At 44.5% G+C, this 70,011-nt stretch overlaps 2 protein-coding genes across 2 annotated transcripts; one reads left to right on the forward strand and one right to left on the reverse strand.

The window, feature by feature from the left end:
- Positions 1-622: 622 nt before the first annotated feature.
- On the reverse strand, positions 623-29,552 carry BRD2 (bromodomain containing 2). Its single transcript, XM_030970546.1, has 11 exons — positions 29,415-29,552; positions 27,553-27,690; positions 21,066-21,207; positions 19,044-19,339; positions 17,750-18,124; positions 16,337-16,465; positions 14,044-14,292; positions 10,972-11,162; positions 7,515-7,828; positions 5,593-5,715; positions 623-849 (listed from the first exon to the last, which is right to left on the reverse strand). Exons 1-11 carry the CDS (start codon positions 29,487-29,489, stop codon positions 722-724), a joined length of 2,160 nt encoding a protein of 719 aa, XP_030826406.1. The 5' UTR covers positions 29,490-29,552; the 3' UTR covers positions 623-721.
- Positions 29,553-61,169: 31,617 nt separating this feature from the next.
- Positions 61,170-69,042, forward strand: RPS5 (ribosomal protein S5). Its single transcript, XM_030970544.1, has 5 exons — positions 61,170-61,268; positions 62,644-62,749; positions 63,936-64,145; positions 64,815-64,964; positions 68,830-69,042. Exons 2-5 carry the CDS (start codon positions 62,645-62,647, stop codon positions 68,977-68,979), a joined length of 615 nt encoding a protein of 204 aa, XP_030826404.1. The 5' UTR covers positions 61,170-61,268; position 62,644; the 3' UTR covers positions 68,980-69,042.
- Positions 69,043-70,011: the final 969 nt, after the last annotated feature.

Raw genomic sequence — 70,011 nt, forward strand, 5'->3', positions numbered from 1 at the left:
GGAATTCCTAAAATTCGTTTTCCCCAAATTCCTCATTTTTCCCTTTTTTTTTTCCTAATTTTCCCCCAAATTTTCAATTTTTGGCCCTTTTTTCCCAGATTTTTTTTCATTTTTCCCAGGAATTTTCATGTTTTTTCCAGGATTTTTTTTTCCGGGAACTTTTTCCAGGAACTCCACAAATCCCTCCATTCCCTCCACTATTTCCACCCAAAAAAATCCCAATTTTTTCCCCCAAATTTTTGTATTTTTCCCCAAATTTTTGTATTTTCCCCAATTTTTTTTTTAATATTTTCTCCAGCAATTTTCAGGTTTTGTCCAGGAATTTTTTTCTCCGGGAATTTTTTCCCAGGAATTCCACACCTCCAATTCTCCATTCCCTCCCCTTTTTTTTTTCCCCTCGCAAAAAATCCCATTTTTCCCCAAATTTTTACATTTTCCCCCCAAATTTTTACATTTTCCAATTTTATTCAATTTTTTTTTTTTGTCTTTGCAGGGATTTTTCACTTTTTTTCCAGGAATTTTTTCTGGGAATTTTTTCCAGGAATTCCACCTCAACCCCTCCCTTTTTAACCCCCAAAAAAATCCCATTTTTCCCCCCAAATTTTTACATTTTTTCCCCAAGTTTTTTTTTTTTCCGGGAATTCTTCAGTTTTTGTTTTTTTTTTTTGCCGGGATTTTGTTTTTCTCTCCTGGGAATTTTTTCCGGGGTTTTGTTGGGAATTCAGGCGGAGTCGGAGTCGCTGGTGTCCGAGGAGGAGGAGGAGGAGGAGGAGCTGCTGGAGTCCGAGCTGGAGCTGGAGGCGCTCAGACGCGACGCGGCCGCCGCCGGCGACTCCGGCTTCTCGTTGGCTGGAAACGGCAAAAATCCCGAAAAAAATTGGGAAAAATTCCCTCAAAATTCACATTCCTATTGCACCTAAAATTCCCAACCCAAAATTCCCCACAATTCCCATTTTTCCCAACCTTTTTTGAGCATTTTTGGATGAAATTAGTGCCAAAAATACAAATTTTATTCACGCCGAGGATTCGATTTCCTACCCCATCCAAAATTCCCAAAATTCCCAATCCCAAAATATTCCTGAATTTCCAACCCAAAATTCCCCAAAATATTCCTGAATTTCCAACCCCAAAATTCCCCAAAATATTCCTGAATTTCCAACCCAAAATTCCCCAAATATTCCTGAATTTCCGACCCAAAATTCCCCAAATATTCCTGAATTTCTGACCCCAAAATTCCCCAAAAATTCCTGAATTTCCAACCCCAAAATTCCCCAAAAATTCCTGAATTTCCAACCAAAAATTCCCCAAAAATTCCTGAATTTCCAACCAAAAATTCCCCAAATATTCCTGAATCTCCAACCTGAAAATTCCCCAAATATTCCTGAATTTCCGACCCAAAATTCCCCAAATATTCCTGAATTTCCAACCAAAAATTCCCCAAATATTCCTGAATTTCCACCCCAAAAATTCCCCAAAAATTCCTGAATTTCCAGTCCCAAAATTCCCCAAAAATTCCTGAATTTCCAACCAAAAATTCCCGAAAAATTCCTGAATTTCCAACCAAAAATTCCCCAAATATTCCTGAATTTCCAACCAAAAATTCCCCAAAAATTCCTGAATTTCCAGTCCCAAAATTCCCCAAAATATTCCTGAATTTCCGACCCCAAAATTCCCCAAAAATTCCTGAATTTCCAACCAAAAATTCCCCAAAAATTCCTGAATTTCCAACCCAAATATTCCCCAAATATTCCCGAATTTCCAACCCCAAAATTCCCCAAATATTCCCGAATTTCCGACCCTTTTTTGGGTTTTTTTGGCCGAGTTGAGCGGCTGAACCCGTCCCAAAATTCCCATTCCCAAAATCCCAAAATTCCCAATTCAAATCCCAAAATTTCAATCCCAAAATTCCCATAATTCCCAATCCCAGAATTCCCGCCGCCGACTCCGGCTTCTCGTTGGCTGGAAACGGCAAAAATCCCGAAAAAAATTGGGAAAAATTCCCCCAAAATTCACCTTCCTATTGCACCGAAAATTCCCAACCCAAAATTCCCCAAAATTCCCTTTTTTCCCAACCTTTTTTGAGCATTTTTGGATGAAATTAGAGCCAAAAATACAAATTTTATTCACGCCGAGGATTCGATTTCCTACCCCATCCAAAATTCCCAATCTCAAAATATTCCTGAATTTCCAACCCCAAAATTCCTCAAATATTCCTGAATTTCCAACCAAAAATTCCCCAAAATATTCCTGAATTTCCGACCCCAAAATTCCCCAAAAATTCCTGAATTTCTGACCCCAAAATTCCCCAAAAATTCCTGAATTTCCAACCAAAAATTCCCCAAATATTCCTGAATTTCCAACCCAAATATTCCCCAAATATTCCCGAATTTCCAACCCCAAAATTCCCCAAATATTCCCGAATTTCCGACCCTTTTTTGGGTTTTTTTGGCCGAGTTGAGTGGCTGAACCCGTCCCAAAATTCCCATTCCCAAAATCCCAAAATTCCCAATTCAAATCCCAAAATTTCAATCCCAAAATTCCCAAAATTCCCAATCCCAGAATTCCCACCGCCGACTCCAGCTTCTCGTTGGCTGGAAACGGCAAAAATCCCGAAAAAAATTGGGAAAAATTCCCTCAAAATTCACATTCCTATTGCACCTAAAATTCCCAACCCAAAATTCCCCAAAATTCCCATTTTTCCCAACCTTTTTTGAGCATTTTTGGATGAAATTAGTGCCAAAAATACAAATTTTATTCACGCCGAGGATTCGATTTCCTACCCCATCCAAAATTCCCAAAATTCCCAAAATTCCCAATCCCAAAATATTCCTGAATTTCCAACCCCAAAATTCCCCAAAAATTCCTGAATTTCCAACCCAAAATTCCCCAAAAATTCCTGAATTTCCAACCCAAATATTCCCCAAAATATTCCTGAATTTCCAACCAAAAATTCCCCAAATATTCCTGAATTTCCAACCCAAAATTCCCCAAATATTCCTGAATTTCCAACCCCAAAATTCCCCAAATATTCCTGAATTTCCAACCCAAAATTCCCCAAATATTCCTGAATCTCCAACCTGAAAATTCCCCAAATATTCCTGAATTTCCAACCAAAAATTCCCCAAATATTCCTGAATCTCCAACCTGAAAATTCTCCAAATATTCCTGAATTTCCAACCAAAAATTCCCCAAAATATTCCCGAATTTCCAACCCTTTTTTGGGTTTTTTTGGCCGAGTTGAGCGGCTGAACCCGTCCCAAAATTCCCATTCCCAAAATCCCAAAATTCCCAATTCAAATCCCAAAATTTCAATCCCAAAATTCCCAAAATTCCCAATCCCAGAATTCCCGCCACCGACTCCGGCTTCTCGTTGGCTGGAAACGGCAAAAATCCCGGAAAAAATTGGGAAAAATTCCCTCAAAATTCACCTTCCTATTGCACCGAAAATTCCCAACCCAAAATTCCCCAAAATTCCCTTTTTTCCCAACCTTTTTTGAGCATTTTTGGATGAAATTAGAGCCAAAAATACAAATTTTATTCACGCCGAGGATTCGATTTCCTACCCCATCCAAAATTCCCAATCTCAAAATATTCCTGAATTTCCAACCCCAAAATTCCTCAAATATTCCTGAATTTCCAACCAAAAATTCCCCAAAATATTCCTGAATTTCCGACCCCAAAATTCCCCAAAAATTCCTGAATTTCCAACCAAAAATTCCCCAAAAATTCCTGAATTTCCAACCCAAATATTCCCCAAATATTCCCGAATTTCCAACCCCAAAATTCCCCAAATATTCCCGAATTTCCGACCCTTTTTTGGGTTTTTTTGGCCGAGTTGAGCGGCTGAACCCGTCCCAAAATTCCCATTCCCAAAATCCCAAAATTCCCAATTCAAATCCCAAAATTTCAATCCCAAAATTCCCATAATTCCCAATCCCAGAATTCCCGCCGCCGACTCCGGCTTCTCGTTGGCTGGAAACGGCAAAAATCCCGGAAAAAATTGGGAAAAATTCCCCAAAATTCACCTTCCTATTGAACGAAAATTCCCAACCCAAAATTCCCCCAAAATTCGCCTTTTTCCCAACCTTTTTTGAGCATTTTTGGATGAAATTAGAGCCAAAAATACAAATTTTATTCACGCCGAGGATTCGATTTCCTACCCCATCCAAAATTCCCAATCTCAAAATATTCCTGAATTTCCAACCCCAAAATTCCTCAAATATTCCTGAATTTCCAACCAAAAATTCCCCAAAATATTCCTGAATTTCCAACCCAAAATTCCCCAAATATTCCTGAATCTCCAACCTGAAAATTCCCCAAATATTCCTGAATTTCCAACCAAAAATTCCCCAAATATTCCTGAATCTCCAACCTGAAAATTCTCCAAATATTCCTGAATTTCCAACCAAAAATTCCCCAAAATATTCCCGAATTTCCAACCCTTTTTTGGGTTTTTTTGGGAGTTGAGCGGCTGAACCCGTCCCAAAATTCCCATTCCCAAAATCCCAGAATTCCCGCCACCGACTCCGGCTTCTCGTTGGCTGAAAACGGCAAAAATCCCGAAAAAAATTGGGAAAAATTCCCTCAAAATTCACCTTCCTATTGCACCGAAAATTCCCAACCCAAAATTCCCCAAAATTCCCTTTTTCCCAACCTTTTTTGAGCATTTTTGGATGAAATTAGAGCCAAAAATACAAATTTTATTCACGCCGAGGATTCGATTTCCTACCCCATCCAAAATTCCCAAAATTCCCAAAATTCCCAATCCCAAAATATTCCTGAATTTCCAACCCCAAAATTCCCCAAAATATTCCTGAATTTCCAACCCAAAATTCCCCAAATATTCCTGAATTTCCGACCCAAAATTCCCCAAATATTCCTGAATTTCTGACCCCAAAATTCCCCAAAAATTCCTGAATTTCCAACCCCAAAATTCCCCAAAAATTCCTGAATTTCCAACCAAAAATTCCCCAAAAATTCCTGAATTTCCAACCCAAAATTCCCTAAATATTCCTGAATTTCCAACCCCAAAATTCCTCAAATATTCCTGAATTTCCAACCCCAAAATTCCCCAAAAATTCCTGAATTTCCCCCCCAAATTCTCCAAATATTCCTGAATTTCCAACCAAAAATTCCCCAAAAATTCCTGAATTTCCAACCCAAAATTCCCCAAATATTCCTGAATCTCCAACCAAAAATTCCCCAAAAATTCCTGAATTTCCAACCCAAAATTCCCCAAATATTCCTGAATTTCCAACCCTTTTTTGGTTTTTTTTGGCCGAGTTGAGCTGCCCAACCCATCCAGAACCCCAAAACTTCCCCAAATCCTGAATTCCCAAATCCCAGATTTCCAAAAATTCCCAAAATTCCCAAAATTCTCGGAATTCCGGACCCTTTCCCAGTTTTTTTTGGTGAAATTAATTCCCCAAAATCCCAAATTTTGGAGCCATTTTTGGGTGAAATTATTCCCCAAAAATTTAAATTTTGGAGCTTTTTCTTGTTTTTTTTTTTCAAAATTCCTTTTCCCACCCCGCCCAAAATTCCCCAAATCCCCAGAATTCCCAAAATTTCCCAAAATTCTGGTTTCCCAACCCTTTTTTGGGGGTTTTTTGGCCGAGTTGAGCTGCCCGCTGACGTCCTGCAGCCGCTTCTCCAGCTCCCGTTTCTTCTCCAGCGCCAGCTCCTCTTTCGTCTTCCCCACCGGCTTCTTCAGGGCTGGAAAGTTCCAGAAAAGTCAGGAAAAAAATGAGAAAAACTGGGGGGGAAATTGCTGAAAAAATGGGAGAAAAATCCCAATAAACCCCAGAAAAAATGCCAGAAAAATCACTGAAAAAATCAGAGAAAAAATCCCCAAAAAATCCTAAAAAATCCCAAAAATTTCATTACAAAATCCCAAAAAGTTCTGTGAAAAATCCCTGAAAAATCGCCAAAAAATCCTTCAACAATCCCTAAAAAAAAATTCCCAGAAAAATAAAAAAAAAATCTCTCAAAGTCCCCAAAAAATCACTAAAAGATTCAAGAAAAATCCCAAAATATCCCTAAAAAATAACCAAAAATCATTTTAAAATTCCCCAAAAAATCCCCAAAATATCCCAAAAAAATCCCCAAAAAAATCCCTAAAAACCTCCCAGAAATCCCCAAAAAATCCCCCAAAAAATTAAAAAAAAATCCCCAAAAATCCCCAAAAAATCCCTAAAAACCCCCCAAAAATACCCCAAAAAATTTCAAAAAAAATCCCAAAAAATCCTTAAAAAAACCCCCAAAAATCCTGAAAAATCCCCAAAAAATTAAAAAAAATCCCTAAAACCCCCCCAAAAATACCCCAAAAATCCCGAAAAATCCCCAAAAATCCCCAAAACATCCCGAAAAATACCCCAAAAAAATCCCTAAAAAATCCCAAAAAAATTGCAGAAAAATCCCAAAAAAATCCCTAAAAACCCCCCAAAAAATCCCGAAAAATCCCCAAAAAATGGCAAAAAAATCCCAAAAAATTCGCAAAAAACCCCCAAAAAATTCCAAAAAAAATCCCAAAAATCCCCCCAAAATGGCAAAAAAATCCCAAAACATCCCCCAAAAAATCCCCAAAAATCCCCCAAAAAATCCTGAAAAATCCCCCAAAATCGCAAAAAAATCCCCAAAAACCCCCCAAAAAATCCTGAAAAATCCCCCAAAATTGCAAAAAAATCCCCCAAAAATTCCAAAAAAATCCCTAAAAACTCCCCAAAAATCCCCCAAAAAATCACAAAAAATCCCCAAAAATCCCCAAAAAATCCCAAAAAAACCCCAAAAAATGAAAACCCCTCACTTTCGCTGTAGGGTTTGCGGGTTTCTTCCTCAGGCACAAAGAGCACAGAGATCTTGAGCTCCCCGGAGCCCCGACATCCCAACATCGCAGAGATCCCCGAGAAACCCAAATAAACCCCCAAATAAACCCCTGAAAATCACAGAAAAATCCCTCAAAAATCCCCCTAAAAATCCAAAAAAATTAAAAAAAAATTTCCAAAAAAAATCCCCCAAAACCCCCAAAAATTCCCCAAAAAACTTCCCAAAAAATCCCGAAAAATCCCCCCAAAATTGCAAAAAAATACCAAAAAATGCCCGAAAAATCCCAAAAATCCCCAAAAAACCCCCAAAAATTCCCAAAAAATCCTGAAAAATCCCCAAAAATTGCAAAAAATCCCCAAAAAATCCCAAAAACCCCCCAAAAAACCCCAAAAAATCCCCAAAAACCCCCAAAAAATCCCAAAAAAAACCCCAAAAAATCCCAAAAAAAACCCCAAAAAAACCCCCAAAAAATCCCCCAAAACCCCCCAAAAAATGAAAACCCCTCACTTTCGCTGTAGGGTTTGCGGGGTTTCTTCCTCAGGCACGAGAGCACAGAGATCTTGAGCTCCCGGAGCCCGACATCCCAACATCGCAGAGATCCCCCAAGAAACCCAAATAAACCCCAGAAAAACCCCAGAAAATTCCCAAAAAACCCCAAAACCCCCCCCCAAACTCGGCATTCCCCTCACTTTCGCTGTAGGGTTTGCGGGGTTTCTTCCTCAGGCACGAGAGCACGTATCTCTCGAGCTCGCGCAGCGTCGAGGGTTTGAGCGTCTCGAAGTCGATCTCGATCTCCTCGGGGTTGGAGTCGCGCAGCGAGGGCTCGCGGCTCTGGATGATGTGAACCACGCGGCCCAGCTTCTCGCCGGGCAGCTTGTTGATGTCCAGGCTCAGCTGCCGCTTCTCGTCGTACGACATCGGCTTCGACTCCTCCTCTTCCTCGGAGTCCAGCAGCGACGAAGGCGCCAGGGGCAGGGGGGGTTTGGAGCTTTTCTTGGAGGGTCTGGAATTAAAAAGAAAAATCCGTTTTTTCCTGATTTTTTGGGGATTTTTGGTATGACATGAACTTGGACTCCTCCTCTTCCTCGGAGTCCAGCAGCGACGAAGGCGCCAGGGGCAGGGGGGGTTTGGAGCTTTTCTTGGAGGGTCTGCAATTAAAAAACCAAAAAAATCCATTTTTTCTTGATTTTTTTTTGGGGATTTTTGGTACAACGTGGGCTTGGACTCCTCCTCTTCCTCGGAGTCCAGCAGCGACGGACGAAGGCACCAAGGGCAGGGGGGGTTTGGAGCTTTTCTTGGAGGGTCTGGAAAAAGAGAAAATTCTGGGTTTATTCCTGATTTTTTTGGGGATTTTTAGTATGACATGAACTTGGACTCCTCCTCTTCCTCGGAGTCCACCAGGGATGAAGGCACCAGGGGCAGGGGGGGTTTGGAGCTTTTCTTGGAGGGTCTGCAATTAAAAAACAAAAAAAATCCGTTTTTTCTTGATTTTTTTTTGGGGATTTTTGGTACAACGTGGGCTTGGACTCCTCCTCTTCCTCGGAGTCCAGCAGCGACGAAGGCACCAAGGGCAGGGGGGGTTTGGAGCTTTTCTTGGAGGGTCTGCAATTAAAAAAATAAAAATAAAAATCTGGTTTATTCCTGATTTTTTGGGGATTTTTGGTACAACGTGGGCTTGGACTCCTCCTCTTCCTCGGAGCCCAGCAGGGATGAAGGCACCAGGGGCAGGGGGGGTTTGGAGCTTTTCTTGGAGGGTCTGGAATAAAAATAAAAATAAAAATCCATTTTCTCCTGATTTTTTGGGGATGTTTAGTATGACATGGACTCCTCCTCTTCCTCAGAGTCCAACAGGGATGAAGGCACCAGGGGCAGGGGGGGTTTGGAGCTTTTCTTGGAGGGTCTACAGACAAAAAAATTTCAATTTTTTCCTTGATTTTTACAGGTTTTTCCCTGATTTTCAGTCATTTTCTCGCATCTTTTGGTGATTTTTTAGCCTTTTTTTTCCTAATTTTTGGGGGTTTTTCCCCTATTTTTTCCCGATTTTTTTGGCAGTTTTGTCCTGATTTTTCTGGGATTTCCCTTGATTTCCTAAGGAATTTTTGGTCCCTTTTTTCGAATATTTGGGGAATTTTTGGTGCAACGTGGACTTGGACTCCTCCTCTTCCTCGGAGCCCAGCAGGGATGAAGGCACCAGGGGCAGGGGGGGTTTGGAGCTTTTCTTGGAGGGTCTGGAAAAAGAGAAAATCCTGATTTTTTTCCTGATTTTTTGGGATTTATTCCCTATTTTTTAGCAAAATTTTTCTGAATTTTTTTTGCAAATCTTTCCTGATTTTGGGGTTTTTGTTCCAAATTTTTCCAGGTTTTGTCCTGATTTTTTTAGGAGCCCACCTGGAGCCGGTGGGTGGCGTTCCCTTTTCCGCGCCCGCGGCGGCAAGCCGTGCCGTCCCGGGACTCCTCGTCCCAAACCCCAAAATCCTCATCCCGTAACTCTCGAAAAATCCCCAAAATCCACAAAAATTGCAGAAAAATCCCTAAAAATTCCCAGAAAAACGTGAAAAAAATCCGAGAAAAATCCCCAAATAATCCGAGAAAAATTGCAGAAAAATCCCCCAAAAATCCCTGAAAAACACCCCAAAAAATCTCAAAAAAAATTCAAGATAAACCTAAAAAATCCCTGAAAAATCTGAGGTAAAACACGCAAAAAACCCAAAAAAATCCCCCAAAAATTGAAAAAAAACCCAAAAAAACCCCCAAAAATCCCAAAAAACCCCTGTAAAAATCTACAAAAAATCCCAGAATAATCTGAGAAAAATCCCACAAAAATCCTGAAAAATACTCCAAAAAAATCTCAGAAAAATTGGCGAAAAGTCCCGAAAAATTGGAGAAAAATGGTTTAAAAATCCACAAAAAAATTCCCAACAATTGCAAAAAATCCCAAATCAATCCCAAAAAATCCCCAAAGCGCAGAATTGTTTAGGAGCCCACCTGGAGCCGGTGGCGTTCCCGTTTTTCCGCGCCCTCCGGAGCTGCGCCTGCCGTGCCCGGGACTCCTCGTCCCAAACCCCAAAATCCTCATCCCGTACCTCAAAAACCTAAAAAAAAATCCCTCAAATAATCCCCAAAAAAACCTGAAAAATACCCCAAAAAATTCAAGAAGAAACCCAAAAATCCCTAAAAAAATGGAGGGGAAAAACCCACCAAAAATCCAAAAAATCCCGAAAAATTGCAAAAATTCCTGAAAAATCCCCAAAAAATCTGAGAAAAGCCCCAAAATAATCTGAGAAAAAAAACCCCAAAATAATCTGAGTAAAACTGTAGAAAAATCCCACAAAATCCCCCCAAAATCCCTGAAAAATCCTCAAAAAAATCTTAAAAAACATTCGAGAAAAATCCCCAAAAATTGGAGAAAAATTACTTAAAAGTCCACAAAAATCACCAAAAAAACCACCAAAAAATCCCCGAAAAATTGCAAAAAATTCTCAAAAAATCCCAAACCAATCCCAAAAAATCCCCAAAGCGCAGAATTGTTCAGGAGCCCACCTGGAGCCGGTGGCGTTCCCGTTTTTCCGCGCCCTCCGGAGCTGCGCCTGCCGTGCCCGGGACTCTTCATCCCAAACCCCAAAATCCGCATCCCGTAACTCGAAAAAATCCCCCCAAAAATCCACAAAAATTTGCAAAAAAATCCCTAAAAGATTCCCAGAAAAACGTGAAAAACTGAGAAAAATCCCCAAATAATCCGAGAAAAATTGCAGAAAAATCCCCCAAAAATCCCTGAAAAACACCCCAAAAAATCTCAAAAAAAATTCAAGATAAACCTAAAAAATCCCTGAAAAATCTGAGGTAAAACACTCAAAAAACCCCAAAAAATCCCCCAAAAATCGCAAAAAATTCCCAAAACTTCCAAAAAAACCTGTAAAAAATCTAAAAAAAATCCCAGAATAATCTGAGAAAAATTGCAGAAAAATCCCACAAAGATCCTGAAAAATACTCCAAAAATCTCAGAAAAATTCTGAAATATTGGAGAAAAATTATTTCAAAAATCCACAAAAAAATCACAAAATCCTCGAAAAATTGCAAAAAATTCTCAAAAAATCCCAAACCAATCCCAAAAAAATCCCCAAAGCGCAGAATTGTTTAGGAGCCCACCTGGAGCCGGTGGCGTTCCCGTTTTTCCGCGCCCTCCGGAGCTGCGCCTGCCGTGCCCGGGACTCCTCGTCGGGCCCCGCTCGCCCTTTGTGCTTCTCGGATTTCTTCTTCTTCCTCTTCTCCCTCTTCCTCTTGGGCTTGGCCACGGGGCCCTGGGACAGCGCCGCCAGCTGCTCGTGCACGGCCCGCAGCTGCACGCACAACACACACGCCCAGCTCGCATCGCGAACCAATTTGTCCGCATTTTTTCCCATTTTTTAAATATTTTTCGCCATTTTTTTTTCTAATTTTTCCCCATTTTCCCTATTTTTTTTCCCCCAATTTTTTTCTGATTTTCCCCCAATTTTTTCTGATCTTTTCCCAATTTTTTTCTGATTTTCCCCCAATTTTTTCTGATTTTTTTCCCAATTTTTTTCTGGATTTTTCTCCCATTTTTTTCTGATTTTTCCCATTTTTTTATCTAAGCCTTTCCCCATTTTTTCATATTTTTTCCTGATTTTTTCCCAATTTTTTTCCTGATTTTTTCCCAATATTTTTCCTGATTTTTTCCCAACTTTTTCCTGGATTTCCCCCCAAGTTTTTCCCATTTTTTTTCTGATTTTTTCCATTTTTTATCTAAACCTTTCCCCATTTTTTCTTATTTTTTCCAGATTTTTTCCCTTTTTTCCTAATTTTTCCCCATTTTTTCTAATTTTTTCTGATTTTTTCCCCCAATTTTTTCTGATTTTTCCCCAATTTTTTCTGGATTTTTTCCCAAATTTTCCCCATTTTTTCCCTATATTTTTCTGATTTTTCCCCCAATTTTTTCTGATTTTTTTCCCAATTTCTTTCTGGATTTTTTCCCAATTTTTTCTGATTTTTTTCCCTATTTTTTTCATATTTCTCCTCATTTTTTCTAATTTTTCCCCAATTTTTTCTGATTTTTTTCTGATTTTTTCCCAATTTTTTCCCAATTTGTTCCCAATTTTTATCTAAGCCTTTCCCCATTTTTTCCTCTTTTTTTCAGATTTTTTCCCTTTTTTTCCAGATTTTTCCCCTATTTTTTCCCCAGTTCTCTTCCTATTTTTTTCAGATTTTTTCCCAATTTTTTCTGGATTTTCCCCCATTTTTTTCTGATTTTTCCCATTTTTTTATCTAAGCCTTTCCCCATTTTTTCATATTTTTTCCTGATTTTTTCCCAATTTTTTTCCTGATTTTTTCCCAATATTTTCTGGATTTTTTCCCAACTTTTTTCTGGATTTCCCCCCAAATTTTTCCCATTTTTTTTCTGATTTTTTCCCTTTTTTCCTAATTTTTCCCCATTTTTTCTAATTTTTTTCTGATTTTTTCCCAATTTTTTCTGGATTTTTTCCCAAATTTTCCCCATTTTTTTCCTATATTTTTCTGATTTTTTCCCCCAATTTTTTCTGATTTTTTTCCCAATTTCTTTCTGGATTTTTTCCCAATTTTTTCTGATTTTTTTCCCTATTTTTTTCATATTTCTCCTCATTTTTTCTAATTTTTCCCCATTTTTTCCTATTTTTTTCTGATTTTTTTCTGATTTTTTCCCAATTTTTTCCCAATTTTTTCCCAATTTTTATCTAAGCCTTTCCCCATTTTTTCCTCTTTTTTTCAGATTTTTTCCCTTTTTTTCCAGATTTTTCCCCTATTTTTTCCCCAGTTCTCTTCCTATTTTTTTCAGATTTTTTCCCAATTTTTTCTGGATTTTTCCCCATTTTTTTCTGATTTTTCCCATTTTTTTATCTAAGCCTTTCCCCATTTTTTCATATTTTTTCCTGATTTTTTCCCAATTTTTTTCCTGATTTTTTCCCAATATTTTCTGGATTTTTTTTCCCAACTTTTTTCTGGATTTCCCCCCAAATTTTTCCCATTTTTTTTCTGATTTTTTCCATTTTTTATCTAAACCTTTCCCCATTTTTTCTTATTTTTTCCAGATTTTTTCCCTTTTTTCCTAATTTTTCCCCATTTTTTCTAATTTTTTCTGATTTTTTCCCCCAATTTTTTCTGATTTTTCCCCAATTTTTTCTGGATTTTTTCCCAAATTTTCCCCATTTTTCTTCCTATATTTTTCAGATTTTTCCCCCAATTTTTTCTGATTTTTTTCCCAATTTCTTTCTGGATTTTTTCCCAATTTTTTCTGATTTTTTTCCCTATTTTTTTCATATTTCTCCTCATTTTTTTCTGATTTTTCCCCTCATTTTTTTTCCTATTTTTTTCTGATTTTTTTCTGATTTTTTCCCCAATTTTTTTCTGATTTTTCCCCAATCTTTTCTGATTTTTTCCAAATTTTTCCCATTTTTTCTGATTTTTTTTCCAGTTTTTCCCCATTTTCTCGCCTAGTTTTTTCCTGGAGGTTTTTCCCATTTTTTTTCATATTTTTCCCCATTTTTTCTATTTCTTCCCCATTTTTTTCCCTATTTTTTCATATTTTTCCCATTTTATTTTAATTTTTCCCCATTTTTTCCTACTTTTTCCCCATTTTCCCAGATTTTTTCCCAATTTTTTCTGGTTTTTTCCCATTTTTTCTCGATTTTTTTCTGAGTTTTTTCCCCTGATAATTCCTGGAAATTTTTTTTCTGTATTTTTTCCTGATTTTCCCCTATTTTTTCCCCAATTTTTCCTATTATTTCCTGATTTTTCCCAGAGTTTTCCCTATTTCCCCCCTATTTCCTCACAATTCTGCCCCCATTTTCCCCGATTCTCCCCAAATCTCCCCCATTTTTTCCCAATATTTTCCCCATTTTTTCTCCTCTTTCCTCTGAATTTTTTCCTGACTTTTTCCAAATTTTTCCCCAAAATTTCCCTCTTTTTCTCTGCTATTCCCCCCAAATTTTCCCAATTTTTTCCCCAACATTCCCCCCATTTTTTCCTCATTTCCCCCAAAATTTTCTCCATTTTTTTCCAATTTCCCCCCCTTTTTTCCCCGATTTTCCCCCAAACTTACTCAATTTCTTTTTCTAATTTTTCTCCAAATTTCCCGATTTTTTTCCAATTTCCCTCCCGTTTTTTTTTCTCTGATTCCCCCCAATTTTCCTGCTTTTTTCCCCAAATTCTCCCATTTTTCCCCCGCACCTGCTCCTGCAGCTCGGCCAGCCTGTTCGCCCTCTCCTCCTCGGAATCCGAGCTCTCCTCGCTCTCCGAGGACGTCTCCGTGGAGCTCTCCTCGTCCTCGTCCTCCTCCTCCTCCTCCTCATCCTCGTCTTCCTCGCTGGACGATTCCTCGGACGAGGATTTGGCCGCCGGCAGCGGCGCCGAGGCCGAGGCCGCGCCCGACTCCTGCGGCTCGTCCGGCATCTTGGCGTAGCTGAACTCGAACACGTCCTGCAAACGGGGAATTCTGGGGTTCAGAATTCCCAGGAAAAAATCCCAAATTCCCAGACAAAAATCCCAAATTTCAGGGAAAAAATCCCAAATTCTCATAGCAAAAATCCCAGAAATTCCCGGAATAAAATCCCAAATTTCGACATTAAAATCCCAAATTCTCATAGCAAAAATCCCAGAATAAAATCCCAAATTTTCGTCTCAAAAATCCCCAACATTCCCGGAGTAAAATCCCAAATCCGGCATCTTGGCGTAGCTGAACTCGAACACGTCCTGCAAACGGGGAATTATGGGGTTCAGAATTCCCAGAAAAAAATCCCAAATTCCCAGAAAAAAATCCTAAATTTCAGGGAAAAAATCCCAAATTCTCATAGCAAAAATCCCAGAAATTCCTGGAATAAAATCCCAAATTTCGAGATTAAAATCCCAAATTCCCATCCCAAAAATTCCTGGTATAAAATCCCAAATTCGGCACCTTGGCGTAGCTGAACTCAAACACGTCCTGCAAAGGGTTTGGGATTTAGAATTCCCAGAAAAAAATCCCAAATTTCAGGGAAAAAATCCCAAATTCCCATAGCAAAAATCCCAGAATAAAATCCCAAATTTTCGTCCCAAAAATCCCCAAGAATCCCGGAGTAAAATCCCAAATCCGGCACCTTGGCGTAGCTGAACTCAAACACGTCCTGCAAAAGGTTTGGGGATCAGAATTCCCGGGAAAAATCCGAAATTCCCTGAATAAAATCCCAAATTCCCATAGCAAAAATCCCAGAATAAAATCCCAAATTCTCATCTCCAAAGTCCCCAAGATTCCTGGAATAAAATCCCAGAATAATCCCAAATTTCCATCTCAAAAGTCCCCAGATTTCAAGAACAAAATCCCAAATTCTCACCCCCAAAATCCCCAGAATTCCTGGGATAAATTCCGGGAATAATCCCAAATTCCCCATCCTAAAAATACCCAACATTCCCAGAATAAAATCCCAAATTTTGAGAATAAAATCCCAAATTCTCATCCCAAAAATCCCCAAGATTCCCGGAGTAAAATCCCAAATCCGGAATCGTGGCGTAGCTGAACTCAAACACGTCCTGCAAAGGGTTTGGGATTTAGAATTCCCAGAAAAAAATCCCAAATTTCAGGGAAAAAATCCCAAATTCCCATAGCAAAAATCCCAGAAATTCCCAGAATAAAATCCCAAATTTTCATCCCAAAAATCCCCAAGATTTCCGGAGTAAAATCCCAAATCCGGCCCCTTGGCGTAGCTGAACTCAAACACGTCCTGGGAGGGTTGGGGATTTAGAATTTCAGGGGAAAATATCCCAAATTCCCAACTCAAAAATCCCCCAAAATTCCCAGGAAAAAATCCCAAATTCCCAACTCAAAAATCCCCCAAAATTCACAGGAAAAAATCCCAAATTCCCAACTCAAAAGTGCCAGAAATTGTCAGGATAAAATCCCAAATTTCTATAATAAAATCCCAAATTCCCATCTCAAAAGTAACAGAAATTCCCAGAATAAAATCCAAGAACAATCCCAAATTCCCACCCCAAAAAAATCCCAAATTCCCATCCCAAATGTCCCAACATTCCCAGGAAGAAATGCCAAAATTTAGATTAAAAAATCCCAAATGTCCATCCCAAAAGTCCCCCAAAATTCCCATCCCAAAAATCACCAAATTCCCATCACAGAAGTCCCAAAAAATTCCCAGCATAAAACCCAGGAATAATCCCAAATTCCCCAAAAATTCCCATCCCAAAATTCCCCAAAAATTCCCAGAATAAAAATCCAAAATTTCCAAAACGAAACCCCAAATTCCCATCCCCAAAAACCCCCAAAGATTCTCAGGAAAAAAAATTCCCCAAATTCCACAATTCAATTCCAAATTCCCATCCCACGAGTCCCAGAAATTCCCAGAATAAAATCCCAAAATTCCACCCAAAACCCCCCAAATTCTGCCCAAAAACCCCCAAATTTCTGCCAAAAATCCCCAAATTTTTTTTTGTTTCTTGGGGTTTTTTTGGGAATTTTGGGGAATTTTTCCCCCACCTGGAGCTTCCTGGCCATGGCCACCACGTCGTGGTCGGGCGGGTTGTACTTGTAGCAGTTGGAGAACATCAACCGGACGTCGGCGGCGAATTCCTGCGCGTCGCGGTAATCGCGGTTCTCCATCTTCCGCTGAGGGGGACAGAGCGCAGCTGGGAGACTCTTCAGGGGTCAGCGGGGTCATGGAAGGGTCAGCGGGGTCATGGAAGGGTCAATGGGGTCATGGATGGTCAATGGGGTCATGGAAGGGTCAATGGGGTCATGGAAGGGTCAATGGGGTCATGGAAGGGTCAATGGGGTCATGGATGGTCAACGGGGTCATGGAAGGGTCAATGGGGCCATGGAATGGTCAGTGGGGTCATGGAAAGGTCAATGGGGTCATGGAAGGGTCAATGGGGTCATGGAAGGGTCAAAAAGGTCATTGAAGAGTCAATGGAATCATGGAAGGGTCAATGGGGTCATGGAAGGGTCAACGGGGTCAATGAAGAGTCAACGGGGTCATGGAAGGGTCAAGGAATGGTCAACGAGGTCATGGAATGATGGAAGGGTCAATGAGGTCATGGAAGGGTCATGGAAGGGTCAACAAGGTCATGGAATGGTCATGGAAGGGTCAACAGGGTCATGGAAGAGTCAATGGGGTCATGGGAGGGTCAATGAATGGTCAAGCAATGGTCAACAAGGTCATGGAATTATGGAAGGGTCAACAAGGTCATGGAAGGGTCATGGAAGGGTCAACAAGGTCATGGAAGAGTCAATGGGTCATGGAAGGGTCAATGGGTCATAGAACGGTCATGAACAGTCAACGAGGTCATGGAATGACCATGGAATGATCAATGGGGTCATGGAAGGGTCAATGAGGTCATGGAAGGGTCAATGAGGTCATGGAAAGGTCAATGGGGCCATGGAAGGGTCAATGGGGTCATGGAAGGGTCAATGGGGCCATGGAAGGGTCAATGGGGTCATGGAAGGGTCAATGGGGTCATGGAAGGGTCAACGGGGTCACGGATGTGTCAACGGGGTTATGGAAGGGTCAATGGGGTCATGGAAGGGTCAGCGGGGTCATGGAAGGGTCAATGGGGCCATGGAAGGGTCAATGGGGTCATGGAAGGGTCAATGGAGTCATGGAAGAGTCAATGGAGTCATGGAAGGGTCAATGAGGTCATGGAAAGGTCAATGGGGCCATGGAAGGGTCAATGGGGTCATGGAAGGGTCAATGGGGTCATGGAAGGGTCAATGGGGTCATGGAAAGGTGAATGGGGTCATGGAAGGGTCAATGGGGTCATGGAAGGGTCAATGGGGTCATGGAAGGGTCAACGGAGTCATGGAAAAGTCAACGAACCTCTTGAAACCGCAACTTTTCGACCCAAAAAATTGAAATCCCAAAAATCCCCCAAAAACCCCCCCAAACCCCCTCACCTTGATGGTGCTGAGGTCCATGGGGTGCTTGATGATCTCGTGGTAATCGTGCAGCCCCAGCGCCGAGGCGTCGACGGGTTTGTAGAAGGGCCAGGCGTAGGCCGCGTGCTTCTTGGACAGCAGCTCCTTGAGGATGCCGTTGCAGTACTTGAGCTGCTCCGAGAGCTTCCCCTTCTTGGACGTCTGGTGCTGCTGCGAGTCCGGCAGGTCCTTGCGCGGCGGTTTGATGGGGCGGCCGCTCTCGCGCCGCGCCGGGATCTTGGCGGCTTTGGGGTTCTCGGCGGCCGAAGGGGACGACTCGCCGCCGGTGCTGGTGGCGATGATGGCCGTGGTGGTCGGGGTGGTGGTGTCGGCTTTCCGCTTCACGCCCTTTTTCTGAGAAAGGAGAAAAAAAAATGGATTTTTGGGGTTTTTTGGGATGCTGGAGGTGGTTGTGGTGAGGCAAAAAATTCCGGTTTTGGAGCCAAAATCTCAATCCCAGCACCTCAAACCCACCCCAAAATCCCACCCCAAAATCCCACCCCAAAATTCCCACATTCCCGCCCCAAAATCCAAAAATCCCAGCGCCCCAAATTCCCCCAATCCCACCACCCAAAAACCCCCAAAATCCCACACCCCCAAAACCCCAAAATTCCCACTCCAAAATCCCTAAATCCCAGCACTCCACACCCCCCAAAATTCGCCAATCCCACCCCAAAATCCCCAAATCCCAAACCCCAAAACCCCAAAATTCCCCAATTCCACCCCAAAATCCCAAAATCCCCACCCAAAAATCCCCAAATTCCATTTCAAACCCTGAAATTCACAACATTCCCCAACTCCACCCCAAAATCCCCAAATCCCAAATCCCAAACCCCCCAAAATCCCCAAACCCCCAAACCCCCCAAAATCCCCCCAATTCCACCCCAAAATCCCCAAATCCCAGCCCCAAACCCCCCCAAAATTCCCCCCAAATCCCCCCAATCCCACCACCCCCAAAACCCCAAAATCCCAAACCTCCAAACCCCCAAAATTCCCAAACCCCCCAAACCCCAAACCCCCCAAAATTCCCAAACCCCAAACCCCCCAAAATCCCCAAATCCCAAACCCCAAAATTCCCCCCAAAATCCCCAAATTCCCCCAATCCCACCCCCCAAAACCCCCAAAATCCCAAACCTCCAAAACCCCAAAATTCCCAAACCCCCAAACCCCCAAATCCCAAACCCCCCAAAATTCCCAAACCCCCCAAAATCCCCCAAATCCCCCCAATCCCACCACCCCAAAACCCCCCAAAATCCCCAAGCCCCCAAATCACCTTGGCCACGGGCTGCGTGGGCGCGGGAGCGGCCAGGACGCCGGGGTTGCCGGGGTTGCCGGGGTTACTGGGATTACTGGGATTACTGGGGTTACTGGGATTACCGGGGTTGCCGACCCCGGCGTGCTGCAGGGATTTCAGCAGCGGCGCCGCGATCACCGACGGGTGCGCCAGCGCCACGATGGCCGCGGGGAGCTCGGCGCCGCCCGCGCCGGGGAACGCCGAGGAGCTCTGGGAGCACAGGGACGACACGGCCGGCACCTGCTGCGCCGCGCTCGTCAGCCCGGCCAGGAGAGCTGCGCACACGGAAAGCACATTGCTCGCTCAAAATGCACTTTTGGCACCCCAAAATTCACTTTTCTCACCCCAAAATTCACTTTTTCTTACCCCAAAATCCACATTTTTATAACACAAAATTCACTTTTTTTTCACCCCAAAATTCACTTTTTTTCACGGCAAAATTGACATTTTTTCACCCCAAAATTCACTTTTTTTCACCCCAAAAATCACTCTTTTTTTACACCAAAATTGGCATTTTTTCACCCCAAAATTGACATTTTTTCACCCCAAAATTCACCTTTTTTCACCCCAAAATTGACATTTTTTCACGGCAAAATTGACATTTTTTCACCCCAAAATTCACTTTTTTTCACCCCAAAATTGACATTTTTCACCCCAAAAATCACTCTTTTTTTACACCAAAATTGACATTTTTTCACCCCAAAATTGACATTTTTTCACCCCAAAATTCACTTTTTTTCACCCCAAAATTCAGGATTTTTTTCCCCCAAATTCACATTTTTCACCCCAAAATTCACTTTTTTCACCCCAAAATTCACCTTTTTTTCACCCCAAAATTCACTTTTTTCACCCCAAAATTCACATTTTTTCACCCCAAAATTCACTTTTTCTTACCCCAAAATTCAGATTTTTTTACCCCAAAATTCACATTGTTTCCCCCCAAAATTCACGTTTTTTAACCCCAGAATTCACTTTTTTTCACCCCAAAATTCACCTTTTTTCACCCTAAATCTACATTTTTATAACATAAACTTCACATTCTTTTACCTCAAAATCCAGGTTTTTTTCCCCCCAAATTCACTTTTTTTCCCCCCAAAATTCACTTTTTTTTCACCCCACAATCCACATTTTTATAACACAAAATTCACATTCTTTTACCTCAAAATTCAAATTTTTTCACCCCAAACTCCACAGTTTTTCACCCCAAAATTCACTTTTTTTTCACCCCAAAATCCACATTTTTTCCCCCCAGAATTCAGATTTTTTTCCCCCTAAAATTGACATTTTTTCCCCCCAAAATTCAGATTTTTTCCCCAAATTTCAGTTTTTTACCAAAATCCACGTTTTTCACCCCAAAATCCACATTTTTTCCCCCTAAAATCCAGTTTTTTTACTCCAAATTTTGGGATTTTTTCCCCCCAAATTTCAGATTTTTTCCCTAAAAATTTGGGGTTTTTTCCCCAAATTTCAGGTTTTTAATACAAATTGAAAGTTTTTTCCCAAAATTTCAGTTTTTCACCCCAAATTTCCCCACCTGCAGCCCTGGCCGCCCCTTTCTTGTGGCTGTTCTTGCCCAGGGGCAGCAGCAGCTCCTGCTCCTCTGGTTTTACCCAAAATCCACATTTTTAACCCCAAAATCCACATTTTCACCAAAACCCAGGTTTTTCACCCCAAAATTCACTTTTTTTTCACCCCAAAATCCACATTTTTCCCCCCCAGAATTCAGATTTTTTTCCCCCTAAAATTGACATTTTTTCCCCCCAAAATTCAGATTTTTTCCCCAAATTTCAGTTCTTTACCAAAATCCACGTTTTTCACCCCAAAATCCACATTTTTTCCCCCTAAAATCCAGATTTTTACTCCAAATTTTGGGATTTTTTCCCCCAAAAATCCAGATTTTTTCCCTAAAAATTTGGGGTTTTTTCCCCAAATTTCAGGTTTTTTAAGACAAATTTTAGGATTTTTCCCAAAATGTCAGGTTTTCACCCCAAATTTCCCCACCTGCAGCCCTGGCCGCCCCTTTCTTGTGGCTGTTCTTGCCCAGGGGCAGCAGCAGCTCCTGCTCCTCCGGCGGCATCTGCGCCACTTTCTGCAGGAAAAGCTTCTCCAGCGTCTGCGCCATCAGCACGATGTCGTCCGTGGGCTGCCCAAAACGGGGAGAAAAAGGCAAAAAATGGGAAAAAAGAAAAATTACAGCTTGGGAAAAGTGGGGGGAAAGTCTGGGAATTTTTGGGAATTTTTTCTGATTTTTTTTCGATTTTTTTTGGAATTTTTTCTGATTTTTTTCGAATTTTTTTTTTTCTGATTTTTTCGCAATTTTTTCCCAATTTTTTTTTTAATTTTTGGGGAATTTTTTGGAATTTTTTTCTGAATTTTTTTAATTATTAAGGTTTTTTTTTCTATATTATTTTGGGATTTGGGGGAATTCTGTTTTGAGGATTTTTTGGGGATTTTATTTTAATTTTTGGGGATTTTTTTTCTCCAGCGTCTGCGCCATCAGCACGATGTCGTCCGTGGGCTGCCAAAAACGGGGAGAAAAAGGGAAAAAATGGGAAAAAAGAAAAATTACAGCTTGGGAAAAGTGGGGGGAAAGTCTGGGAATTTTTGGGATTTTTTTTCTGAATTTTTTTGAATTTTTTCCTGATTTTTTTCGATTTTTTTTTGGAATTTTTTCTGATTTTTTTGGAATTTTTTTGAATTTTTTTCTGATTTTTTCACTTTTTTTTCCACTTTTTTTTGAATTTTTGGGGAATTTTTTTCTGATTTTTTTCGGTTTTTTTGGAATTTTTTCTGATTTTTTCCCAATTTTTTTCCACTTTTTTTTTGAATTTTTGGGGAATTTTTTCTGATTTTTTTCTGATTTTTTTTTATTCTTAAGTTGGGGTTTTTTTGTATTATTTTGGGATTTGGGGGAATTTTGTTTTGAGGATTTTTTGGGGAGTTTATTTTAATTTTTGGGGATTTTTTTTCCTCCAGCGTCTGCGCCATCAGCACGATGTCGTCCGTGGGCTGCCCAAAACGGGGAGAAAAAGGCAAAAAATGGGAAAAAAGAAAAATTACAGCTTGGGAAAAGTGGGGGGAAAGTCTGGGAATTTTTGGGATTTTTTTTCTGAATTTTTTTGAATTTTTTCCTGATTTTTTCGATTTTTTTTGGAATTTTTCTGATTTTTTCGATTTTTTTGGAATTTTTTCTGATTTTTTCACTTTTTTTTTCCACTTTTTTTTGAATTTTTGGGGAATTTTTTTCTGATTTTTTTCGGGTTTTTTGGAATTTTTTTTTCTGATTTTTTCACTTTTTTTTTCCACTTTTTTTTTGAATTTTTGGGGAATTTTTTCTGATTTTTTTCCAATTTTTGGGAATTTTTTTCTGATTTTTTTCGATTTTTTTTTGAATTTTTTTCTGATTTTTTTGGAATTTTTTTGAATTTTTTTCTGATTTTTTTCGGTTTTTTTGGAATTTTTTTCGGATTTTTTCACTTTTTTTTCCACTTGTTTTTTTTGAATTTTTGGGGAATTTTTTGGAATTTTTTTCTGAATTTTTTTTTTTATTCTTAAGGGGGTTTTTTTGTATTATTTTGGGATTTGGGGGAATTTTGTTTTGAGGATTTTTTGGGGATTTTATTTTAATTTTTGGGGATTTTTGGGGATTTTTTCCTCCAGCGTCTGCGCCATCAGCACGATGTCGTCCGTGGGCTGCCCAAAACGGGGAGAAAAAGGCAAAAAATGGGAAAAAAGAAAAATTACAGCTTGGGAAAAGTGGGGGGAAAGTCTGGGAATTTTTTCTGATTTTTTTCCAATTTTTGGGAATTTTTTTCTGATTTTTTTCGATTTTTTTTTGAATTTTTTCTGATTTTTTCGATTTTTTTTAAATTTTTTCTGATTTTTTCACCATTTTTTCCACTTTTTTTTGAATTTTGGGGAATTTTTTCTGATTTTTTCGGGTTTTTGGAATTTTTTCTGATTTTTCCCAATTTTTTTTCCCTTTTTTTGAATTTTTGGGGAATTTTTTGGAATTTTTTTCTGATATTTTTTTTATTCTTAAGTTGGGGTTTTTTTGTATTATTTTGGGATTTGGGGGAATTTTGTTTTGAGGATTTTTTGGGGATTTTATTTTAATTTTTGGGGATTTTTTTTCTCCAGCGCCTGCGCCATCAGCACGATGTCGTCCATGGGCTGCCCAAAACGGGGAGAAAAAGGGAAAAAATGGGAAAAAAGAAAAATTACAGCTTGGGAAAAGTGGGGGGAAAGTCTGGGAATTTTTTCTGATTTTTTTCCAATTTTTGGGAATTTTTTTCTGATTTTTTTCGATTTTTTTTTGAATTTTTTTCTGATTTTTTTCGATTTTTTTAAAAATTTTTTTCTGACTTTTTCACCATTTTTTCCACTTTTTTTTGAATTTTTGGGGAATTTTTTTCTGATTTTTTTCGGGTTTTTTTGGAATTTTTTTCTGTTTTTTTCACTTTTTTTTTCCACTTTTTTTTTGAATTTTTGGGGAATTTTTTCTGATTTTTTTCTGATATTTTTTCATTCTTAAGGGGGTTTTTTTGTATTATTTTGGGATTTGGGGGAATTCTGTTTTGAGGATTTTTTGGGGAGTTTATTTTAATTTTTGGGATTTTTTCCTCCAGCGTCTGCGCCATCAGCACGATGTCGTCCGTGGGCTGCCCAAAACGGGGAGAAAAAGGCAAAAAATGGGAAAAAAGAAAAATTACAGCTTGGGAAAAGTGGGGGGAAAGTCTGGCAATTTTTTCTGATTTTTTTCCAATTTTTGGGAATTTTTTTCTGATTTTTTTCGATTTTTTTTTGAATTTTTTTCTGATTTTTTTCGATTTTTTTTTAAATTTTTTTCTGATTTTTTCACCATTTTTTCCACTTTTTTTTTGAATTTTTGGGGAATTTTTTTCTGATTTTTTTCGGTTTTTTTGGAATTTTTTTCACCATTTTTTCACTTTTTTTTTCCATTTTTTTTTGAATTTTTGGGGAATTTTTTTCTGATTTTTTTCGGGTTTTTTGGAATTTTTTTCGGATTTTTTCCCAATTTTTTTCCACTTTTTTTTTGAATTTTTGGGGAATTTTTTGGAATTTTTTTCTGATATTTTTTTTATTCTTAAGTTGGGGTTTTTTTGTATTATTTTGGGATTTGGGGGAATTCTGTTTTGAGGATTTTTTGGGGAGTTTATTTTAATTTTTGGGGATTTTTTTTCTCCAGCATCTGCGCCATCAGCACGATGTCGTCCGTGGGCTGCCCAAAACGGGGAGAAAAAGGGAAAAAATGGGAAAAAAAGGAAATTATGAGTGGGAAAAGGTTCCAGGAATTTTCAGGAATTTTTGGAGATTTTCTGGGCTGATTTTTTGGTGCAGATTTGCGCGTTTTTAATGAGATTTTTTGGCTGATTTTTTGCAGTTTTGGAGCGTATTTTTGTGCAAATTTGGGGTGCAATTTTGGGTGGTTTTGGGTGTATTTTTGGGCCATTTTAATGGGAATTTTGTGTCTCTTTTTACCTAATTTTGTGCAATTTTTGGGGCCATTTTGGGTATTTTTGGGCCATTTTAATGGGAATTTTGTGTCTCTTTTTACCTAATTTTGTGCAATTTTTGGGGCCATTTTGGGTATTTTTCTGCTATTTTTAATGGGACTTTTTGTGTCTCTTTTTACCCAATTTTGTGCAATTTTTGGGTGGATTTTTGGGAGGTTTTTTCCCCATGGTTTTAGATTGGTTTTCGGTCTTTTTTTTTTTTTTCATTTTCTTTGGTGGGATTTTTGGTGATATTTTTGTGTGTATTTTGGGCTGATTCTGGGTGATTTTCGGGCGTAATTTTGTGCAATTTTTGGCTGTTTCGACGCGAATTTTAAGTATTTTTCTTGGATTTGGATGGGATTTTTTGTGTCTATTTTTGCGTAATTTTGTGCGATTTTTGGGTGGATTTTTGGGGCATTTTTGTGTGATTTTTGGGTGGATTTTTGGGGCATTTTTGGGAATATTTTGTGCAATTTTTGGGTGGATTTTTGGGTGAATTTTTGGGAATATTTTGTGCAATTTTTGGGTGCATTTTTGGGGTATTTTTGTGTGATTTTTGGGTGGATTTTTGGGGTATTTTTGTGTGATTTTTGGGGGGATTTTTGGGGTATTTTTGTGCAATTTTTGGGTGGATTTTTGGGGCATTTTTCTGCGATTTTTGGGTGGATTTTTGGGGTTTTTTTTGTGCGATTTTTGGGTGGATTTTTGGGGTATTTTTGTGTGATTTTCGGGTGGATTTTTGGGGTATTTTTGTGCAATTTTTGGGTGGATTTTTGGGGTATTTTTGTGCGATTTTTGGGTGGATTTTTAGGGCATTTTGGTGCGATTTTTGGGTGGATTTTTGGGGTTTTTTTGTGCAATTTTTGGGCGATTTTTGGGTGGATTTTTGGGAATATTTTGTGCAATTTTTGGGTGGATTTTTAGGTGAATTTTTGGGAATATTTTGTGCAATTTTTGGGGTGGATTTTTGGGAATATTTTGTGCAATTTTTGGGGTGGATTTTTGGGAATATTTTGTGCGATTTTTGGGTGCATTTTGGGGTATTTTTGTGCGATTTTGGGTGGATTTTTGGGGCTTTTTTGTGTGATTTTTGGGTGCATTTTTGGGGCATTTTTGTGCGATTTTTGGGTGGATTTTTGGGGCATTTTTGTGCGATTTTCGGGTGGATTTTTGGGGCATTTTTGTGCAATTTTTGGGTGGATTTTTGGGAATATTTTGTGCGATTTTTGGGTGGATTTTTGGGGTATTTTTGGGCGATTTTTGGGTGGATTTTTGGGAATATTTTGTGCAATTTTTGGGTGGATTTTTAGGTGAATTTTTGGGAATATTTTGTGCAATTTTTGGGGTGGATTTTTGAGAATATTTTGTGCAATTTTTGGGTGCATTTTTGGGGTATTTTTGTGCAAATTTTGGGTGGATTTTTGGGTGGATTTTTGTGCAATTTTGGGGTGGATTTTTGGGGTATTTTTGTGCAATTTTGGGGTGGATTTTTGGGAATATTTTGTGCAATTTTTGGGTGCATTTTTGGGGTATTTTTGTGCAATTTTTGGGTGGATTTTTGGGAATATTTTGTGCGATTTTTGGGTGGATTTTTGGGGTATTTTTGTGCAAATTTTGGGTGGATTTTTGGGAATATTTTGTGCGATTTTTGGGTGCATTTTGGGGTATTTTTGTGCAAATTTTGGGTGGATTTTTGGGTGGATTTTTGTGCAATTTTGGGGTGGATTTTTGGGGTATTTTTGTGCAATTTTGTGCAATTTTTGTGCAATATTTGTGCGATTTTTCGGGTGGATTTTTGGGGATATTTTGTGCAATTTTTGGGTGCATTTTGGGGTGGATTTTTGGCAATATTTTCTGTGATTTTTGGGGTATTTTCGTGCAATTTTTGGGTGCATTTTTGGGTGGTTTGGGTGTATTTTTGGGTATTTTTGTGTGATTTTTGGGAGCGTTTTTACGCATTTCTGTGTAATTCTTGTACCGTTTTCAGGGGTTTTCTGGTTGATTTTTTGGTGGTATTTTTGTGCTGCTTTTTTGACTGTTTCTATGCATTTTGGGGCGTATTTTTAATATTTGGTACCTTGTTGTACATGTAGCACTTGGTGAACGCGGTGTTGAAGTCCTGCATGCACTCGGCCGCCCCCCAGGAACAATTGGGCATTTTTGGCTGCAGTTTTGGGCTCATTTTGTGCCATTTTGGGGTCTGCTTTGGGCTGGTTTTGTGCAATTTTGGGTGGATTTTTGGGGATATTTTGTGCGATTTTTGGGTGGATTTTTGGGTGCATTTTTGGGAATATTTTGTGCAATTTTTGGGTGGATTTTTGGGAATATTTTGTGCAATTTTTGGGTGGATTTTTAGGTGAATTTTTGGGAATATTTTGTGCAATTTTTGGGGTGGATTTTTGGGAATATTTTGTGCAATTTTTGGGTGCATTTTTGGGGTATTTTTGTGCAAATTTTGGGTGGATTTTTGGAAATATTTTGTGCAATTTTTGTGCAATTTTTGGGTGGATTTTTAGGTGGATTTTTGTGCAATTTTGGGGTGGATTTTTGGGGTATTTTTGTGCAATTTTGTGCAATTTTTGGGTGGATTTTTGTGCAATATTTGTGCGATTTTTGGGGTGGATTTTTGGGGATATTTTGTGCAATTTTTGGGTGGATTTTTGGGGTATTTTTGTGCGATTTTTGGGTGGATTTTTGGGAATATTTTGTGCAATTTTTGGGTGGATTTTTGGGGCATTTTTGTGCAATTTTTGGGTGGATTTTGGAGCATTTTTGGCAATATTTTGTGTGATTTTTTGGGTGGATTTTGGGGTTCGTTTTAGGTGTACTATGGAATGCTTTTGGGTATATTTGGGGCTGCGTTTTGGGTTTATTTCAGGTGTATTTCTGGGTGATTTTCTGGTGGTATTTTTGTGCTGCTTTTTTGACTGTTTCTAGGCATTTTGGGGCGTATTTTTAATATTTGGTACCTTGTTGTAGATGTAGCAGTTGGTGAACATGGTGTTGAAGTCCTGCATGCACTCGTCCGCCCCCCAGTAATAATTGTTCTCCAACCTCCTCTTGATGGTTCCCATGTCCATGGGCTGCTTGATGATCTTGTGGTAATCCTGAATTCGGGGCAAAAAACCCAAATTTGGGCTCAGGAGGAACAAAAAACATCCAAAGGGGGAGGGGCCCACACGCACTCGGGAGGAAAAGGAGAAATTTGGGAATTTTGGGGCATTTTCCGAGAATTTTCTTCAATTTTTTAGATTTTTTTTTCCTCAAATTTTCTGGAATTTTTTTTTAAATTTTCCTTCAGATTTCGGGAATTTTCATTGAATTTTGGGGAATTTTTTTTTAATTTTGGGGCATTTTCCTTGTATTTTCCTGGAATTTTTTGGAATTTTGGGGGATTTTCCTTGAATGTTGGGGAATTTAGCTGGAATATTTTTTTTTGTTGTTTTTAATTTTGGAGACTTTCCTGGAATTTTGGGTAATTTCCCTTGAATGCTGGGAATTTTCTGAGCATTTTTGTTGAATTTTGGGGAATTTTTCCGGATTTTTTTTTAATTTTTGCTGGATTTTTTTTTTAATTTTGGGGAATTTTGCAGGAATTTTGCCTGAATTTTCCTGGATTTTTTTGTTTTACATTTTGCTGGGATTTTCCTGGAATTTTGCCTAAAATTAAGTTTAGGATCACCCTGAAACGAATTTTAGGATCAGCTTGAGAATAATTTCATGATCAGCCTGATGTTGATTTTAGGATCACCCCAAAATTCATCTCAAGCCCAAACAAAGACAAAGTTTTCGAGTTCGCACCCGGAGCTGAGAAGGACAAAACTCAGGGCTGGAAAAGCAGAATCAGGGTCCAAATCCACACACACAAAAGCCCAAAAAAACCCAAAAAAAACCCCAAAAAATACCCCATAAAAACCCCAAATAAACCCCGTAAAAAAGCCTCAGAAAATCCCCAAAAAAACCATAAAAACCCCATAAAAACTCCATAAAAACCCTGTAAAAACCCCCGTAAAAACCCCATAAAAACCCCCAAAAAACCCCATAAGAACCCCATAAAAACTCCATAAAAACCCCATAAAAACCCTGTAAGAGCCCCTGTAAAAAAACCCCCCAAAAAAACCATAAAAACCTCCCACAAAACCCATAAGAATCCCATAAAAACCCTGTAAAAACCCCCAAAAAACCCCAAAACCCATAAAAAAACCCAGAAAACCCCCAAAACCCCATATAAAAAACGCCAAAAAAACCCCAAAAAAACCCCATAAAAGCCCCCCCAAAAAAAAACCAAAAACCCCCATAAATAAACCCCATAAAACCCCCAAAACCCCCTATAAAACCCCAACAAAAACCCCAAAAACCCCCATAAAACCCCATAAAAACCCCATAAAAACCCAAAACCCCCCAAAAAACCTTGTAAAAACCCTGTGAAAACCCCCATAAAAACCCCCTAAAAACCCAAAAAAAACCCCTATAACCCCCTATAAAAGCCCCATAAAAACCCCATAAAAACCCCATAAAAACCCCTATAAAAACCCCAAAAACCCCCAAAAAAACCCCAAAAACCCCCCCCAAAAAACCAAAAAAAACCCATAAAAACCTTGTAAAAACTCCATATAAAAACCGCATAAAACCCCATAAAACCCCAAAAAACCCCAATAAAAACCCCATAAAAACCCCATAAAACCCCCTATAAACCCCCTATAAAAACCCCAAAAACCCCCCCAAAACCCCCAAAAAACCAAAAAAAACCCATAAAAACCTTGTAAAAACTCCATATAAAAACCCCATAAAACCCCCAATAAAAACCCCATAAAACCCCCGAATTTGTTACCGGCAAGCCGAGCTTAACGGCGTCCACGGGCTGCCGGAAGGGCCAAGCGAACTGGTGCTTCCAGAGCGCCTTCATGACCACCTTGTGCAGGTACTGCAGCTGGTTGGTGACCCGGCCCGCTTGGGGTTCACACACCTGGGGGGAGGAGGGATTGACCGGCGGCGCCCGCCAGCCGCACCGACGCCATGGTGGGGGCTCTCGAAGCCCCTCGTGAGCAGCGGCACGCTTGGCGGATGCGCTTTGCCCGGCGCCGTCGAGTCGGTGCCCAAAGCCATGAGGGCGGCATTGCCCTCGCCCAGAATCCTGGGGAAAATGGCAAAGAAGGGGTTAAAACCACAAGCAAATTCCAGGCAAAAATCGCACTTAAAACCGGTTTTAAGGGGTAATCATGGACTTAAATTGGCAATTTTGCTGTTAAAACCGGTCCTAAATCCACAATTCCACTCCTAAAATCGCTCCTAAATCCAGGTTAGAAAAAAAACCCAGGGCTGCTAAAACCGCTCCTAAAGAGGGCTAAAAACGGCTCCTAAATCCGCAATTCCGCTCCTAAATCCGCAATTCCGCTCCTAAATCCGCAATTCCGCTCCTAAATCCGCAATTCCGCTCTTAAAACCAGTCCTAAATCCCCAATTCTGCTTCTAAAACCAATCCTAAAACCAATCCTATAATCCGCTCCTAAACCCGCAATTCCATTCCTAAAACTGGTCCTATGTGTTAGAACCGCTCCTAAATCCTCAATTCTGCTCCCAAAACCGATCCTAAAACCCATCCTAAAACCGTTCCTAAATCCCCAATTGCACTGCTAAAAGCGATCCTAAATCCGCTCTGAGAACCAGTTCTGAATCCACAATTTCACTCCTAAAACCGCTCCTAAATCTGCAATTCCGCTCCTAAAGCCGCTCCTAAAGCCGCTCGGCCCCGAGCCCACGCTGGGGCTCTCGAGGGTTTGCCGATGCGCTTGCCCGGCGCCGTCAAGTCGGTGCCCAAAGCCGTGAGGGCGGCATTGCCCTCGCCCAGAATCCTGGGAAAATGGCAAAGAAGGGGTTAAAAACACAAGGTTTTGGGGTTTAGAGAGAAAAAGCTTTGGAAAAAAGCAAATTCCAGGGAAAAATCGCACTTAAAACCGGTTTTAAGGGGTAATAATGGACCTAAAACTGAAATTCCGCTGTTAAAACTGGTCCTAAGCGTTAAAACTGTTCCTAAATCTGCAATTCTGGTGTTGAAACCGCTCCTAAATGTGGGAGAAAAGAAAGAAACTGTGCTGCTAAAACCGCTCCTAAATAGTGCTAAAACCTGCTCAAAAATCCACAATTCCGCTTCTAAACCTGCTCCTAAATCTGCAATTCCGCTCCTAAAACTGCTCCTAAATCTGCAATTCCGCTCCTAAAACTGCTCCTAAATCCGCAATTCCGCTCCTAAAACTGCTCCTAAAACCGCTCCTAAAACCGATCCTATATTCGCTCCTAAATCCACAATTCCACTCCAAAAATCAATCCTAAAACCAATCTTAAATCCACTCCTAAATCTGCAATTCTGCTCCTAAACCTACTCCTAAAACCAATCCTAAATCCGCTCCTAAATCCGCAATTCCGCTCCTAAAACCGCTCCTAAATCCCCAATTCCGCTCTAAAAATCAATCCTAAAACCAATCCTAAAACCGCTCCTAAATCTGCAATTCCGCTCCTAAAGCCGCTCCTAAAGCCGCTCCTAAAGCCGCTCGGCCCCGAGCCCACGCTGCGGCTCTCGAGGGTTTGCCGATGCGTTTGCCCGGCGCCGTCGAGTCGGTGCCCAAAGCCGTGAGGGCGGCATTGCCCTCGCCCAGAATCCTGGGAAAAACGGTAAAAGATTTGATAGAAATGAAATGATGGGAGTTGGTAGAAAGAATTCCTGAAAAAGACAAAAATCCAGGCAAAAATCGCTGTTAAAACCGGTTTTAAGGGGTAAAAATGGACTTAAATTGGCAATTGCGTGGTTAAAACCGCTCCCAAAGGATAAAACTGGTACTAAGTGTTAAAACTGCTCCTAAATCCGCAATTCCGCTGCTAAAACCGCTCCTAAATCTGCTCAGAGAGCCCCTCCTAAATCCGCAATTCCACTGCTAAAACTGCTCCTAAATCTGCTCCGAGAGCCACTCCTAAATCCGCAATTCCACTGCTAAAACTGCTCCTAAATCCCCAATTCCGCTCCTAAATCCCCAATTCCGCTCCTAAATCCCCAATCCCGCTCCTAAATCCCCAATCCCGCTCCTAAATCCACTCCTAAATCCGCAATTCCACTGCTAAAACTGCTCCTAAATCCGCAATTCCGCTCCTAAATCCGCAATCCCGCTCCTAAATCCGCAATTCCGCTCCTAAATCCGCAATCCCGCTCCTAAATCCACTCCTAAATCTGCAATTCCACTGCTAAAATTGCTCCTAAATCCGCAATTCGCCTTCATCTTCTTTCTCCTAAATCCCCAATTCCGCTCCTAAATCCCCAATTCCGCTCCTAAATCCCCAATCCCGCTCCTAAATCCCCAATCCCGCTCCTAAATCCACAATCCCGCTCCTAAATCCACAATCCCGCTCCTAAAACCACGCCTAAACCCAGAAAGCAGCAGTTGAAAGTGACCCTAACCACACAACCCCGCAGCCAATCCCGCTCCTAACTGCTCAAACCGCTCCTAAATCCGCAATTCTGCTGCTCAAATTTGGGGATTTTGGGGGATCCAGGAATGGGGACACAAATCCCAAGGATTTGGGGACCCCCATGTGACCAATCCCAAGGATTTGGGGACCCCCAAAACCCCAATCTCAAGGATTTTGGGGTCCAGGAGTTGGGGAATAAAATCCCAATTATTTGGGGACCCCCAGGACACCAACCCCAAAGATTTGGGGATCCTCACATCACCAATCCCAAATATTTTAGGGACCCCCCAGGATTTGGGGACGTCAATCCCAGTGATTTGGGGACCCCCATGTCACTGTTCCCAAGGATTTTGGGGACCCCCAAGACACTGATCCCAAGGATTTGGGGGATCCAGGATTTGGGGACACCAATCCCAAAAATCTGGGGATCCCCAGGACTCCAATCCCAAAGGTTTGGGGACCCCCAGGACACTGATCCCAAGGATTTGGGGGTTCGGGATTTGGGGACATCAACCCCAAGGATTTGGGGACCCCCAGGACACCAATCCCAAAGATTTGGGGACCCCCAGAATTCCAATCTCAAAGATTTTGGGGGATCCAGGATTTGGGGACATCAGTGCCAGGGATTTGGGGACCCCCAGGATTTGGGGACCCCCAGGATTTGGGGACCCTCATGTCACCGATCCCAAGGATTTGGGGACCCCCAGGATTTGGGGACCCTCATGTCACCAACCCCCAGGATTTGGGGACCCCCAGGATTTGGGGACCCCCAGGATTTGGGGACCCCCATGTCACCAACCCCCAGGATTTGGGGACCCCCAGGATTTGGGGACCCCCATGTCACCAACCCCCAGGATTTGGGGACCCCCAGGATTTGGGGACCCTCATGTCACCGATCCCAAGGATTTGGGGACCCCCAGGATTTGGGGACCCTCATGTCACCGATCCCAAAGATTTGGGGACCCCCAGGATTTGGGGACCCTCATGTCACCGATCCCAAAGATTTGGGGACCCCCAGGATTTGGGATCCCCTTTTTTCCCGAGCTGACCCCTGGGTGACCCCGGGATTGTCCCCAAGGGCACGACCCCGGTGACACTTTGGGGGTCCCAATGTCACTGTCACAGCCTGGGGGTGACGCTGCCATGACCTGGGGGTGACACCGTCACAGTGTGGGGGTGACACCGTCACAGTGTGGGGGTGACGCTGTCACAGTGTGGGGGTGACGCTGTCACAGTGTGGGGGGGTCCTACGGTCCCACAGTGTCACTGTCACAGCCTGAAGGTGACACTGTCACAGTTTGGGGTCCCACGGTGACACTGCCATAATTTGGGGGTGTCACTGTCACGTTTTGGGGATCCCAATGTCACTGTCACAGTTTGGGGGTCCCAATGTCACCGTCACAGCCTGAGGGTGACATTGCCACAGTTCGGGGGGTCCCACGGTGACAATGTCACAATTTGGGGGTCTCAATGGCCCCGTCACAGCCTGGAGATGACACTGTCACAATTTAACGGTGCCACTGTCCGTTTGAGGGTGACACTGCCACAATTTTGGGGTCACAACGTCACTGTCACAGCCTGAAGGTGCCACAGGCCCAGCGTGGGGGTCCCACGGTGACACTGCCAGGATCTGGGGGTCCCCATGTCACTGTCACAGCACGGGGGTGACACAAACCCAGCAGGGGAGTCCCAATGTCACTGTCACAACCTGGGGGTGACACAACTACGATGTGGGGTGCCATGGTGACACAGCCACGATTTGGGGGTCCCAATGTCACTGTCACAGCCTGGAGGTGACACAGACCCAGCACCAGGGTCCCATGGTGAGACTGCCACAATTTGGGGGTCCCTGTGTCCCCAACGTCACTGTCGCATCATGCGGGGTCCCACAGGTGTCACTGTCACAGCGTGGAGGTGACACAAACCCAGCACAGGTGTTCCACAATGACACTGCCAGGATTTGTGGGTCCCAATGTCACTGTCACAGCCTGGGGGTGACACAAACCCAATACAGGTGTCCCACAATGACAATGCCACGATTTGTGGGTCCCAATGTCACTGTCACAGCCTGGGGGTGACACAAACCCAGCACAGGTGTCCCACAATGACACAGCCACGATTTGGGGGTCCCAATGTCACTGTCACAGCCTGGGGGTGACACAAACCCAGCATGGGCACCCCGCAGTGACAGAGCCACAATTTGGGGGTCCCTGTGTCCCCAGCGTCACTGTCGCAGCATGCGGGGTCCCACAGGTGTCACTGTCACAACCTGGGGGTGACACAAACCCAATACAGGTGTTCCACAATGACACTGCCACGATTTGGGGGTCCCAATGTCACTGTCACAACCTGGAGATGACACAGACCCAGCACCAGGGTCCCACGGTGAGACTGCCACAATTTGGGGGTCCCTGTGTCCCCAACGTCACTGTCGCAGCATGCGGGGTCCCACAGGTGTCACTGTCACAGCGTGGAGGTGACACAAACCCAGCACAGGTGTTCCACAATGACACTGCCAGGATTTGTGGGTCCCAATGTCACTGTCACAGCCTGGGGGTGACACAAACCCAATACAGGTGTTCCACAATGACACTGCCACGATTTGTGGGTCCCAATGTCACTGTCACAACCTGGAGATGACACAGACCCAGCACAGGTGTCCCACAATGACATTGCCACGATTTGGGGGTCCCAATGTCACTGTCACAGCCTGGGGGTGACACAAACCCAGCACAGGTGTCCCACAATGACACAGCCACGATTTGGGGGTCCCAATGTCACTGTCACAGCCTGGGGGTGACACAAACCCAGCACAGGTGTTCCACAATGACACTGCCACGATTTGTGGGTCCCAATGTCACTGTCACAGCCTGGGGGTGACACAAACCCAATACAGGTGTCCCACAATGACAATGCCACGATTTGTGGGTCCCAATGTCACTGTCACAGCCTGGGGGTGACACAAACCCAGCACAGGTGTTCCACAATGACACAGCCACGATTTGGGGGTCCCAATGTCACTGTCACAGCCTGGGGGTGACACAAACCCAGCATGGGCACCCCGCAGTGACAGAGCCACAATTTGGGGGTCCCTGTGTCCCCAGCGTCACTGTCGCAGCATGCGGGGTCCCACAGGTGTCACTGTCACAACCTGGGGGTGACACAAACCCAATACAGGTGTTCCACAATGACACAGCCACGATTTGGGGGTCCCAATGTCACTGTCACAACCTGGAGATGACACAGACCCAGCAGCAGGGTCCCACGGTGACACTGCCACAATTTGGGGGTCCCTGTGTCCCCAATGGCACTGTCACAACACAGACACCCCACAGCGCCACGGCCGCAATTTGGGGGTCCCCAATGTCACTGTCACAGCACGGGGGTGACACAAACCCAGGGCAGGCACCCCAGGGTGACACTGCCACGATGTGGGGGTCCCAGTGTCACAGAATGTGGGGTCACACAGTGACACAGCCACACTTGGTGGGGGGGGGGTCCCACAGGTGTCACTGTCATGGCACAGGGGTGACACAAACCCAGCATGGGTACCCCACAGTGACACTGCCACGATTTGGGGTCCCTGTGTCACTGTCACAGCCTGGGGGTGACAAGTCCAGCATGACGGTCCCATGGTGACACTGCCACAATTTTGGGGTCCCCGTGTCCCCAGTGCCACTGTCACAGCACGGAGGTGACACAGACCCACGACAGGGATCCACCAGTGACGCTGCCACAATCTGGGGGTCCCCAACGTCACTGTCACAGCACGGGGGTGACACAGACCCACGACAGGGATCCACCAGTGACGCTGCCACAATCTGGGGGTCCCCAACGTCACTGTCACAGAACGCCGGGTCCCACAGTGTCACTGTCACAGCATGGGGGTGACACAGGCTCAATGTGCGGGGGTCCCACAGTGACACTGCCACACATGTGGGGTCCCCAATGTCACTGTCACAGCACGGACGCCCCACAGCACCACAACCACAATTTAGGGGTCCCTGTGTCACTGTCACAGCACGGGGGTGACATTCCCAGCGTGACGGTCCCACAGTGACACTGCCACAATTTTGGGGTCCCTGTGTCCCCAGTGTCACTGTCACAGCACAGACACCGCACGCTACCACAACCCGCTGCTCCTACGGCGCACCCCCGTCCCCTCACACCAACACCCCCCGAACGCCCCACGCGTGTCCCCACCAGCACCATACTTGCTCTGGGGATTCACATTCTGCAACATCCCGGCGGCTGCTGCTGCTGCTGCTGAGGCCCCTGCCTCGCCCGGCCTTCGTCTCCTCCCTCCTCCCTCCTCCCGCCGTCTCCTCCGACGAGCCCCCCACTTTGCCCGGCCAAAAGCTTCACCGCTCCCGGCCCGCTTTGGGCCTTTCCCAGCGTCAGCGCATCCCCGGTACCAGGGGGGGTCTTGCAGGGGAGCCCCCCCCCTTCCGAGCTCCTCGAGCGGCGGCGGCAGAGGATGAGGAGGGAGGGAAACGCACCGAGCTCGGCCTCACATCCACGGGGCGCGGCGAAAATGGCGGCGCGCTCTGAGGGGATGTACCGGGGGCCACACAGAAACGGAGCGGGAGCGGGAGCGGGGGATCGTCCTTCGGCCTCCCACCGGACCCGCCGAACGCGGCGCGATCCGCTCGATACAACCCCGGCCGAGTCGCTGCCAACCTCCGGCGGCCTCGCTGGCTGGGATGGAAGAAGGAGGGGAGCCGCGCGCGGAGCGGCGGATGACGGCGGATATCGTAGCGGGCAATCTCAGCGGCCCCGCTCCATCTTGGCTCGCTGAGGGGAAGGAGCGAGTGGGGGGGGAAGGGAGGAGGGAGGTGGTGGAAAAGAAGCCGGGCGGAGGGGCGTCTTCCCCCCTCGCCGCCGGTGGCCCGCAGGCAGGGGTCGCTGCGGAGGCCGGGGAGGGGTCCGGGGAGGGTCCGGAGCCCTCCCGGGACGGCGGAGGCGGGGGATGGAGCCGGGTTGGGGCCGCCCCCCTCACGCGCCGGGCCCCGACCCGCCTCCTCCCTTCGTCCCCGCGAAATGGCGCCGCTCGGCCTCCCCCCCGCCCCTTATATAGACCTCCAGCCGCCCCTCGCCATTGGACGCCCCGCGCGCTGACGTCACCCAACACCAACTCACCCCCCGCCCGCCGCTGCTTCATCTGGGCGGAGGCACCTGCCGGGAAAGGGGCGCGATTGGCCGAGGGGCGCGTCAATCAAGGGAAGGGGCTCCCCACGCCCCCCCCGGCCTTCCGCCCAGCGCGCTCACCCAACGCGCGCGTTCCGTCTCGGCGGTGATTGGCTGGCGCTGGCGCCCCTGCCGCGCTGAATGGCTGGCGGGTCACGCGGGGCCGGGCTCAGCCGCCGATTAGCTGCGGCGCCTCGGGGGGAGTAGGGGTGGAGGCGAAGGAGGAAGAAGGGGCCGGCAGGCGCCATCTTGAATGGCGGCGGTGGCCGCGGCCGGACAATGAACGCGGCCGCTGGCGACCGCACCCGCCGCTTCCCCCGCCGCTCCTCGGCCGCAGCGAGCTTCGGGGACGCTCCCCCGCCGGGCCTCACCCCCCTCGCGATGCTCTCCCAGCCCTCAATGCTCCGTTCAACCCCGCACCCCCCCCAACCCCCGCCAGGCAGCCACGCACCGCGTCGCCCCCGCGCCCCGCGGCGCCCACAGGGGCTCGGGCGGCTCCAGCCTTTCCCTGAGCACACGCGGGGGGCGACAACCCCCACGGACACGCCGCTGCCGCGGCCGCCAGCGCCGCTAAAGCCCTAAAACGCCGCTCCCCCCCCACCCCCATCAGCCCCTCACCCCCAACCCCGGGGAGCCCCGAACCCCCTCCCTCCCCACGGGCTCCCCCTCAGGGACCCCCGACCCCTTTTCGCCCCTCCTCGCTGAGGGGAATTCTTGCGTTCTTCCCGACCTCTTCCTCTCACACATTCCCCCGCCCCTCCCCTCCCCGGGGCTCGCAGGACACGGGTGGCTCCGTGTGGCGTCCGCTTCCTTCCCCTCCGGGGCTCTCCACCGCCACCGTGACACAGCACTTGGGGCCGCGCCTGCCGCCGCCCCCGCGCGAAGTGAACCCAAACATGGCGCTTTTCGCCCCAAACCACCGCAACACCCCGCCGCGCACGAAAGCCGCGCCCGCCCCGCTGTCAATCACCCGCTCCGCGCCTCCCTATTGGTCGACTCCCCGAAAAGGGGGGGGGATGAATGCCTGATTGACAGCGCGACGCCATCACGCGTACCCCCCCCGCCTCCGCGCCGCTTGGGGGCAGGGCTGAGGCCGCCCCCCCGGCACCACCTGAGGCGCCCCCCGCTTCGCGCCGCGACCCCCGGGCTGGCCCCCCGCTTCATCCGCCCCCCCTCTCCTCTCCCTTCAAATCCTCCCGCCCCAAAAACCCCCGGGTTTGGGGCAGCAAAAAAGGTAAAAAACCATCCCGGAGCAGAAAAAAGGGAGCCACGAGCTACGTCACCCGCGCGCTGATTGACGAGCGTCAGTCACGTGGTTCCCCCCGCGGCCCCCACGGGTTCCCCATTCATAACGGCCCCCACCCCCTCCCCGGCGTGGCGGGGAAAAGCTCCGCGGGGTCCCTAGCGCCCCGCGCATGCGCAGTGCGGGGAGCGCTGCAATGGGGTGAAGCGGAACCACTGAAGTCCGGGGTGGGGTTGGAGAGGGGGTCCCCAAAAACCCTGGGGGGGTACCCACGGGGGTTCAGGACATTCTGGGGGAGTGGGATGGGGTTGGGGGGGCACCCACGAGGGTCCGTGATGAGATGGGGGGGCACCCACGGGGGAATTTTGGGGGTCCCAAAGACTCTCCCGGAGGTGTTCACCTCACGGGGGTCCGCGACATTCTTGGGGGGTCACGAGGGGTGGGGGCGCCCCACGGGGGTCCCCAAAATATCCCTGGGACCCCCGATGACGTAATACTCGCCACGCGCGTCCCCATCAACCCCCACGCCGCTCATTAACTCCCGTGACGTCACTTTATGACCCCTCCTAATTTAGGTGGTACGAGGGGAGTGTCCCAAACCCCACGTGACCCTGGGGGGAGTCTCGGGGTCACCCCCTTTCCCCTTTCCCATCCCCACTCGCGTCCCCCACTGTCACATACCGGCCCCGCGCCGCTCCCGGGGGGCCCTCTGCCTGGCAACCGATGACGTCACGGGCGGGGAGCGCTCCCATTGGCTGGCGCGGGGTTGGGGCCCCCACGGGTGGGCTCGGCATGGGGACTCTGGTGATTTTCACCGGGGACGCGGAGGGGCCATGGGTGTCCCTCGGGGCGCGCTGCTCGGGGCGGTTTTGGTGGCCGTGGCCGTCGCTGAGCCCGGTAGGGAGGTGGGGAGGGGAGAGGGAGGGGAGGGGGACGCTCGGCGTGGACTCTCACTGTGGCGGTTTGTCCTCTCACTTTGCTGTTTTGTCCTCTCACTTTTGCTGTTTGTCCTCTCACTTTGCTGTTTGTCCTCTCTCTGGCTCGCCTCCCTCTGTCCCTCCGCTGTCACCTCTCTACCCTCCTTCCCTTCAGGGTGTCTCCCCTTCCCCTCCCCTATCCCTCCTCCCTGTCCCCTCCCTGTCCTCCCTGTCACCGGTTCCCTCTCCCTCTCCCCTATCCCACTCTCTGTCCCCTCCCTCCCCCCTCCCTGTTGCTCCTTCTCTGGCTTGGCTTTCCTTCTCCCTTTTCCCCCATTCTCTCCCCTCTATTTCCCTCTCTCCTTTCCTCTCTCCCCCCCCTCTCCCCTTCCCCCCTCCCCTTATTTCCTCTCTTTCCTCCCCATTTCCCTCCCCCTGTCCCTCCTCCCCCTGTTTCCCTCCCCTCATTTCCACTCTCCCCCCCCACCTCCTTCTCCCCTTCCATTCCTCCATCCCCATCTCCCTCTCTCCTCTCCCCCCCCTCCCCTTATCTCCTCTCCCCTTTCTCCCCCTCCCTTTTCCCCCTATTCCCTCCTCCCCCACCCTCCCCCCTCTCCACTCCTCCATCCCCTATCTTCTTCCCCCTTTCCCCTCTCCTTTCCCTCTCCCTTCCCTCCATCCCCATTTCCCTCTACCACTTCCCTCTCCCCTTTCTCCCCATTTCCTCTCCCTTCTCCCCCTTTTCCCCTCTATTTTTCTCCCCACTCTCTCCCCTCCCCATCTCCCTTCATCCCCATTTCCTTTCTCCCTATCTCTCCCTCCCCCCTCCCTCTCCCCTCTCCATTCTCCATCCCTCATCTCCCCTTTTCCCCTCCCCACTCCCCTCTCCCTCCCATCTCTCCCCTCCCGACATTTCTTCTCCATTTCCTCTCCCATCTCCCTCTCCATCCCCATTTCCCTTCTCCCCATCTCCTCTCCCCTTCCATTCTCCATCCCATTCTCCCTTCTCCCCCATTTCCCTCTCCCTCTCCCTCTCTCCCTTTCCCTCTCCCTCATTTCCCCTTCCCCCCACTTCTCTCCCCCCTTATTTCCCTCTCCCCATTTCCCTCTCCCCATTTCCCTCTCCCCATTTCCCTCTCCCCAATTTCCCTCTCCCCTTCCATTCTCCATCCCTATCTCCCTCTCCCCTTCCATTCTCCACCCCCATTTCCCCGTCCCCATTTCCCTCTCCCCTTCCATTCTCCATCCCCATTTCCCTCTCCACCCCCATTTCCCCGTCCCCATTCCTCCCGCTCTCCCCGTGCCCCGTCCCCAGCCGGCTCCCCGCGGCCCCGCACGTCGTGGCCGAGGTGCTCGTGCCAGGCGGACGCTCCGTCCCCTGGCGCTCTCGGTGACCCTGGACGGGCGCGGCCTCCTGGTTCCACTCCCGGAGCTCGCGCTGGATCCCGAGGCCGCGGAGCTGCGGGCCTGGCCCGAGGGGTGGAGACGCCCGCGGTCCTCGCGGAGACGCAGCTGTGCCGCGAAATCCTGGGAATCCTGGCAACAGCTCGCCCGGGCTGCTGCCCGGGCCAGGGGTAGGTGGGGGAAAAATGGGGGGAAAATTGGGGGAAATTTGGGGAAAAATTGGGGGAAAAGTTGTGGGAAATTGGGGGAAAAATTGGGGGAAATTGGAGGAAAAGTTGGGGGAAATTTGGGAAAAAATTGGGGGAATTTGGGAAAAAATTGGGGGAAAAGGGGTGGGGAAATTGGGGAAAAGTTTGGGGAAATTTGGGGAAAAAATTGGGGAATTTGGGAAAAAATTGGGGAAATTTGGGAAAAAAATTGAGGGAAAAGTTGGGGAAATTTTGGGAAAAATTGGGGGAAATTTGGGGAAAAAAATTTGGGGAAAAGGGTGGGGAAATTGGGGAAAAGTTGGGGAAATTTGGGAAAAATTGGGGAAATTTGGGAAAAAATTGGGGGAAATTTGGGAAAAAATTGAGGGAAAAGTTGGGGGAAATTTGGGAAAAAATTGGGGGAAATTTGGGAAAAAATTGGGGGAAAAGGGTGGGGAAATTGGGGGAAAAGTTGGGGGAAATTTGGGAAAAAATTGGGGGAATTTGGGAAAAAATTGGGGGAAAAGGGTGGGGAAATTGGGGGAAAAGCTGGGGAAATTTGGGGAAAAAATTGGGGAAATTTGGGAAAAATTGGGGGAAGGATGGAAAAAAATTGAGGGAAAAGTTGGGGAAATTTGGGAAAAAATTGGGGGAATTTGGGAAAAAATTGGGGGAAAAGGGTGGGGAAATTGGGGAAAAGTTGGGGGGAAATTTGGGAAAAAATTGGGGAAATTTGGGAAAAAATTGGGGGAAAAGGGTGGGGAAATTGGGGGAAAAGTTGGGGGAAATTTGGGGAAAAATTGGGGGAATTTGGGAAAAAATTGGGGGAAATTTGGGAAAAAATTGGGGAAAAGTTGGGGGAAATTTGGGAAAAAATTGGGGAAATTTGGGAAAAATTGGGGAAAAGGGTGGGGAAATTGGGGGAAAAGCTGGGAAATTTGGGGAAAAATTGGGGGAAATTTGGGGAAAAATTGGGGGAAAGTTGGGGGAAATTTGGGGGAAAATTTGGGGAAATTTGGGAAAAATTGGGGGAAAAGGGTGGGGAAATTGGGGGAAAAGTTGGGGAAATTTGGGAAAAAATTGGGGAAATTTGGGAAAAATTGGAGAAAACGTGGGGGAAATTGGGGGAAAAGTTGGGGGGAAATTTGGGAAAAAAATTTGGGGGGAAATTTGGGGAAAAATTGGGGAAATTTGGGAAAAAAATTGAGGGAAAAGGTTGTGGGGGAAATTTGGGAAAAAATTGGGGAAATTTGGGAAAAAATTGGGGGAAAGGGTGGGGAAATTGGGGGGAAAAAGTTGGGGAAATTTGGGAAAAAAATTGGGGAAATTTGGGGAAAAATTGGGGAAATTTGGGGAAAAAATTGGGGAAAAGTTGGGAAATTTGGGAAAAATTGGGAAATTTGGGAAAATTTGGGGAAAAGGATTGGGAAATTGGGGAAAATGGTTGGGAAAAAAAAATTGGGGAAAAGATGGGGGAAATTTGGGAAAAAATTGAGGGAAAAGTTGGAAATTGGAAGGGGAAAAAATTGGGGGAAAAAATTAGGGTGGGGAAATTGGGGGAAAAGTTGGGGGGAAATTTGGGAAAAAATTGGGGAAATTGGGAAAGTGGGGAAAAAATTGGGGGAAATTTGGGAAAAAATTGGGGGAAAAATTTGGGGGAAATTTGGGAAAAAAAATTGGGGGAAATTTGGGAAAAAAATTGGGGAAAAGGGGGGGAAAAATTGGGGGGAAAAGAAAAGTTGGGGAAATTGGGGGAAAAGAAATTTGGGGAAAATTTGGGGAATTTGGGAAAAATGTGGGGGGAAAAGGGGGGAAAAAAATTGGGGAAAAGTTGGGGAAAATTGGGGAAAGGAAAAATTGGGGAAATTTGGGAAAAAAATTGGGGAAAAAAGTTGGGGAAATTTGGGGAAAAATTGGGGGAAATTTGGGAAAAAAATTGGGGAAAAGTTTGGGGAAATTAGGGAAAAAGTTGGGGAAATTTGGGAAAAAATTGGGGAAATTTGGGAAAAAATTGGGGGGAAATTTGGGGAAATTGGAAAATTTGGGGAAATTTGGGAAAAAATTGGGGAAAAGGTTGGGGAAAAATTGGGGAAAAAGTTGGGGGAAATTTGGGAAAAATTGGGGAAATTTGGGAAAAAATTGGAGGAAAAGGGTGGGGAAATTGGGGGAAAATTTGGGGGAAATTTGGGGAAAATTGGGGAGAAAAATTGGGGGAAATTTGGGAAAAAATTGGGGAAAAGTTGGGGGAAATTTGGGAAAAAATTGGGGGAAATTTGGGAAAAAATTGGGGGGAAAAGGGTGGGGAAATTGGGGGAAAAGTTGGGGAAATTTGGGAAAAAAATTGGGGGGAAATTTGGGGAAAAATTACTTGGGGAAATTTGGGAAAAAATTGGGGAAAAGTTGTTGGGGAAATTTGGGAAAAAATTGGGGGAAATTGGAGAATTGGGGGGAAAGGGTCAAAAAATGTGTAGAGAAAAAATTGAGGATGAAAAGGGTGGGAAATGTGGAAAAAATTGGGGGATAAAGAATGTGAAAATGTGGAAAACATTGGGGGGGGTGGAGGGGATGGAAATTGGGAGGAAAATTGGGATGGAGAGTCAAAAAATTTGGGACCTGAGAGTGAAAATTTGGGGGATGGAGAGATGGAAATTGGGAAAAATGGGCTGAGTGTGAAAATTGGGGAGAGTGTGAAAATTTAGGGAAATTTGCGATGAAAGGGTGGAAAATGTGGAAAAAATTTGGGATAAAGAGTGTGAGAATGTGGGGAAAATTTGGGATGGAGAGAGTGAAAATTTGGGATAAAGAGTGTGAGAATGTGGGGAAATTTGGGGCTGGATGGGTGGAACGCCGGGAAAAATTGGGGTTGGAGGGATGGAAATTGTCAAAAATTTGGGGCATGGGGAGTGAAAATTCGGGGAGGAAAGGATGGAAACCACGAAAAATTCTCATTTTTTTACATTTTTCCTATTTTTCCAGTCCCATTTTCCCCGTTTTCCCTTTTTCCCCCATTTTCTCCATTTTCCCCGTTATTTTTCCCATTTCCCCCATTATTTTCCCCATAATTTTCTAATTTTTCCCATTTTCCCCATTTTTCCAATCCAATTTTTCCTTTTTTTCCCCCATTTTCCCCATTATGTTTCCCCATTTTCCCCATAATTTCTCCCATTTCCCCAATTTTTCCCCATAATTTTCTAATTTTTCCCATTTTTCACCCCAAGAATCCCGGTGCCACCACCCTGGTGTTCCTGGTGGAGAACACCTCCCATCCCAATTCCTCCATAATTTTTCTCACTTTTCCCATTCCAAATCCCATTTTCCCCATTATTTCTCCCATAATTTTAATTTTGTCCCATTTTTCCCATTTTTCCCCCCAGGAATCCCGGTGGTCTCGGTGTCCCTGGTGCCACCACCCTGGTGTGCCTGGTGGAGAACATCTCCCATCCCATTTCCTCCATCCCATTTTCCCCATTATTTCTCCTATAATTTCCATTTTTTTCCCATTTTTTGACCCATATTTCCCATTTTTAACCAATTTTCCCCATTTTCCCCCCAGGAACCCCGGTGGTCTCGGTGTTCCCGGCGCGTCCCCCATCCCCAGGAGGTGCCACCACCCTGGTGTGCCTGGTGGAGAACATCTTCCCTCCCTCGCTGACCGTCTCCTGGACGGTGGCCGGGGCCGGGGTCGCTCGCGGGGTCACTTTGGGTCCCTTTGTCCCCAACCCCGACCTGACTTTTGTCCGAATTTCCCGAATTTCCGTCACCCCGGCCGGAGCGTCGTGCGCCTGCGTGGTCACCGGGCAAGGACGAACGCCACCACCCGAGGTAGGCCTACAAAGTGAGGAAGGGGATTTGAGGGCCAATTGGGAGAATTCCGGGAATTTGTGGGGATTTTGGGATTTTAGTGGCCCCCAGGAATCCTTTAGATTTTTGGGGAATTTTTTGGGATTTTTTGGGGAAATTTTAGGGATTTTGGGGATTTTTAGATTCGGGAGATTTTTAGGGATTTTAGGGGATTTTTTGGGGAATTTGGGGATTTTTTGGGGAATTTGGGGCAGGCCATTTTGCATGATTTTTCTTTATTTTGGGGTTTTTTGGGGATTTTTTTCGGATTTTTCCAGAGGTTTTTTGGGGGAATTTTGGGAATTTTTTGGGGGTTTTTGGGGATTTTTTGGTGGTTTTTTGTATTTTTGGGTGGGCGGGGTTTGGGGGATTTTTGGGGATTTTTTGATTTTTGGGGAGTTTTTTGGGGGATTTGGGGGAAATTTTGGGGATTTTGGGAAAATTTTGGGATGGGGGAATTTTTGGGGATTTTTGGGGGATTTTTGGGGGGATTTTTTGGGGATTTGGGTTTATTTTGGGGGAATTTTCTGGAGATTTTTGGGGGATTTTTGGTGAATTTTGGGAATTTTTTGGAATTTTTCCCATTTTTTCCGGAATTTTTCAGGAGGATTTCTGGGGGGTTTTGGGGATTTTTGGGATTTTGGGATTTTGGGGAATTTTGGGGAATTTTTTGGGATTTTTTGGGTGGTTTTGGGGCAATTTTGGGGGAAGTTTTGGGGATTTTTTGGATTTTTCGGGGGATATTTTTTTGATTTTTGGGATTTTTTGGGGGGATTTTTGGGGGAAAAATGGGGATTTTGGGAAATTTGGGGGTTTCGAGGGGAAATTTGGGATTTTTTGGGATTTTTTTTTTTTTTGGGGGGATTTTGGGCATTTTTTTTGATTTTTGGGGGATTTTTTTTATTTTTTGGGGGAACTTTTTTGGGGAAAATGGGGATTTTGGGAAAATTGGGGGTTTTGGAGGATGATGGGGGATTTGGGGAATTTTTGGGAATTTTTTTGGGGATTTTTGGGTGGTTTTGGGGCAGTTTGGGGGATTTTTTAAAAATTTTTCCCATTTTTTTCCGGAATATTTTGGGGGATTTTGGGGCATTTTTTGATTTTTGGGGATTTTTTTTGGAATTTTTTGGGGGGAAAAAAGGGGATTTTGGGAAAATTGGGGGGATTTTTTGGGAATTTTTGGGAGATTTTCAGGGGGATTTTGGGGCAATTTTGGGATTTTTTGGGTGGTTTTGGGGCAATTTTGGGGGAAGTTTTGGGGATTTTTTTGATTTTTCGGGGATTTTTATTATTCGGGATTTTTTGGGGGGATTTTTGGGGGAAAAATGGGGATTTTGGGAAATTTGGGGGTTTCAAGGGGAAATTTGGGATTTTTGGGAATTTTTTGGGGATTTTTTGGGGGATTTTGGGGGCAGTTTTGGGGATTTTTTTTGATTTTCTGGGGGGAATTTTGGGGGGATTTTTTGGGGAAAAATGGGGATTTTGGGGAAATTTGGGGAATTTTTGGGGGATTTTTGGGGGATTTTTTGGGGCATTTTGGGGGGATTTATTTTGGGGAATTTTTTGGAGATTTTTTGGGGGATTTTTGGTGAATTTTGGGAATTTTTTGGAATTTTTCCCATTTGTCCAGAATTTTGAGGAGGATTTCTGGGGGGTTTTGGGGATCTTGGGGAGTTTTGGGGAATTTTTGGGGATTTTTTGGGTGGTTTTGGGGCAATTTTGCGGAAGTTTTGGGGATTTTTTGATTTTTTGGGATTTTTTTGATTTTTGGGATTTTTGGGGGGATTTTTGGGGAAAAATGGGGATTTGGGGAAATTTGGGGGTTTCAAGGGGAAATTTGGGAATTTTTGGGAATTTTTGGGATTTTTTGGGGGATTTTGGGGGATTTTTTTGGGTGGTTTTGGGGGCAGTTTTGGGGATTTTTTTTGATTTTCTGGGGGGAATTTTGGGGAAAAAAAGGGGATTTGGGGAAATTTTTGTGGAATTTTTGGGGGATTTTTGGGAGATTTTTGGGGCATTTTGGGGGATTTATTTTTGGGGAATTTTTTGGAGATTTTTGGGGGATTTTTGGTGAATTTTGGGAATTTTTTGGAATTTTTCGCATTTGTTCCGGAATTTTCAGGAGGATTTCTGGGGGGTTTTGGGGATTTTTGGGAATTTGGGATTTTGGGGGATTTTTTTGGGAAAATTTGGGGAATTTTTGGGTGGATTTGGGGAAAATTTGGGGAAGTTTTGGAAAAAAATTGGGGAAAAGGGTGGGGAAATTGGGGGAAAAGTTGGGGGAAATTTGGGAAAAAATTGGGGGAATTTGGGAAAAAATTGGGGGAAATTTGGGAAAAAATTGAGGGAAAAAGTTGGGGGGAAATTGGGAAAAAAAGGGGGGAAATTTGGGAAAAAATTGGGGAAAAAGGGTGGGGGAAATTGGGTGTGAAAGGTTGGGGGAAATTTGGAAAAAATTGGGGAATTTGGAAAAAAATTGGGGAAAAGGGTGGGGAAATTGGGGGAAAAAGTTGGGGAAATTTGGGAAAAAATTGGGGAATTTGGGGAAAAAATTGGGGAAATTTGGAAAAAATTGAGGAAAAAGTTGGGGAAATTTGGGAAAAAAAATTGGGGAAATTTGGGAAAAAATGGGGAAAGGGTGGGGGGAAATTGGGGGAAAAGTTGGGGGGAAATTTGGGAAAAATTGGGAGAATTTGGGAAAAATTGGGGAAAAAAGGGTGGGGAAATTGGGGAAAAGTTGGGGGAAATTTGGAAAAATTGGAGAATTTGGGAAAAAATGGGGGAAATTTTGGGAAAAAATTAAGAGGGAAAAGAGAGGAAATTTGGGAAAAAATTGGGGAAAATGGGAAAAAAAATTGGGGGAAAGGGTGGGGAAATTGGGGGAAAAGTTGGGGAAATTTGGGGAAAAATTGGGGAAATTTGGGGAAAAATTGGGGGGAAAGTTGAGGGGAAATTGGGGGAAAATTTGGGGGAAATCTGAGAAAAAAACTGAGAAAAGTGTGGGTGGGGAAAATTGGGGGAAAAGTTGGGGGGAAATTCTTCTAGAAAAAAATTGGGGAAATTTGGGAAAAATTGGAGGAAACTTGGGGGAAATTGGGGGAAAAGTTGGGGGAAATTTGGGAAAAAAATTGGGGAAATTTGGGAAAAAATTGGGGGAAATTTGGGAAAAAATTGAGGGAAAAGTTGGGGGAAATTTGGGAAAAAATTGGGGGAAATTTGGGAAAAAATTGGGGGGAAAAGGGTGGGGAAATTGGGGGAAAAGTTGGGGAAATTTGGGAAAAAATTGGGGGAAATTTGGGGAAAAATTGGGGGAAATTTGGGAAAAAATTGGGGGAAAAGTTGGGGGAAATTTGGGAAAAAATTGGGGGAAATTGGAGAATTAAAGGGTCAAAAATGTGGAGAAAAATTGAGGATGAAAGGGTGGGAAATGTGGAAAAAATTGGGGATAAAGAATGTGAAAATGTGGAAAACATTGGGGTGGAGGGATGGAAATTGGGGGAAATATTGGGGATGGAGAATTTGAAAAATTTTGGGACCTGAGAGTGAAATATTTGGGGATGGAGAGATGGAAAATATGGGAAAAATGGGCTGAGTGTGTAAAATTGGGAGAGTGTGAGGAATTTAGGGGAACTTTTAGGATGAAAGGGGTGGAAAATGTGGGAAAAATTTGGGATAAAGAGTGTGGAGAATGTGGGGAAAATTTGGGATGGAGAGAGTGAAAATTTGGGAATTTAAAAAAGTGTGAGAATGTGGGGAAATTTGGGGCTGGATGGGTGGAGAACGTCTGGGAAAATTGGGTTGGAGGGATGGAAATTGTCAAAAATTTGGGGCATGGGAGTGAAAATTGGGAGGAAAGGATGGAAACCACAACTTAAAAAATTCTCATTTTTTTACATTTTTTCCTATTTTTCCAGTCCCATTTTTCCTAAGCCCCTTTCCCCCCATTTTCCACCTTTTCCCTCTCGCTATTTTTTCCATTTCCCCATTATTTTCCCCATAATTTTCTAATTTTTCCCATTTCCCCATTTTTCCAATCCAATTTTCTCCTTTTTTTCCCCATTTTCCCCATATTATGCTTCCCCATTTTCCCCATAAGTCTTCCCATTTCCCCAATTTTTCCCATAATTTTTCTCTCCACATTTTTTCACCCCAGAATCCGTGCCACCACCTGGTGTTCCTGGTGGAGAACACCCCCCATCCCCAATTCCTCCATAATCTTTCTCACTTTCCCATTCCAAATCCCATTTTCCCCATTATTTCTCCCATAATTTTAATTTTTCCCATTTTTCCCATTTTTCCCCCAGGAATCCTTTTGTTGGGGTGTCCCTGGTGCCACCACCCTGGTGTGCCTGGTGGAGAACATCTCCCATCCCATTCTCCATCCCATTTTCCCCATTATTTCTCCTATAATTTCCATTTTTTCCCATTTTTGACCCATATTTCCCATTTTTAACCAATTTTCCCATTTTCCCCCAGGAACCTGGTGGGTCTGGGGATTGCGTAGCCCCCCCCCCGCCCATCCCCCCCCAGGAGGTGCCACCACCCTGGTGTGCCTGGTGGAGAACATCTTCCCCCCCCTCGCTGACCGCCTTGGAGCCCTCGGTGGCCGGGCCGGGTCGCTTGCGGGGTCACTTTAGTCCCTTTGTCCCCAACCCCGACCCGCACTTTTCGTCCGAATTTCCCGACTTTCCCCGACCCCCCCCGGCCCGAGGATGCCGGGCGCCCGTCGCCCACGGGGTCACCGGGCAAGGACAACGCCACCACGAGTGGTGGCCTACTGGGGTGAGGCGGGATTTGGGGAATTTTAATGTTGGGAGATTTTTGGGAATTTGTGGGGGATTTTGGGGGATTTTTGGGGGAATTTTTGGGGATTTTTTGGGGGAATTTTTGGGGATTTTTGGGGGTTTTTTTTTGGATTTTTGGGGATTTGTGGGGGATTTTTGGGGGATTTTTTGGGGATTTTTTGGGGATTTTTTGGGGAATTTTGGGGGGATTTTTTGGGGGAATTTTGGGGCAATTTTTTCATGATTTTTCTTTATTTTGGGGTTTTTTTGGGGGGATTTTTTTCGGATTTTTCCAGAGGTTTTTTTGGGGGGAATTTTGGGGATTTTTTGAGGTTTTTGTGGATTTTTTCATGATTTTTTATAATTTTTTGGCGATTTTGGAGGGATTTTTTTTTCGGTGGGGGGATTTTTTTGGATTTTTGGGGGATTTTTGGGATTTTTTGGGGGAATTTTGGGGCAATTTTTTCATGATTTTTCTTTATTTTGGGGGGATTTTGGGGGGATTTTTTGGGGATTTTTTCGGGTTTGTTTGGAGTTTTTTTGGGGAATTTTGGGGATTTATTTTTTGAGGTTTTTTGTGGATTTTTTAATGATTTTTTATTATTTTTTGGCGATTTTGGGGGCAATATTTTTTTTGGGGGGGATTTTTTTGGGGGATTTTTTGGGATTTTGGGGGGAGCTTTGGGGGATTTTTTCATGATTTTTCAGGGATTTTTGGGGGATTTTTAGGGGGTTTTTTGGGGATTTTGGGGGATTTTGGGGGGTTTTTGGGGGATTTTTTCGTGATTTTTGGGGATTTTTTGGGGTACTTTGGGTGAATTTCTGAGTGATTTTTTGGGTATTTTTAGGTGATTTTTGGGTGATTTTGCGGGTATTTCTGGATGATTTTTGGGGTAAATTTGGAGTTGATTTCTGTGTCATTTTTGGTGGATTTTTGGGGTGTTTTGGGGGCATTTTTGGTGGATTTCTGGGTGATTTGGGGGCTGATTTTGGTGTCATTTTGGGGATTCGGGGTGGATTTTGGGGATATTTTGGGGTGAATTTTGGGGGATTTTGGTGCGGATTTTTGGGGTGACCGCGTGTCCGTGTCCGCAGTGGCTCCGGACACGGCGCTGGACGAGCAGCTGGACACGGCGCTGGCCGGAGCCGCGCTGGCCTTGGGGCTGGTCCTGGCCTTGCTGGGCCTGGGCCTGGCCCTGCTGGCCCGCAGGGACCACGACGGTACCGGATAGGCCCGGCCTAAACCTGGGCCTAGGCCCGGGCCTAAGCCTGGGCCTAAACCTGGGCCTAAACCTGGGACTGGGCCTGGGCCTAAACCTGGGTCTGGGCCTGGGCCTAAACCTGGGACTGGGCCTGGGCCTGGGCCTGGGTCTGGGCCTGGGCCTAAACCTGGGCCTAAACCTGGGTCTGGGCCTGGGCCTAAACCTGGGACTGGGCCTGGGCCTGGGCCTGGGTCTGGTTCTGATCCTGATCCCGATCCTGATCCTTATCCTGATCCCAATCCCAGGCCCAGGCCCAGGCCCAATTCTGGGTCTGATCCCAGTCCTGGTCCTGGTCCTGGTCCTGGTCCAAATCCCAGTCCGACCCTAATCCTAATTCCCAGCCCTAAACCCAGTCCCAATTCGGATCCCAGTCCCAATCCTGATCCTAATCCCAGTCCTACTTCTGATCCCAGTCCTAATTCTGATCCCAGTGCCAGTTCCGGTCCTGGCCCTGATCCTAATCCCAGTCCCAGTCCCAATCCTGATCCCAGTCCCAATCCTGACCCCAGTCCCAGTCCTGGTCCTGATCCCGGTCCTGGTTCTGACCCCAATCCCGGTCCCAGTCCCAGTCCCGTCCCTAATCCCGGTTTTGTGTTTCCGTTCACAGGCTGAGCTCATCCCCGTGGGAATCAGACATTTGGGAATTTGCGAGTTAAACCCGACTTTCCGCAATAAATCCAAACTTTGGCAGAGTCCGTGTCCTTGTTTGTCACAGTGCTGGGTTTGGTCCTGAGTTTAGTCCTGGGTTTACTCCTGATCCTGGTTCTGATCCTGATCCAGATTCTGGTCCAGGTTTTAGTTCTGATCCTGGTCCCAGTCCCAGTTCTGGTGCAGGTTTCAGTTCTGATCCCAGTTCTGATCCTGATCCTGACCTTGATCCTGATCCAAGTTCTCATCCAGGTTCTGATCCTGGTTTTAGTCCTCATCCTGGTTCTGATCCTGATCCCAATCCTTGAGCCTGATCCCGATCCAAGTCCCCATCCTGGTTTTGGTTCTGATCCTGGTCCGAGTTCTGGTGCTGATTTTACTCCTGATCCTGGTTCTGATCCTGATCCTGGTTCCGACCCTGGTCCAGGTCCTGGTCCTGATCCTGGTCCGGGTTTTAGTCCTGATCCTGATCCCGGTTTTGTCCCAGTCCCAGTCCCGGTCCCGGTTCTGATCCCAGTCCGGATCCTGGTCTCAGTCCCAGCTCCCGGGGTGGCTCCCAGTGCTCCCAGTTCCTCCCAGTCCTTCCCAATCCCTCCCAGTCCCTCCCAGTGCTCCCAGTTCCTCCCAGTTCCTCCCAGTCCCTCCCAATCCCTCCCAGTCCCTCCCAGTCCATCCCAGTTCCTCCCAGTTCCTCCCAGTCCCTCCCAATCCCTCCCAGTCCTTCCCAATCCCTCCCAGTCCATCCCAGTCCATCCCAATCCCTCCCAGTCCATCCCAGTTCCTCCCAGTCCCTCCCAGTCCATCCCAGTCCATCCCAGTCCCTCCCAGTGCTCCCAGTCCATCCCAGTCCCTCCCAGTCCCTCCCAGTCCACCCCAGTTCCTCCCAGTCCCTCCCAGTCCCTCCCAGTCCATCCCAGTTCCCTCCCAGTCCCTCCCAGTTCCCTCCCAGTCCATCCCAGTCCCTCCCAATCCCTCCCAGTCCCTCCCAGTCCCTCCCAGTCCCTCCCAGTTTGTCCCAGTCCCTCCCAGTCCATCCCAGTTCGCTCCAAGTCCCTCTCGCGTCCTCTCCCAGCCCAGCCCTGCCTGACAACAAATGACGCGCGCCCTCCTCGCGCTCCCATTGGCTGCCCCAAAATGTCCCCAAATATCCCCAAAAACACCTCCCAGTCCCTCCCAGTTCGTCCCAGTTCGTCCCAGTTCGTCCCAGTTCGCGATGCTGCCGCTGCGGCTGCTGCTGGCGGCGCTCGGCGCTCCCGGGGCTGGTGAGGAGCGCGGATTCGGGGGAAAAAAGCGGAAAAAAAGGGAAAAAATTGGGGGAAATTTGGGAAAAGGGGAAGTTGGGAACGAGGGGGGGTCGAGGGGATCCGCCCTAAGAGATTTGGGGGGAGGGGCGCGGATTTTGGGGTGAAAAATGGGGAATTTGGGGAGGTTTGGGGAGGGGCTGCGCCTTGTGGGAAGCGGATTTGGCGGGAGAAAAAATTGGTGAAATTTGGGGGAAATTTGAGGAAATTTGGGAAAAGGGGAAGTTGGGGATGAGGGGCGGTCGAGGGGGATCCGCCCTAAGAGATTTGGGGGGAGGGGCGCGGATTTTGGGGTGAAAAATCGGGAATTTGGGGAGGTTTGGAGGCTCCCAAAAGACCACCAAAAAATCCAGAAAAAATCCTAAAAAAACCCCACAAAAAATCTTAAAAGAGCTCCCAAAAAAAAAAAATAAAGCCCCTAAAAAATCACAAAAAATCGAAAAATCCCGGAAAAATTCCAAAAGACCACCAAAAAAAAATCCGAAAAAAATCCCCCGAAAAAAATCCCCAAAAATCTTTAAAAAACCCCAAACATTGAAATAAAATGCCTAAAAAATCACAAAAAACCCCACCCAAAAATCCCCCCAAATTACGCAAAAATCCCAAAAGATCCCAAGAAAATCTGAAAAAATCCCCTAACAAATCACCAAAAGCTCCCTCAAAAAACTGAAATAAAATCCCCAAAAAATCCTGAAAAATCCCCCATAAAATCTCAAAAGACCACAAAAAATCTGAAAAAATCCTGAAAAAAATCCCACAAAAATCCTAAAAAAATCCCCCAAAAATCAAAATAAAACCCCGCAAAATAAAAATCACAAGCAATCCCAGAAAATCCCCCCAAAACTACCAAAAAAAAAAATCCCCCCAAAATTCCACCAGAAATCCTTAAAAAACCTGCCAAAAAATCGGAATAAAATCCTCAAAAATGCCCCAAAATCCCAGTAAAAATCCCCAAAAAAATCCCCCGAAAACCCCCAAAAATCAAAATAAAATTTAAAAATCCTTTCAAAAAATCCCCAAAAGATCGAAATAAAACCTCCCAAAAATCAAAATAAAATCCTCAAAAAATCTCCAAAAAACTCCAAAATTTCCCCCAAAATGGGATTAAAAATCCCATTAAAATGGGATTGAAATGCCATTTTTTGGTCCCTTTCAGCCCCGTTCGTGCTGCAGGTGGCCTCGTGGTGCTCGCTGGCCGCAGACGGCTCCCTGCTGGCCACCAACGGCTCCCAGGAGGTGCTGCTGGCCCTGTCCCAGATGCCGCTCGTGTGCGGGGACCTTCGGGGACCCCGCGCCGGTCCCTGCCAGGAGGGGGGACTCTTGGGGACACTTGGGGACGGGCTGGCCCAGGCGCTGGCCGGGGACAGCAGGTGGGGACAGCGGCTGCGCCAGCGCCGGCGGCTCTGCCTGGAGCTGCCCAGGAGGGTGTGGCCGCCGCTGAGAGGTGAGGGGACCACGGGGACAGCGGGGACATTGGGGGTGTTGGGGGCATCGGGGACATCGGGGACATTGGGGACGTTGGGGACATTGGGGACGTTGGGGACATTGGGGACATTGAGGACATCGGGGACATTGGGGGTGTTGGGGGCATCGGGGACATTGGGGACATTGGGGACATTGGGGACATTGGGGACATTGGGGGTGTTGGGGACATCGGGGACATTGGGGACATTGGGGACATTGGGGACATTGGGGACATTGGGGGTATTGGGGGTGTTTGGGGACATTGGGATATTGGGGACATTGGGGACAGCGGGGACATTGGGGGTGTTGGGGACATCGGGGGTGTTGGGGGCATCGGGGACATTGGGGACATTGGGGACATTGGGGACGTTGGGGACATTGGGGACATTGAGGACATCGGGGACATTGGGGGTGTTGGGGACATTGGGGACATTGGGGACATTGGGGACATTGGGGGTGTTGGGGGTATTGGGGACATTGGGATATTGGGGACATTGGGGACAGCGGGGACATTGGGGGTGTTGGGGGCATCGGGGACATTGGGGACATTGGGGACATTGGGGACATTGGGGACGTTGGGGACATTGGGGACATTGAGGACATCGGGGACATTGGGGGTGTTGGGGGTGTTGGGGACATTGGGATATTGGGGACATTGGGGACAGGGGGGACATTGGGGGTGTTGGGGACATCGGGGGTGTTGGGGGCATCGGGGACATTGGGGACATTGGGGACATTGGGGACATTGGGGACGTTGGGGACATTGGGGACATTGGGGACATTGGGGACATTGGGGACATTGGGGGCGGGGGGGACATTGGGGGTGTTGGGGACATTGAGGACATCGGGGACATTGGGGGTGTTGGGGGTGTTGGGGACATCGGGATATTGGGGACATTGGGGACAGCGGGGACATTGGGGGTGTTGGGGGCATCGGGGACATCGGGGACATTGGGGGCATTGGGGACGTTGGGGACATTGGGGACATCGGGGACAGCAGGGACATTGGGGGTGTTGGGGACATTGGGGGTGTTGGGGACATCGGGGGTGTTGGGGACATTGGGGACATTTGGTGACATTGGAGACGTTGAGGACATCGGGGACATTGGGGACGTTGGGGGACGTTGGGGACATTGGGGACATTGGGGGGCATTGGGGACGTTGGGGATATTGGGGGTGTTGGGGACATTGGGGACGTTGGGGACATTGGGGACATTGGAGCTGTTGGAGACATCTGGGAACCTTGAGAACATTGGAGGTGTTGGGGACATTGGGGACATTGGGGGTTTGGGGGTGTTGGGGGGTGTTGGGGACGTTGGGGACATTGGGGACATCTGGGAACTTTGAGAACACTGGGGACATTGGAAGCATTGGGGGTGTTGGGGACATTGGGGGGTGTTGGGGACATTGGGGACATTGCAGGCACTGGGGGTGTTGGGGACATTGGGGGTGTTGGGGACATTGGGGACATTGCAGGCACTGGGGGTGTTGGGGACATTGGGGGTGTTGGGGACATTGGGGACATTGGAGATGTTGGAGACATCTGGGAACCTTAAGAACATCGGGGACATCGGGACATTGGGGGAGTTGGGGACATTGGGGACACTGAGAACATTTGGGGACATTGGCGACATTGGAGACATTGGCGATGTTGGAGACATCTGGGAACCTTGAGAACATTGGGGACATTGAGGGATATTGGGGACATTGAGGACATTGAGGACACTGAGAACATTGGGGACATTGGGGACATTGGGGGTGTTGGAGATATCTGGGAACTTTGAGAACATTGGGGATGTTGGGGACATTGGGGACATTTGGTGACATTGGAGACGTTGAGGACATTGGGGACATTGGGGACATTTGGGAGATAATTTGGAACCATTTTGATGACACTGGCGGCCATTTTGAGGGGGACGTTTGATGACGCCTCAGGACATTGGCGGCCATTTTGAGCCCATTTTTCGCAATTTTGGGGCCATTTGGGGACAATTTTGGGGACATTTTGGGGACACATCTGGGGCCATTTTGGGACAATTTTGGGGACACTTTTGGGGACACATGTGGGGCCATTTTGGGACCATTTTCGGCCCATTTGGGACACTTTTGGGGCCATTTTGGGGCACATTTGGGCCCACTGGCGGCCATTTTGGAGCCCATTGGCGGCCATTTTGTGTGGCCCATTTTGGGACCACTTTTGGGGCCATTTGGGGACATTTTTGGGGACACTTTTGGGGACACATTTGGGGCCATTTTTGGGACCATTTGGTGACATTGGTGGCCATTTTGGGGCCTATTTGGGCACAATGGCGGCCATTTTGAGGAGGACATCTGGTGACCCCTCAGGACATTGGCGGCCATTTTGAGCCCACTTTTCGCCATCTTGGGGCCATTTTGAGCCCATTTTTACGTCATTTTAGGGACACATTTGGGGACACTTTTGGGGACACATTTGGGGACACATTTGAGACCATTTTGGAACACATTTGGGGCCATTTGGGGGCCATTTTCAGCCCTTTTGGGCCCATTTTGGGGCCATTTTGGTGACGCTGGCGGCCATTTTGGGACACCCTGGTGGCCATTTTGAGGAGGACATTTGATGACACCTCAGGACATTGGCGGCCATCTTGGGGCCATTTTGAGCCCGTTTTTCGCAATTTTGGGGCCATTTTGAGCCCATTTTTGGTCATTTTGGTGCCATTTGGTGCCACAAAGCCACCTCTACCATGTCCCCAAATGTCCCCAAATGTCCCCCCAGCACCACCACAGCTGCAGATCGTCCCCGAGCGCTCGGGCCCTGCGCTGGCCCTGGTGTGTTACGCCTGGGGCTTCTCCCCGGCCGAGATCACCCTGAGGTGGCTCCGCAACGGGGACATCATTGGGGACAACGTTGGGGACACCGTCGGGGACACCGTCGGGGACACTTCGGGACAAACCCGGGCGCTGCCGGTGGGGGACGGAACCTTCCGGGCGCAGGTGACGATCCAGGTGCCACCGGGGACGTCTGGGGACACTTTCGAGTGCCTGGCGCTGCACCCCAGCCTGGAGGAGCCCCTCACGGGTCACGTGGGGTGAGGACATTTTGGGAGATTTTGGGGTAATTTGGGGGATTTTGGGAGATTTTAGGGAATTTTTTGGGATTTTTGGGGCTTTTTGAGGGTTTATTCAGATTTTTTTTGAATTTTAAGTGCATTTTTTATGATTTTTTTTACATTTTTGGGAGGATTTTTAGTTTTTATCTGGGGATGTTTAGGAGTTTTTTTGGTGTTGGGTTATTGGGAATTTTTGGGGAATTTTTGAGGGTTTATTCAGATTTCTTTTTTAAATTTTGGATGCATTTTTTGCAATTTTTTGACTTTTTGGGGGATTTTTTCTTTTTTTGGTTTTTTTGTTTAGGTTTCTTTTTAGTTTAGGGATTTTGGGGGTTTTGGCAATTTTTGAGGATTTTTTGCATTTATGTTGATTTTTTAATTGAATTTTGTGATTCTTTTACACTTTTGGGGGGTTTTTTAAAGTTTTTTCTGGGGGATTTATGGGGATTTTTTTAAAAATTTTTTGGGCATTTTTTGAGGGTTTATTTCAATTATTTTTTTTAATCTTCAGAGATTTAAAAAAATTTTATGGGAGGTGGCTTTTATTTAATTTCTGGGTGGATTATTTTACATTTTTTTAAATGTCTGGGTGGATTTCTTTTAATTTTTGGGTGGATTTTTTAAAATTACTGAGGGAATTAAAAAAAAGTTTTTTCTTTAAGGTTTTTTTTTAACATTTGGGGTGGATTTTTTAAATTTCTGGGTGGATTCCCTTTAATTTTGGGTGGATTTTTTCAAATTTTGTGGGGATTTTTTTTTTTTTTAATTTTTGGGGGTGAATTTTTTGAATTTTTGTCCGAATCGATTTCCAATTTTTGTCCCCACAGCTCCGGGGTTGTCCCCAAGGTTGTCCCTCATGGTGGCCCTGGCGGTGCTGGCGCTGCTCCTGGGGCTCCTCCTCTTCACCTTCGGCCTCTGCCGCTACCTCAGCACAGGTGACAACGGGGGGACACCGAGGTGGCACCTTCATGTCACTTCCATGTCACTTTTTGTCACTTTTATGTCATTTTTTTGTCATTTTTATGCTGGTTTTTATTGCTTTTTTGTCACTTTTTTGTCCAATTTTGTCGTGTTTTGTCCTTTTCTGTCTCCGTTTTTTCACTTTTTGTGATTTTTTTGGTCACTTTTACGTCACTTTTTGTCATTTTTATACTGGTTTTTGTCACTTTTATGTCATTTTTGTCATTTTTATGCTTTTTTATGCTGTTTTTTGTCGATTTTTGTCCCTTTTTTGTTACTTTTATGCTGTTTTGTCTTGGGTTTTGTTGCTTTTTGTCAATTGTTTGTCCAATTTTGTCATGTTGTCCTTTCTGTCCCTTGTTTGTCACTTTTTGTCACTTTTTTGTCATTTTTTATCACTTTTATCTTGGTTTTTGTTGCTTTTTTGTCGTATTTTGTCCTTTTCTGTCCCGTTGTTTTTCACTTTTACGCTTTCTTGTCAATTTTTGTCACTTTGTAACTTTTATGCTGTTTTTTTCAGGCTTTTTGTTACTTTTTGTCCTTCTTAGACACCTTTTTGTCACTTTTTGCACTTTTATGCTATTTTTTGTCGATTTTTTCCCTTTTTTTGGTACTTTTGGTCATTTATTATCACTTTTATGCTGTTTTTTCTGGCTTTTTGTTCCATTTTTGTCACTTTTCGTCACTTTTTTGTCCCCTTTTCTCTCATTTTCATCTCATTTTTGCCCCATTTTCTCCCTCCAGGTTACACCCCGCTCCCTGGTGACACCCGTGCAGGTGAGAGACCCAATGTCACTTTTTGGTCATTTTTGGTCATTTTTAAATCATTTTTGTCCTTTTTTTGTCACTTTTCCACATTTTCCCCTCCCTTTTTTCTCCCCTTTTTGTCATTTTTTGTCCTTTTCCCCCCTTTTTCCATCCCTTCTTCTTCTTCATTTTTGTCCCTTTTGTCCTTTTTTGTCACTTTTTTCACCTTTTTTCTCTTTTTTCCACTTTTCCTCTCTTTCTGTCACTTTCTTCCCCCTTTTTTGCCTATTTTTTAGCTCATTTTTTGCCCATTTTTCTCCATTTTTGCCCCATTTTTGCCCTGCAGGTTACGCCCCCCTCCCCGGTGACACCTACGCAGGTGAGGAACCCCCGACATCACCTTTGGCACCTTCTTTGTCCCTTTTTTCCTCTTTTTTGCCCCATTTTTTGTCACTTTCCCTTCCCAGGCAGCATCTGAGGGCCCTCCCAGGACGGTGACGGCGATGGGTCCTGAAAATCCACAAAATCACCCCAAAAATCCCCTCAAAAATCCCCCCAAATGCCCCCAAAATCCTCAAAAATCCCCCCCAAATCCCCTAAAAATCCCAAAAAAATCTCCAAAAAATTTTTCCCCAAAATCTATAAAATTCTCTCCAGAAATTCACCCCAAAATCACATTTAAAAAACCCCAAAATCCCCTCAAAATCCCCTCAAAAGTCCCATTAAAAATCCCCCTAAAATCCCCTTTTAAAAAACTCCCAAAATTCTGAAAAATTGCCTTCAAATCCCATTTTAAAAACAAAAAATCCCCCAAAATCTCCAAAAAATCCCATTAAAAAAACCCCAAAATTCCCCCAAATCCCCCTCAAATCCCATTTTAAAACCCTAAAAAAAAGCCCCAAAATTCCCCCTTAAATCCCATTAAAAACACCAAAAAAATCCCCAAAAATCCCGCAAATCCTGCTCAAAAATCCACCCCAAAATTCCATTCAAAATAAAAAAAAACCAAAAATCCCTCTTAAATCCCATTAAAAATCCCTCAAAAATTCCCCCAAAATCCCCCTAAAATCTGATTTTTAAAAATCCCCAAAATTCCGAAAAATCCCCCTCAAATCCCATTTTAAAAACCAAAAAAATCCCCCAATTTTCTCCAAAAGTCCCATTTATAAACTCCCAAAAAATCCCATAAAAAACCCCAAAAATTCCCCCCAAATCCCTCCCAAAAATCTCCCTTAAATCCCATTAAAAATCCCCAAAAACCCGAAAAATCCCCTTTAAAATCCCTAAAATCCCTCCCCCAAATTCCCCTAAAAATCCCATTAAAACCCAAAAAATCCCCCAAAAACCCCAAAATTTCCAATTATGAAAAAATAAAAGCAGCAAAAATTTGGAGGATTTTTAAAATTTTATTTGGGTTTTCTTTGGGATTTATTGGGGGGCGTTTTTGGGAAATTTTGGAGGGTTTTGAGGGAGGAATTTGGGATTTTGGGGGGATTTTTTTTTTGAGATTTTTTGGGGGATTTTTATAATTTTTTGGGATTTTGAGGTGGATTTTTGGGGGATTTTTGGGGGATTTTAGGGGGATTTTTAGGGGGATTTTGGGGAGGAATTTTGGGAGATTTTGGGTGCAGAGGGGTCTGGGGGGGGGTTGAATTTTGAGGTCCCCAAAATGACCCCCCAAAAGGGGGTCCCACCTAAATCTGCCTAGCAACACCTGACGTCACATACGCCGCGAGCCGTGATTGGTCAGGCCCCTTGCCCTCGCATAATAAGTGTCCACGCGTTTCTCGTCCATGCGTGAGCGGCCATTTCCCCTCCGCGTGTCACCCTCAGGCCTCTGTGTCCTTTCTTTGTCACCTCTTTGTCACCTCTTCGTCACCTTTTTATCACCTCCGCGCGTGTTTTTACCCCACTAAAGCGCCCATTTGCCCCCCACGCGTGTTTTTACCCCCTTAAAACCAACCCCGGTGACCTTTGAGGCGAATGCCCGTAACCAACATGGCGGCCGCGTCCGTAACATCGCTACGGCGCATGCGCAACACACGCAGTGTGGGCTGGAGTGGCGGAAGTTTTTTGCCGTACAGCAAAACTGCGCACGCGCCAACGGAAGTGAACCCCTGCCCGCTATATAAGCGGCCGGGAGGCCCCGTAGCGCTCTTTTTGCCGGGTCGGAGAACAAGCCGCCGCCATGTGAGGGGGGGAACGCGGGGAAAAAACGGGAATTTTTCTGGGAAAAATGGGATTTGTGAGGGGAAAAATGGGATTTGTGAGGAGAAAATAGGGCTGGGGAAGGTGGCGGGGTGGGAATTTGGGCGGTGAGGGGCGGAAAAGGGGGAAAAATGGAGATGGGAGGGGAGGGCGGCCATGAGGGGAAGGGGGGAGAGAAGCGGCGGTCTCGGTGTTTTAAATTTAGGGTTAGGGTTAGTTTTAAATTTAGTTTTAAATTAAAGGATTGAGTTGGGATTGGCGGGTTTAGGGAGGGAAAAGGGGGATTGGGAAAAGGTTGAGAGGAAAAAAGTGGGAATAAGAGTCAGGAATGAGGAAAAGCAGTGAGAAAATGAGATTTAGGGGGGAAGTCGGAAAAATGGGGAAAAAATAGTTAAGAGGAGGAAAAGATGGGTTTCGAGTGGAAAAAATTCGGAATAATCGTGGGAACAAGGAACCCAGAGTGGGTTAGATGGAAATAAGATTGGGAAAGAGGATCCAGAGAGGAAAAAAATGAGGATGTGGGGGGGAAAGGAGGTTCCCAATGGAAAACTGGGAGTCCAACATTCCCTTTTCCCACTTTTTCCTGCTTTTTCCCCATTTTCTCCCTTTTTCCCCACTTTTGGCCACTATTTCCCACATTTGCCCCCATATTTTTCCCTTTTTTCCCATTTTCCCACACCCCCCCTTTTCCCCCACCTTCCCCCCTTTTCTCTGTATTTTTCTCTCACTTTTTCCCGTATTTTCCCCCCTTTTAAAATATATTTTTTTCACATTTTTTCTTAGTTTCCCCCCATATTTTTTCCCATTTTACCACATTCTCTCCTCACTTTCTCCTGATATTTTTCCCCACATTTTTTCCCACATTTTCCCCATATTTCTTCCCCCACTTTTCTCACTTTTCCACCCACACTTTTCCCCCCTTTTCCCCAACAAATTTTCTTATTTCCCCCCAATTTTTCCCTCTGTTTTCCCTACTTTCCCCGCTTTCTTCACACTTTTTCCCCGCTCTTTCCTATTTTTTCTCACTTTTTCTAAATTTTTTCCTCACATTTTTCCCCACATTTTTCCACACTTTTCCCCACATTTCCCACTTTTCCCCATATTTTCCCCCCTTTTCCCAATTTTTCCCCTCATTTTTTCCCCACATTTTCCCCCCTTTTCCCCCCATATTTTCCCCCCTTTCCTCCCCCTTTTCCTCCCCCTTTTATTCCTATTTTCCCACCATTTTTTTTTTTTTTTCCCCCACTGTTTCCCAATTTTTTCCCACATTTCCCCCCGTTTTTCCCCATATTTTCCCTCACTTTTTCCCTACATTTCCCCCACTTTTTCCCCTCATTTTTTCCCATTTTCCCCCCAGCATGACGGATTGGGAGACGGCTCCGGCCGTGACCGAGACCCCGGACATCAAATTGTTCGGCAAATGGAGCACGGACGACGTCCAGATCAACGACATCTCCCTGCAGGTGAGAATCCCCAAAATTCCCCCAAAAATTTGGGATTCAGCATCACAAATCCAACCCCAAAATTCCCCCAAAAATTTATGCACACCACCCCAATCCCAAAAATTTAGCATCTCCTTCCCCAAAATTTACATCACACCCACCCAATTTCACCACCCTCACCATTCCCAATTTGCCACCACCCCAAATTTACCCCCAATTCCCTCACACAACCCCCTTAGCTCCCCTTCCCATTTACCCACCCCATTCCATACGCATCCACACCCCAAAATTCCAAAATTTATCCATACTCACCAAAATTCCCCAAAAATTTGATTCAGCATCACAAATCCAACCAAAATTCCCCAAAAATTTGGATTATGCAGTGAAGGAAAATCATTGACCAGTGGAAAATATTTGAATTTGAGTGGAATTAGGGCTGGAAATTCAGGATTTTTCAGGGTTTTGACCCCAAAACTGATCCCAAAATTCCCCAATTTTTTTGGAATTTCCAAATTTTTTAGGATTACATCATCACGAAGGATAAATACGAGAAATAGACCGAGCTCCTCCCTCATTTTATGAGGTATTAGGTGACAAAAAATATTTCGATTTTTATGGGATTTGGGCTAAAATTTTGGGATTTTTGAGGGTTTTGACCCCAAAACTGAACCCAAAATTTTTTTGAAATTCCCAAATTTTTTGGGATTATGTTATAAATGATTCGTCATAGTAAAGGAGAAATTCATTGAGCACTTTTTAGCTCCATATTAGCGCCATGAAAAGTATGTGAATTTTAATGGGATTTGAGCTAAAATTTTGGGATTTTTTGGGGTTTTGACCCCAAAACTGATCCCAAATTTTCTGGAATTCCCAAATTTTTTTACGATTACATCGCCACAAAGGAGAAATTTATCAAGAGCTCTTTCACTCCATGTTACTACAATGAAAAATATTTGAATTTTAATGGGATTTGGGTTCGGAAATTTGCGATTTTTCAGGGTTTTGACCCCAAAACTGACCCCAAAAATCCCAATTTTTTTTAGCATTACATCACAATACAGGAGAAACACATGAAGTATTTGTTTGACTCTGTTGTGCATTAACACGATGGGGAAATATTTGAATTTTAACGCGACTTGAGCTAAAATTTCGGGCTTTTTGGGGGTTTTGACCCTAAAACCGACCCCAAAATGTTTGGAATTTTCAGGATTACATTGCAGTGAAGGAGAAATATGCCAAATACCTGCCTCACTCTGCGGGCCGTTACGCGGCCAAGCGCTTCCGGAAGGCGCAGTGCCCCATCGTGGAGCGCCTCACCAACTCCATGATGATGCACGGCAGGAACAACGGCAAGAAGCTGATGACCGTGAGGATCGTGAAGCACGCCTTTGAGATCATCCATCTGCTCACTGGGGAGGTGAGGAATCCCAAAAAAATGGGGATTTGGGGGAAAAATCCCAGGAAAAATGGAAAAAATCCGGTGAAAAACGGAGGAAAAATGGGGAAAAACGGGGAAAAAATGAGATTTTTAGGGGAAAAATGGGGGGAAAAAAAGGAATTTTAGAGGGGAAAACGATGGGAAAAGTGGGGTTTTTAGGGGGGAAAATGAGATTTTTATGGGGGAAATTGGGGAAAAAAATTGGATTTTTTTAGGGGGAAAAATCGGATTTTTAGCAGGAAAAATTGGGAAATAAATCCAATTTTTTAGGGGGGGAAATAAGGGTGAAACAGGATTTTTAGGGGGAAAAATGAGGGGAAAGTGGGAATTTTACAGGGGCGAAGTGGGGGAAAAAAAGAGGGATTTTTTTAGGGTGAAAAATGGGGTTCTTAGGAGGAAAATTGGGAGTAAAAATCAGATTTTTAGGAGGATAAATAGGGAAAAAATTTATATTGAAAAAAAGGGGGTTTTGGAGGGAAAAATGGGATGTTTAGGGGAAAAACAGAAAACAAATTAGGGATTTTCTATGGGAATAAGGGGGGTTTTAGGGGAAAAACGGGATTTGAGAAGGAAAAACGGGGGGAAGGGACAAAAAAGAATTTGGGGATGAATTTTTTGGGAATTCCCTGATTTCTGTGTGTTTTCCAGAACCCCCTGCAGGTTCTGGTCAACGCCATCATCAACTCGGGGCCGCGCGAGGACTCGACGCGCATCGGCCGCGCCGGCACCGTGCGCAGGCAGGCCGTGGACGTGTCCCCCCTGCGCAGGGTCAACCAGGTCATTCCGAAAATTCAGAACGTTCCGAACGCTTTTATCTTTATTTCCCTTTTTCTTGTTTTCGGTTTTTTTCCCTTTTTTTTCTTGATTTTTTCCCCATTTTTTCCCCATTTTTTATCGCTTTTTCCATTTTTTCTCCATTTTCCCCCCATTTTCCCTCCTTTTTTCCTGCTTTTTTTTTTCATTTTTTCCTGATTTTTTTCCCATTTTCCCTAATTTTTTCCCTTTTTTTCCCTAAATTTTATTCAATTTTAAATTTTTTTTCCTTTTTTTTTCATTTTTTTCTTTTTTTGGGCATTTTTGGCCATTTTCTCCCCTGATTTTTCCTATTTTTTCCCATTTTTTCCCAATTTTCCCCCTAACTTTTACTCAATTTAAATTTTTTTTTTTTTTTTTTTGCATTTTTTCTCTTTTTTTGGGCATTTTTGGCCATTTTCTCCCCCTGATTTTTCCCTAATTTTTTCCCATTTTTTCCCAATTTTCCCCCTAACTTTTACTCAATTTTAAATTTTTTTCCTATTTTTTTTTTTTTCTTTTTTTTGGGCATTTTTGGCCATTTTCTCCCCCTGATTTTTCCCTAATTTTCCCTTTTTTCCCAATTTTTCTCCTAACTTTTTATTCAATTTAAATTTTTTTCCTATTTTTTTGTTTTTTTTTTTTTTTCTTGTTTTTGGCCATTTTCTCCCCTGATTTTTCCCTCATTTTTTCCCAATTTTTCCCCTAACTTTTACTCAATTTTAAATTTTTTTCCCTATTTTTTTTCTTTTTTTCTTTTTGGGCATTTTTGGCCATTTTTTCCCTGCTTTTTCCCTAATTTTCCCCATTTTTCCCATTTTTCCCCTAACTTTTACTCAATTTTTAAATTTTTTCCCTATTTTTTTTGCATTTTTCCTTTTTTTTTGGCATTTTTTGGCCATTTTCTCCCCTGATTTTTCCCTAATTTTTCCCATTTTTTGCAATTTTCCCCTAATTTTTACCCCATTTTAAATTTTTTTCCTATTTTTTTGCATTTTTCCCTTTTTGCGCAAATTTTGGCCATTTTTTCCCCTTTTTTTCCCTAATTTTCCCCCCAATTTTTCCCCTAACTTTTACTCAACTTAAAATTTTTCCCCTATTTTTTTTCTGCATTTTGCCTCTTTTTTTTTGGCATTTTTGGCCATTTTCTCCCCCTTATTTTTCCCTAATTTTTTCCCATTTTTTCCCAGTTTTTCCCCCTAACTTTTATTCAATTTTAAATTTTTTTCCCTATTTTTTTTGCATTTTTTCTCTTTTTTTTTGCATTTTTGGCCATTTTCTCCCCCTTATTTTTCCCTAATTTTTTCCCAGTTTTCCCCCCTAACTTTTACTCAATTTAAATTTTTTTTCATATTTTTCTTGCATTTTTTCCTCCGTTTTTTCGGCATTTTCTGCCATTTTCTCCCCTTTTTTTCCCCACTTCCCCCCATTTTCTCCCAATTTTTTCCCTATTTTCTCTCTTTTTTTGTTGCTTTTTTCCTCCATTTCTCCCCCGTTTTTTTGGGTACTTTTTCCCCGTTTTCCCCTTTCTTTTTGCATTTTTCCCCTCATTTATTCCCCCTTTGTCCCATTTTTTACTCCATTTTTTCCCTTTTTTTTCCCCCGAAACGCGTAAATTTCCCCAAAATCTCAATTTCCCCCCCCAAATTCCCATTATTTTTCTCTAATTTTTCCTAATTTTCCCTTCATTTTCTCCTTATTTTTCCACTATTTTTCCTCTTTTTTTCCCCACATTTTTTGCTGGTTTTTTTTTCCCAAACTCCCAAATTTTCCCAAAATCTCAATTTCCCCCCCCCCAAATTCCCATTATTTTTCTCTTACCATCTCCCAATTTTCCCTTCATTTTCCCCTCATTTTCCCCATTTTTCCTGGGATTTTTTCCCAAATTCTGCTTTTTCCTTCCATAAGTCCCAAATTTTCCCAAAATCTTCATTTCCCCCCCCAAAATTCCCATTATTTTTCCTTCTTTTTCCTGATTTTTTCCCCCAAAATTCCCATTTTTCAGCCCTTTCCCAAGTTTTCCGGTTTTTTTTTCCCCCAAACTCCCAAATTTTCCCCAAAATCTCGATCTCCCCCAAAATTCCCATTATTTTCTCTCCCAGGCCATCTTTTTTTTTTGCATGGCTTTCCTGAGTTTTTCTAACATTTCTCCCTCTTTTTTTCCTGATTTTTCCTCCTTTTTTACCCTGATTTTTTCACATTTTTTTTCTGAAAAATTTTTTTTCTCCTTTGGTTTTTCCTTCTTTTTCCCCAAATTTTTTTTTTTTTTTCCAATTTTTTCCTCATTTTCCCCCCCCTTTTTACTGGAATTTTTCCCAAAATCTTGATTTTTTCCCATTTCCCCATTATTTTTCCGTGTTTTTCCCCTAATTTTTCTCCATTTTCCCCTCATTGTTCTCTTTTTTCTCCCCAACTCGGAAAATCCCAAATTTTCCCAAATTCCACCCCCAATCCCCTAAAATCCCTTTTCCCTCTTTTTTCCCCCCTTTTTTTCCCTGTTTTTTTTTGCATTTTTCCTGATTTTTTTTCTCATTTCTCCCTCTTTTTTCCTGATTTTTTTCTCATTGTTTTCCTGATTTTTTCCCTTTTTTTTCCTGATTTTTCTCCTTTATTTTCCTTATTTTCTTCTATTTTTTCCCCAATTTTCCTCATTTCTTTTCCTGGTTTTTTCTTTATTTTTTCCCATTTCCCCCTTTTTTTTCCATTTTTCCCTCTAATTTTTCTCCATTTTCCCCTATCGGTCTCTATTTTGCTGCCAAGGTCAGAAAATCCCAGAAATTCCCCAAATTCCACCCCCAATCCCCAAAAATCCCTTTCCCCTCTTTTTCCCCCTTTTTTCCCCTTTTTTTTTTTGCATTTTTCCTGATTTTTTTCTCATTTTCCTCTCTTTTTTTCCTGATTTTTCCTCATTGTTTTCCTGATTTTTTCCCTTTTTTTCCTCTGATTTTTCTCGTTTATTTTCCTTATTTTCTCCTAATTTTTCCCAGTTTTTCCTCATTTTTGTCCCTGATTTTTTTCTCACTTTTTCTTTATTTTTCCCCATTTTCCCATTTCCCCCTTTTTTTTTCCATTTTTCCCTCTAATTTTTCTCCATTTTCCCCTATTGGTCTCTATTTTGCTGCCAAGGTGGGAAAATCCCAGAAATTCCCCAAATTCCACCCCCAATCCCCAAAAATCCCTTTTCTCTCTTTTCCCTCTTTTTCCCCCTTTTTTCCCTGTTTTTTTTTGCATTTTTCCTGATTTTTTTCTCATTTCTCTCTCTTTTTTTCCTGATTTTTTTTCTCATTGTTTTCCTGATTTTTTTCCTTTTTTTTCCTGATTTTTCTCCTTTATTTTCCTTATTTTCTCTTAATTTTTTCCCAAGTTTTTCCTCATTTTTGTTCCTGATTTTTTTCTCATTTTTTCTTTACTTTTTCCATTTCCCCCTTTTTTTTCCATTTTTCCCTCTAATTTTTCTCCATTTTCCCCTGTCGGTCTCTATTTTGCTGCCAAGGTCGGAAAATCCCAGAAATTCCCCAAATTCCACCCCCAATCCCCTAAAAATCCCTTTTCCCAATTTTTCCCATTTCCCCCCAACATTCCTAAAAATCTCCTCATTTTATCCCCAAAATTCCCAATTTTTCCCCCCAAAATTCCCAATTTTCCCCCCTAAATTCCCAAATTTCCCCAAAATTCTTTTTGTTTCCCATTTTTCCCATTTCCCCTTAAAATTCCTAAAACTTTCCTGATTTTATCCCCAAAATGCCCAAATTTTCCCCCCCAAATTCCCAATTTTTTTTCCGCCCATTTTTCCCCAATTTTCCCCCCAAATTCTCAAATTTTTCCCGTTTTCCTCCCTAAATTCCCAAATTTTTCCCCATTTTCCCCCAAGATTCCCAAATTTTGCCCATTTTCCCAAATTTCCTCCCCAAATTCCCAAATTTTTCCCCAAATTTTTAATTTTTTTCCCCAGGGCTCCTCCAACTCGTACGCCATCAAGAAGAAGGACGAGCTGGAGCGCGTGGCCAAATCCAACCGCTAAAAACCCCAAATTCCCCCAAAATCCCAAATATTCCCAATAAAATCGGTGGATTTGGAGCCAGAATTCAGGAATTTGGGTTTTATTACAATTTTTAAAAAAATTTTTTTAATTTTTTGGTGAAATTTCTGAGTTTTTAGTGAATTTTTTTGAGATTTTTTTTGGAATTTTGAGGTTTTTTTCTTTCAATTCTTCTGGAATTCCAGGGATTTTTCCAGAATTTTCCCAACTCCCTCTCCCCACCCCCAAAAATCCCCATAAAAAATTTCCCAGAATTCTTTAAAGTTCCCCCAAAAATTTCCCCCAAAAATCCCTCAAAATTCCCCCCAAAAATTCCCAAAATTCCATTAAAAATTCCCCTAAAAATTTCTCTAAATTCCCCCAAAATTCCCAAAATTAAAAAAAGTCCCGCAAAATAGAAATAAAATTCCCCAAATTCCCCCCAGAATTCCCAAAAAATTCCCTAAAAATCCCCAAAATTTCCCAAAAAACTCCCCCAAAAATTCCCTTAAAATTCTCTCTGAAATTCCCCAATTCCTCCCAAAATTCAAAAAGAAATCTCAAAATAATTTTCCCAAATTCCCCCAAAAATTCCCAATATTCCCCCTAAAAATTCACAAAATTCCTTGAAAATTCCCCCAAAAATTACTAAAAAATTTCCCAAAATTCTCAAAAATTCCCAGAAAATTCTCCAAATTAAAAAAGAAATTCCCCAAAATTTCCCTGAATTCCCCCAAAAATTTCCCCAAACTCCCCCCAAAAATTCCCTCACAATTCCCAAAATTTAAAAAAAATTCCCCCCAAATCCATAAATTGCCCAAAATTTCCCTAAAATTTCCCCCAAATTTCCCCCAAAAATTCCCCTCAAAATTCCCAAAAAATTCCCAAAAATATTCCCCAAAACTTCCCCAAATTCCCTTCAAAATTCCCCCCAAAAATCCCAAAATTTCCCCAAAAATTCCCAAATTTCCCCCAAAATTCCCCCCAAACCACTCGGAGCCGATGGATCCCGATTGATTGTTTTATTTCCACAAA

This window comes from Camarhynchus parvulus, unplaced genomic scaffold (genome assembly GCF_901933205.1).
Source record: "Camarhynchus parvulus unplaced genomic scaffold, STF_HiC, whole genome shotgun sequence".
NCBI classification, from domain to species: Eukaryota; Metazoa; Chordata; class Aves; order Passeriformes; family Thraupidae; genus Camarhynchus; species Camarhynchus parvulus.

What these genes read in the sequence shown, in the direction of transcription:
- BRD2 (XM_030970546.1), bottom strand. Translation starts at nt 29,489, where the DNA reads ATGAAGGCGCTCTGGAAGCACCAGTTCGCTTGGCCCTTCCGGCAGCCC. An exon ending in CCGTTAAGCTCGGCTTGCCG is followed by an intron (nt 27,691 to 29,414) that starts GTAACAAATTCG and finishes CCCCGAATTCAG; the next exon opens with GATTACCACAAGATCATCAA. An exon ending in GGGAACGCCACCGGCTCCAG is followed by an intron (nt 7,829 to 10,971) that starts GTGGGCTCCTAA and finishes TTTTAATTCCAG; the next exon opens with ACCCTCCAAGAAAAGCTCCA.
- RPS5 (XM_030970544.1), top strand. Translation starts at nt 62,645, where the DNA reads ATGACGGATTGGGAGACGGCTCCGGCCGTGACCGAGACCCCGGACATC. An exon ending in TCAACGACATCTCCCTGCAG is followed by an intron (nt 62,750 to 63,935) that starts GTGAGAATCCCC and finishes TGGAATTTTCAG; the next exon opens with GATTACATTGCAGTGAAGGA. An exon ending in TCATTCCGAAAATTCAGAAC is followed by an intron (nt 64,965 to 68,829) that starts GTTCCGAACGCT and finishes TTTTCCCCCAAG; the next exon opens with ATTCCCAAATTTTGCCCATT.